General features: G+C 39.2%; 1 protein-coding gene across 1 annotated transcript; it reads right to left on the bottom strand.

The window, feature by feature from the left end:
- Window positions 1-37354: 37354 nt before the first annotated feature.
- LOC120221742 (26S proteasome regulatory subunit 4-like) lies at window positions 37355-38678 on the bottom strand. The gene is given in 3 exon segments (XM_039219301.1): window positions 37355-37680; window positions 37683-38621; window positions 38624-38678. Coding segments are annotated over 3 exon segments (1320 nt in total).
- Between the last annotated feature and the right edge of the window lie 33411 nt (window positions 38679-72089).

Below are 72089 nucleotides of genomic sequence, written 5' to 3'. Positions count from 1 at the left end.
CCAAGGTCCCACAGAGCTACAGTCCCACGGGCATCTTGCTGAGATCCTGTAAAGTCATACCACTGGCATAGCTACAGAAAGGCCCACGCCCAGGAAAGAGCAAGGCCAGAGTACTCACACTATGCCCATTATCCCTGCCCATTGAAAGGGACGTGAAATCAAGAGCCTTCAAAGAGGAGGGGAGGAGTGAGGAACAGCAGCCTGAAGAGGAAATGCTCTGTTCATCCTTTCATGTCCCACATTGCATCAGCTCCTGGAAGCCTTACCCGCTCCTCCCTCACCCCCACCCTCTGCTGTTAAACAGTTTTATGGTTTCCTGTGTCATTGAACTTACTATACTGTATGATACTTACATGTCTTTCTCCTCCACTAGACTTTAAACTTCTTGAAGGCAATAATTATGCTGCTTTATCCCATCAGGTAATATTTGTGGAGCCCCTACTATACACCAGGCACTTTTCCAGACACTGGAGACTTAGTAGTGAATGAGACAGATAAGGTCCTGCTCTTGTGAACCTTACTTCTGATGAGACAGACAAACTTAATAGACATGTTTCTAAATACGTTTATGTTCCCAGACCCTAACACTGTGCTTATAATATAAATAGGGTGTAAAATATCTATATCTACATCTACATCTATCTATATCTACATCTACATCTACATCTATATCATCTATCATCTATATCTAGATCTATCTAGTGCCTTTTATTGTATTTATTTTTGTTTATTTACTGAGAGAGAGACAGAGAGAGAAAGCAAGCAGGGGAGGGGGAGAGAGAGAGAGAGAGAGAGAATCCCAAGCAGGCTTCTCACTGTCAGCACAGAGCCTGATATAGGGTTCAAACTCACAAATTGTGAGGTCATGACGTGAGCTAAAACCAAGAGTGGGTTAACCATCTGAGCCACCCAGGTGCCCCGGGATGAAGTGACTTTTAAATGTGGATTAAGTGATCCCATTTTTTTTTTTTTTCTGAAATACTCTGTGGAAGTACTACGATCTTCACATCTATCTGCTGACTATTGAGGGACCCACCAAGGAGTGTCATGGGATTTTGGTGAATCCATAGACATGGCTGTGGCTTCAGCCCAGCACCCTGACTGGTAGTCAGGGCAGCACATCCCTCATGAGGCTATGGTGTGAATGTAGAAATAGGTGCTATGAGAATGACAAAGGTCACAGTGAGGCCCCCAGAGGGCACTGCTCCATGTTGCTGGGTTTCTAACAATCCAGCAGAATGTTCCCAACATGCTGTACCCCAGCCCTGCCCATGGAATTTGAGCTTCTGCTTTAACCTTGGGCCTTCCCTTCTTTGGGAGTGACTGTTCCTACAATCTTTCAGGATCTCTATGCCATCGTCTCCTCTCATAGTGAATATCTATGAGATGCCAACAGCTTCCCTTTCTAGAACCATCCTTTGCTTTTTTCCGTGACCCAGATGGGTCTGTTCATGACTCCCTTGTCATAGGTTTGGCGGCAGTAGGGAGGTACCTGACTCAAGAAAGGACACTTGGAGTCTTTTTCAGGGAATTTTATGTGTTCTGGAAGAGTGGGTGTATTTTTTTCCTCTGGAGTCATGATTTATAGGGAGTTGTAAACAGTCCATTGAACAGGCCAATTTTATAAAGTAATCAAATAAAATTATTTTTTTGTTTTCCACTATCCTTTTGAAATTTTGTCTTATCTATGTAAAAACTCCTACAGACCAGGATTTTCATCATGCTTAGATCCTAACGTCACTTTAAGTCACAAAGACAGCTCCACTGTAGAAACTGCAATGTTGAGCCCAAGATGTTAATGAGAACTCTGAACTTGATTTAAAGTAAAATATTCTCCCATTTCTTGACTTAAGCCTGCTTCAGGCTGGGAGGCAGCAGGGGAGAGAAGAGGGGAAGAATGCCGTGGTTGACTTTTTTTCTGTATTTCTCTGCCTTAAACTTCTAACTGTTCACTTCCCCGGCTTGTTAACTAATTTCTGGTCCTTTTGGGATCAGAGTTTGGGTGGAGTAGGAGGAATGTTAAGAAGGGAGGAAAATCCTGACTTAAAATGTTCTTTTACTAAGCTGGCTTCATGCTCTCTGGGTGGCAAATGTTTAAAAACCATCCTTACTTCTTACAGGAACTTTCATGCGTTCTTTAGATGTTTCCATTACTGGAGACCTATTTCCTGCAGATCTTCTGACCCATTTAGATAGTTTTCTTGCAAGTTCTTCTGCAGTCCTGGGGAATTCACCATTCACCTCCAATTTCATGCTGTTGAGGCTCCCTCCATCCCACTTGGTGGCCTTACTGGTCAGGACCCAGGCTGAGTCCACACTGGCTCTTCTCCCATCTGACCTACCTCTAGTCCATCAGAAACCCTCATGCATCTCCTGTCTCTGGGCAGATCGGCTGTTCCCAAGGCAGTCTCTCTATGTCACAGCCATGGCAGCTTTAGCTTGTTCAGCTATAACTCAGACATCAGCTGTCCCTGTCTTCCAGTTCTGAGTGATCCCATAGATCAATCCTCAGGAGGCTTGAAGTGTAGGAAGTAGTTCACAGGAAAAGCTGCTGACATGGCTATCTGTTCAGTTCTTTGCAAATTCTGCATGGGATGATCTGGCTCTGGAAGTTCACCTTTATTTTACCTTGGAGTCCCACTGGAAACATTACCTTAAACATTTTCCAGGTAATATGTGGCCTGGAGAGAACCCATCTGGGAAGACAGAGACCAAGGAGCTCAGAGACAGAGGCACAGCCTTGACACTTTTTGGAGCCCTGGATTTAGCCATGCTTGGAGCTAGAATTACCTCTACAACTTTGCTAATGACCCCTTTTGGCCTCTTCTGGTTTGCATTTGGTTTCTGTTATTTGTGGGGGGTATGAGTCCTTGCTAACACTGCCCCTCCCCACTTGTTTTTCGTTGAATCTATGAGCCACACAAACTGGACCCATCTATTCCCCCTGAAGTTATCCCATGCTTTTCTCTTGTCACTACTTTGTTTCAGCATTTTCTTCTCAGGAAATACTCGCTACCTTCATCTACCCTGCCCTCAACCCCTCTTGTAGTATGGAGGAAAACTCCCCATCTCTGTGCCTGCATGTAAGTGGGCACACACATGGTGAACTCACTGCTTGCTGACTGCATCCTAGAAGCAGAGAGCACTTATTTCAGACGTAGCCGAGTCTTAGGTATAGAAAGAGAGTTTTACTGGGCTGAGGTAGAATGAAAATTTGAGGACATTGAGTCTTGTCTGGGAAACAAACATTTAAAAAATGAGGAACCGGGGCGCCTGGGTGGCTTAGTCGGTTAAGCGTCCGACTTTCGCTTAGGTCATGATCTTGCTGTTCGTGGGTTCGAGCCCCGCGTCGGGCTCTGTGCTGACTGCCAGCTCAGAGCCTGGAGCCTGTTTCGGAGTCTGTGACTCCCTCTCTCTCTGACCCTCCCCCGCTCACGCTGTCTCTCTCTCCTGGAAATAAAATAAAAAAATAAAAAATAAAAAATAAATAAATAAATAATGAGGAACCAAATTGGTTTTTTTAATTAAAAATGTGGCAAGAATCTCAACTTGGCTGCTGAGAAGTGGAGAAAAACTGATGGGTATAAGGTAAAAGTCTTTGGAAGTTAAGGGAAGGTTGTGGAAGGGACTTCTAGTTTTCCGTGAACATGTGTTCTCACCTTCTTGCACAGTAAAGGAGACAGAACCAGGCACATGGCTACCTGGGTACGAGCTACACTTCCCCACCCCCGGTAGTTGGTTTGGTCTGATAACTGACTTCTCCCCCCTGGAACTGAGCAAGAGTGGTATGTGCCACTCTCAGGCCCGTGTAGATGATAGGCCTTCTCTTCCACTCTGTTCCTCCCTGCAGGCTTTAACCACCAGGCAGGCCACCTTAGCCACCTGAACAATACAGGGCCTGGAGGACAATGAAACAACTTCCGCTGACAACCAGGTCCTTGAATGATCTTGTGGAGCAGAGCCAAAGGCGAGCCTGGAAATCTTACTTAAGACTGCTATGTCAAAAAGAAAGATTTTTAGCTCTTTGAGTCATAATATCAGGGGATCTCTTTATACATCCACCTTGCCTTACTGTGGATGTGATTCCAGATTAATGACATGTGGCATCCCCATATAGGATGGCTGGAAAGGTATTTCCTGTCTCTGAGGGCCCCAGGGACATTCAAAGGGGAGAAGGGGAGACGTGATAAAAACTTTAAGGTGTTGCCATTACTTGCCACTCCGCAGCTCTCCTCAGTTATCTGCAAATCCAGCCATTGAACAGCCTCATGTCAGGGATGTTTTGAGAAATTGAGGCTAGGACTGATGTAGGGCAGAGAGAGAGGGAAAAAAATCACTTGAGAAGATGAGACACAGAAAAGAGACTGAGAAATGGGTGAAAGCAAGAAATTGTAGGATGGTGACCAGGGGAAAGCTAAGCCCCCAAAGGCCTCGAGGTACCCCAAGGAGGTTCTCCACAGTACAGATTATGGAGATTCAAGCCACTTTTCTTCAGTAGCTGAAAAATAACCCCAGCCTGTTGTAAAATGCGATCAGGCACATAGGTTACATCCTGCTCTCTGGCTCAAATCCTTTTATCTCTCAAGGCCCAATTCAAATGTCATTTCCTTCACAAACTCATCTCCACCCTTGGGTCCGCATGAGAGGGGATACTTTGGGAGTGTTCTGCAAAGTTCCACAGGTAGGAGTCCTGGTCCCTAGTGGGACCTTATGGGCAGCCCTGAGTAGTATATATGACATTCAGCTTTGCATCATTATACATTACAAATATGATTTTATGCAAAACATTTTAAGGACAGGTTGGCTTACAAAGTGCCATCATGATCTATCATCAGAAGGCCGTGAAGTGAGCACGGATTCATTTTATTATTTTCTTTGGAAGGAAATGTGAACTACTTTTCCTGTGCCCAGGGGTGTGACAAGTACCTCCTATCTGAGAGGGTCAGTAACCTCTATTAAAGTCTGAAAGATGACCCTAAATTCCTAGGGCCCCTCCCATAGTCGTCAAATTATAAATATAAAGTTGTGGGGGGTTTTTTTCTTTCCTTTCAGGAAAGAACTCACGATTTCACCTTCCTCTGCAGTGGAGTGAGTGGCTGAAAAACAACAACTCCTGATGAAAACCCAATTTCCAAATACATTCCATGGCTTATTTGTGGAGGGAAATGTTCTTTACCTTTTGAACTTTCAGATAGCTGCCGAAAGCAAACGGGTAAGCTTTTTTTTTTTTTTTAATTAAACAGGAAAAAATATCACACCCTGGCTTGGCTGGTTACCAAAGGCAGGGGGTTCACAGCTGCTCCTGAAGGATCACTTCACAGATGTATGGCTGGGTGACAGGAACAAGGACCCGGCATGCTTATGGTAGTGGCAACACCCTCAGTATCTTCCTAGAAACCAGCTGCTACCAGGGTTTCTGGAAGGGGGCAATGAGGAGGAGCACAAATGATTCGTTTTTCTGTGTACCATAACCTTGCACCTTACTGCCTATAAATCAGAGCCGTTTGAAAATTCACCACATCCTTTTTCTGTCCAGGCTTGTGAAACTGCTTCCTTTAATCCAGCAGATAGATGCCTGTGGTTTTAGAGCCCTGGGATGTTCCACTCCATGTGCCACATGCATGTGGTTAGTTAATGACCTGGGTGTCTGCTGAGATTTGTGACCACGGATTGTTGCAAAGGTCTACCTGACTCCTTTCTTCTCCTAGAGAAGATGAGAACATTCTGACCATATTAGTCATGCTGGGCCTTCTTCTTCTCCTTTTTTTTTTCTTTAATACACAGGAAATGTTCCTCTCCAAGAGCACATAATTTGGCCAATGGTAGCTTCCTATGTTCAGAGCAACTTCACCACCTATTGTGCGTTCTCCAAGATAAAGTTTGTAGTAGCACTTTTAGCGGTAGAAATGTCACCAAGTTGCATAAACTCAAGGCATGCTTTGGCATTCAGTCACACTGCAAATATTGATTGAGCAGAGTTCATTGGGGTCACTAAGATGAACTGGGTGGTTTATCCTTCATTCTTAGAATTTGCCATGTTTCACACAAAGTCACATTGGCTTTATTTTGTTCGTAAAGAAGCATTACAACATTGAATTGTGTGAACAGGCAATACCACCTCTCTTACACTCAAGAGTTACTAATTAGAGTGGCAACAAAGCTGGTTGTGAGATACATGTGGCTGCTCTTTGGGGCTGAAATGTAGACGCCTGGCTCCCAGTGCAATAAGTTTGTAAACAAGACCACGCCCAGTCCTTCTAATTAATATTTTGTCTTGTGGAAACTGACTATATTATATCAGACACAAAATTAAAGTCTGAGGCTGTCTGCATAATTGAAAAGAGCCAGTTACAAAACATGGGGTACAAGTAAGAGTCACCATTGTCTACACAAAGCCAGTCGATTGGTTAGTCATCTGTGACGATCAGTCTTACGTGTCAACTTGGCTATGCTTATAGTAAGTACTCAGTTATTTGATCAAATAGTCATCTAGGTGTTTCTGTCAAGGTATTCTGTAAATATGATTAACATGTACAAGCAGTGGACTTTATGTAAAGGAGATTCCTGGATAATCTGGGTGGATCTGGCCCAATCCATTGAATGGCCTTAACAGAATGGAGGGTTCCCTCTGGAAGAAGAAATTCCTCCTGTGGACTGGAACATCAGTTCCTGCCTTAGAGTTTCTACCCTGCCCTTCCTGACAGCCTACCCTACAGATTCTGGACTTGCCTAGACAGCCTTACAATCACAAAAAACTAATTCCCTGCAATCTCTCTCTCTCTCTCTTTTTATGTAACTATCTATCTATCTATAGATAGATATATGCACACACGCAGATATATCATTAATATGTAATCATATAGAATTGATATTAATGTATTATCGTACATATAATTAATATTATTAACATCTAGATACGTATTCGTGTATCTCCTACTGCTTCTGTTACCTTGGCTGATACTGATATATCACCTTATCATTAGCCTAGAGGTAACAGCCAGCTTGATGGGTTTTTTTAACTAAATCAAATACCAGTGCCCAAAGATAGCATGTAAGATTAGCAGTGACCTTCAGAGCATGTCTATATCACAACTACACAAAATTTTCAATCTATTTTCTACACAGAAGCCAGAGCTCTCTTACTAAAAATATAAGTTAGATCATCTCCCTCCACTGTTTAAAACCCTGACTCCTTTTCTCTGACACTCACAGTCAAGGTCAAGGTTTTAGGTCAGCCCACAAACACACGAGATCTGAGCCCTGATTTCTTGAACCGTGTCACTTGTCTTCACCCTCTGGCTCCCATGCTCCAGCCACACTGGGCTTTTCTGTCCCTCACAGATACCAGCTACACTTGTTATTCAGGCCTAAGACACTATGCCCTGGTTTGATTTTCCTTTCTTCATAGCACCTATAGCCACATATTTACTGTTATGTCCAAAACCTATCTCCCCTAGAATGTAAAACCCCGTAAGAGCAGAGGCTGCTTCTGTTTTGTTCACTGCTGTGTATCTTCAGTATTCACATAAATTGGGCAATTTGCTAATATCTGATGAATGAATGAATGAGTTTAATAATGGTGAACTCAGACAAACATGTGAGTTGGTGTTATTTGGTCAAAACAATTGATTTATCAAATTTTAATTTTCTACCAGGCATCCCCCTGCCCACACATACATAGATACCATTTCAAAGGGAACTGATGTGGTCAAACCTTGAAAGTCTCCTTTCTCCTGAATATTTATGCAGCAGTGACCATGGTGGTCACATCTGTGTTGAGATCCTCTCCTCTCTTAACGTCATGATTCTGCACTGCTCATCTACCAAGATCCATCTCTAGCATTACCCTTTCTTGTGAATTCTTCCTGAATTGCCTTAACAGAAGTGATCTTGGCATCTCCTGAAATCGTCAAAGCAGAGGTCACCTCAGCTGCTCATGGGACCTATGGTTGTCTCCTTCTGCAACTACATCTCTATATGTCAATGGATTCTGGGGGTCTGAACTGTGCATTACACTTCCTTGACTCCCTGAAGCCAGCAGCATCATAGAACTGGCAGATTTCCAGTTCCAATATGTTGGAGACATGAATGGATAGGAATCATTAGTCATTTATCTGGTCAATGAAATGAAGGAAGCAGAGGGAAGGGAACCTATATCTTGAGAAACAGAGCCAGAGCCAAGACAAATGAGTTCTCCCCACTCTGACACACTTGGCCTGATCTTCAGAGCACACTAGCTCATCACCCTGTGCACCAGGATGAGGACACAACATGGAATGAGATCCAGTGGCTTGTTTGGTAAGTAGGGTTTCCATTTGAAGAAGGGTCCCTCCTTTTATTTCTGGAATAATGTAAGTGGAAATAAATTGGTAAAACAAAGCCAAAATTGCTTTTATTTCTCTGATCCATACTTATTTCCACCATCTATTGAATATTTATCTGTGAATGGACAGTCTCTCCTACTGGAATATGCCTATGGGAGTGAGGACTTACTCTTTGTCCATCACAAAGCCCGCACTGCCTAGAACAACGTCTAATACAGGCAGACGTTTAGTATTAGTATTTGTTGAATGAATGAACATTCATTTCTATCCCAGTATCCATTTCTATCCCAGAATGTTCATTCGTCCTTTCAAAAAGTGTCGGTAAGTCTAATTGGATAATTGTTTTATTCAGTCACAACTCATTTATCTAACACTGCAACAAACACCCTTAGACGCATCAATTGCAGCACCATGAGACAGGACCATACTGTCTCCTACATGTGTGGACACAGATGTAGTGTCCTGTATATTTTCAGCCCTTGACTAAAGTGACCAAATGTTCCTAGAGAATGTTAAAATTGATTTTTTTTTAATTTTTAGAGAGCAGTTAACAAAAGAACTTTGAAGCCAAGTTCTAGAGATACATGGTGCTGATGATTGCGCAACAGTGTGAACATGCTTCATGCCACTGAGCTGGACACTTAATAAGGGGTAAACTGGCAAATTTTGTGTTAGGTACATTTTACTGCAATTAAAAAAGTAAATAATGAAACAATGAATAAAAAAAAACAACATTAAGCCTACGCATACTGTGACTAGTTAGAAGGTCAGTCAGGAGGGTTCTCTCATCAAGGCGAGTGGGAAGCAAAGATTGTTTCCCCATACTGGAACTCAGATGCCTTTTTCCATTTAGACTCCATCTGAGGTATTAGAGAAAGATTTGAATTTTCAAAAATAGTTTGATAAGTTGACAATGATAGTTCCCACATTGAAAACATTTATTTTCCAAATACCCTTGAACAGAGAGGAGTGCTTCATATCATGTTCATGATCAATAAAATGACTATATACTGGACTTTGGAACAGCCCATAATTGTATACTGAATGCTGCCAGGTGAAGGAATGTCAGCATCCTTATTTATTTACTTCCTGCATTTATAGCTTTTTCAATGCTTATAGCTACAAGTGAAATTTAAAACAGCTTAATTAAACTTCAGATGTGTGGGTCTGATACGCTTGGCACAGAGCCATGACATTCCAAGATTCTCAAATAGCATAATCTAATTAATTTTTTCTAGAACATAGAGATCATGACCAGAGCAATCTGAAACACTTAGTGTCCTGGCAGCTGGCATCTTCTCATTTCCAGTTTCCCTGCACTATAATTTTGTTCCCATTTGTGAGAAACTGTGGATTTCTCCACGTTGGTAGATTGTATTAAGTTACATGCTATTCAGTTGAGGCATTTTTTAATGAACTAATTGCATGTTAGTTAATAATAGAACATTGCATCAACAGTCAACAGTCAAATATCACTCTTAAAGAAAATACTTCAGTTTTGCAGTAGGAATGTCTGGGAACAAGACTGACCTGTGAAAATACAGTGATTACCCAGTGCTGGATTACTGAATTGTAAGTGATTGGATATCAGTATCATTAACAATAACAAGGACAACAATAAATCTATAAGATGCAAATTTTAATTTTTCCTGCCAAGGTAATGTTTTCTGTAGTCCATGCTTAATATTATCAGTGTATAATAATTAAAAGATAAGGAAGCATACTGGGTAGGCCCGTCACTAAAATCCAGCCCGACATTCTGACTGTGAAGGTGGTAGAGGCTTCTATATGAATATAGAACCTTCTGTAATGTTCAGCTAAAGTCAGTTCCTAGATTCGATGTCTCCCACATCTAATTTGGATCTGATGGATAATCATTCCTCACTATGCACAGACCACTGACGGTTTTGGTGACACTGACCGTCTTTCCTTTAAGGTGGCACCTGTTTTTCCAGCTGTGCTGCTTCTGCACCTGTTCCTCCTTGGGTCTGTTACTCATTTTCCTGTGCTCTGCTTTGCTTTGCAGGAGACTGACCCCTAGACATGCAGGGTTTCCCAGGCCCCTGTGTCACATGGCTTCCCTCTGGTTTCAGCCCTTGAGAAAGAAACACACGCAGGAGATTGACGGGTGCCAGGAAGTGAGCAGAAGGCTGGGACACTTCTCTTTCTCTGCTTCTTGGTAGCATCTCTGGAAGCAGCCGCATCTCTTCTGCTCACCCAGCAGGCTCGCCATGCTTCTGCCTCCAGCTCAGAGGCAGCAGGTCTTCTCGCCTGAACTTCCTGGGTTGCGTCACTGTCCCATGAGGCTTCTTAACTGTTCTATCACCAGTGTAACTAACTCCCTGTATTAAAGTCCTACTGTTCTAAATATTCAGTGGTTTTTATTTCCTGGCAGACCATTACCGAGATACCAGACAAAAATTCCCAATCTCCTGAGGCTATATCCATTTTTCATTCATTTCAGGGGCTTATTTCTCAACATTTGTATTATAGCTCTTTGATGCAGGATTGCATAAAACATTTTTTCTTCCTCTTTTAAAGAACATGTTGGATTTGAGAGAAGAGAGAAAAGACGGGGGGAAGGGCAGCTATTTATAAGGTATTATAACTCTACCTAACAGTCTGTATCCTGGAGTTCCACTTTTCCTACACAGCAGGGCACACAGTTTTGGTGAGGTCACATACACCCAGGGATATGATGTCATCTAGCACATTGTGTTACAAACAGGTTTAATAACGCATTGTTGCATCTTAAACCCTGAGATGGAATGGTCTGCTCAAACAGCCAGACCCAGGATCCATCTGGTAGACGTGTTAGTCAACGACCCCAAGAGCTCAGCACATTTCTCCCTATTGAGATAGAACAGAAATGACTCTTACAGATTTAAAGCTGAGTTTTACAACACAGAAATGATGTCATCACTATAACTGTTTTTTTCTTTATATCTCATCTTTCTCTGCCTCTTTAGTTCTTTATTTCTCCTTCCACTCTCCCCTACTCCTTTCTATGGTGCTCAAACCTTACCTGAGCTTAAAAAGATAGATGCATATGTTGGGAAATCATTGACATTGCTCATAGGTGAAGCAATCTAAAATGTTTCCTATCAATGTCCACCTGGGGGCTTAATGGTTACATAGAAAGATAATGTATCATGTCATTAGGCAGCTCTGTCCATTGTGGAATACGTATGACCTATAATGTGACAAAAATAAGCACCCATAGATTTCACTACTTATAAGACAACCACTTCTTCTGCCTAGAAACTACAGTCATCTTGACTCCTCTCTTCTCTCCCTGTCTCTATCCAGTCACAATGTGCCCTTACTCTTTGCTTTCAGTGTTGCTGATTTACCATCTCAGCCTCCCCCCAAACAGTCTGGGTCCTGGCCACAGTGACCGTTTCCTAAATTCTTTAAGAAAGTTCTCACATCTCTTCTGTTGTTTGTGCTGTTCATCCTTGCTGCTTTCACTGCTCGGAAAAATCTGATTGATTGTTCAGAGTCCTCCAGAAATGTCACTTTCCTTGCAAACATCCCAAATCATGTACAAAAATTGATCCTTGATTACACACACGCACGCACACACACACACACACTTTCAAAGATAAGGGGAAAAAGAGAGAAGAAGAAGGACATTTGGAAGCTAGAAAGCAGCTGGATGAATAGTAAATGACATAGACACCCAAGGACACAAAGTACTTAGCCAGCAGTAGGGCTGAAAACAAACGGAGATGTATACTACATAATCCCCAAAGGCTCACAATTTGGCGTCATCAGGTACCTTGAGAAATAAGAGTGAAGGGGAGTGGACAATGTTTTTTTTTTTTTTAATTAGTTGAAAAGTATTTTTAAAGAAATGGGCAGATCACCAGTTTCCTGGCTCATTATGACAGGCCCTCCCTCCCCAGTTTATTGTCTAGAAAGCACACAACACAAGATCTTAAGTAACAGCAGGCACAGTTGATGGTGTAGATTTCTCACTAAAAGGAAAAATCCTATGCATAGTGAAAGCAAACACTCTCCACTCTCTGTGTCCACTTGGCTCTCAGAATACTAGCTGCCAGGCAGGACATTGGAAAAAAACCTTCCATGGAAAATATTCCTTTGCTAAACAGAAGGATATAAAGATATTGACAGTGGAGATTCTCCATTAAAACAGCACAGCCAAATCACTCTACAGTGAGCCCAACAGTTAACAAACCCATTCATGTACTCAGAACAGCAAATCAGCTTGTGAGTAGCCTATTATTTATTTTTTTGAGAGAGAGAGGGAGGAATTTAAGTAGGAGAGGAACAAAGGGAGAGGTAGAGAGAGAGAATCTTAAGCAGGCTTCATGCCCTGCATGGATCCCAATCTCACAACCGTAATCAGGACCTGAGCCAAAATCAAGAGTCATACACTTAAGCAACTGAGCCACCTGGGCACCCCTGAGTGTCCTATTCTTAAATATAAAAGTGAGTAGAGGGGCCCCTGGGTGGCTCAGTTGGACAAGCATCTGACTCGGTGTCAGCTAAGGTCATGATCTCACAGTTTATGAGTTTGAGTCCAGCATTGTGCTCTGCTGCTTGGATTCTCTATCTCCTCTCTCTCTGCCCCTCCCATGCTCATCCTCTCTCCCTGTCTATTAAAATAGATAAATGAGGGGTGCCCGGGTGGCTTAGTCGGTTAAGCGTCCAACTTTCGCACAGGTCATGATCTCGCAGTTCGTGGGTTCGAGCCCCGCGTCGGGCTCTGTGCTGACTGCCAGCTCAGAGCCTGGGGCCTATTTCAGAGTCTGTGTCTCCCTCTTTGACCCTCCCCTGCTCATGCTGTCTCTCTCTCTCTCTCCTAGAAATAAATAAAAAACATTTACAAAAAATAAAATAAAATAGATAAATGAACTTTTTTAAAAATGTAAAAAAGAAATTACCAGACCTTAGAGGAAAGCCTCCAGCGTGAAATAGACAGAACAGAACAGAACCCCCACCCCTTCTTCCTGACCACACAAAGCAACTTGTTTGAAATGATGATTTGCAAAGGAGAAAACTTCCATGTCAACAAGTTTTTATTAACATTATCAAGAAGTTAAAACATAAATGTGAACAGAAGAGAGAAATGTGAATATAGTAGGACCCATATAAGTGGTCAGAAATCAAAAGAGCAGGGGTTCAAGAAGGAACAGTGAAATGAAGAGAGGAAAACTAATAAAATCATTCAAGTAAAGTTCCCAAAATAGAAGGACAAGATTGAAACAGCCTACCAAGTGTCCAGTAAAATAAACAAACACAGACTCATTTGAAGCCAAATTATTGTAAAATTCAACAAAGAGAAGATCCTAAAAGTTTCCAAAGATAAATTTTTAAAGGTTACATGCAAAGAATTAGGAATCAGAAAGACCTCAGAGTTCTCAGCAATCCTGAACAGCAATAAACCAATGCCTTCAGACTTCTGAAGGCAATAATTTCCAGTCTAGATTTCTAGACCCTGAAAAACTATCAGCCAAATAGAAGGGTATATCTACAATTTCTCAGAAGTTTCTTTCTCAGTTTCTCTCACATCGAAAGCTACTAGAGCATATTTTCATCCAGAAAAGAGATTGTTAACTAAGAGAAGACAAGGGATCTGGGCAGTAGAAGCAAGGCGGAGGCTGTGGAAGGAGTTCCCAGGAGGAAGTGTGTGCCCCATGTAGCTCAGAAAACTTTGGGAGAAACTCTGGAAGAGGAAACTGAATGACGATCAAATGGCTTGAAAGTCTTAAGAAAAGATTTAGACAAATGTTGGTGTGTTTGGGGCTCAATTAGTGCTAAGTGCATAAGAGATAAATTAAAAATGAGAAAAATACTAATTTGGGGGAAAATAAAAAGTTACACAAGGAAAGAAAAATAAATATATCTTACATGACTCAGCTATGCATAGTTTTCATAGCCATGATGAGAGAATATTTCTGTTAACCAAAACCACCAAGGATGGAGGATGAGAGGGTACACATGTGTGCTGAAATAGAGCTCACTCCTTGTCTTCCATTAAGGAAAGTCGATTGATAGAGCCTAAAACTGAAAAATCAAGAAGCTGCACCACAACCATGCCATTTAGAGGGGCACTTGGGTGGCTCAGTCCGTTAAGCATTCAACTCCTGATTTTGGCTCAAGTCATGATCTCATGGTTTGTGGAATGGAGCCCTGCATCGGGCTCTGTGAAGACAGCATGGAGGCTGCTCGGGAGTCTTTGTCTCCCTCTCTCTTTCTCTGCCCCTCCCCTTTGTTCTCTCTCTCCCTCTCTCTCTCTCTCTCTCTCTCTCTCATGCTGTCTCTTAAAAATAAATAAGTAAGCATTTTTTAAAACATGCCCTTTAGAGACCTGGAGGTAAATAATACAATAATTAGCTAAAAGAGGTGGTGATGATGTTTCCTTCTGGGGAAAAAAACAGAAGGACAAGAGCTAAAACAGGCTGGGTTATTTAAAATTGTTAATCTTGCCAAATTATATGAATATTTAAATGATGTGATATATAGCATTGGTCAAAACCAATCACTATCAGGAAAAGTTAATTGCTCATTCCACTTTACCTCATGAAGGGCATTGCTTGACGAAGGTCCTATGTGTTATACTGTGTTATGGCTGCTCGTGTTTCTTTTATCCAATAGATCCTGAGTTCTTTTGGAGCAGGAACTCCTCTCATTCATGTTTGTTTTCTTGTTTAGCATGATGCCTGAACAGATTTGACATTCAACAAATATTTATGAAAAGATTGCTATAGAACTACAAGCCCTAATTCAACCACAAGGCAGTGAAGAAATCAAATTAAGTCCTCTTTAAATGGAAAACCATCAAATATTTAAATACACCTGCCATACCTACTCTTGATTCTCCTCTTCACTAGATGAAAAATTCCCACTGGACCTATGATTCATGGGTTACTTTTAAAGTGTACTCACTGTCTTGGTCACAGACCTCCAGTTAGTACAAGTTGGTCTTCATCTTCCATATGAACTAGATAAAATGTTACAAAGTGTGATCTAAGGTGTACAGACCAAATAGAACTCTTGCTTCCCTAAATCTAGATACCATATGTCTATTGATTTAATCCATAATCACATTACATTTTCTTAAGTCACATTTTCTTGTGTTCACATATATAGCCTATAGTCTTGGAGGAATCCTTAGTTCTTTTTCTAAGTTATTCATGACAAAGCACCTCTCTGCCAATTTTCTATGTGTATTCTAAGACTGTATTTTTTTTCCTTTTTATATATATTTTAGATTATTATTCATTTGGTCTATTGAGACTGTTGTGTTAAGATCCTGTCAATCAGTAGAACTCTCCTTCCCAGCTTCCCATGATGTGAAAATTTGATTTGCACATTTTTAAAAATATTTTTATTTATTTCTAGGAGAGAGAGAGAGAGAGAGAGACAGCGTGAGCAGGGGAGGGTCAGAGAGAGAGGGAGACACAGACTCTGAAACAGGCTCCAGGCTCTGAGCTGGCAGTCAGCACAGAGCCGGACGCGGGGTTCGAACCCACGAATCGCAAGATCATGACCTAAGTGAAAGTCGGACGCTTAACCGACTAAGTCACCCAGGCGCCCCTGATTTGCACATTTTTATAAGTTAAGTCAAGTATTAATTAGTTTGTTGGCCAGGTGAAAGATATGCTTGAAGTCCTCTACACAGCGTTGTAAACTCCCCTGTGGGCTGTCACTTATCTGTTAATGAGCATACTCCAAGCCCAACCATTCTTCTTATCACAAAGTCCCTTAAATGTTTACCATTCAGATGACATGTATTCCCTTTATCTACAAAGATATCATGAAAATCCTTGTCAAATAGCCAGTCTAAATAACCACAGCTCTAACAAAAACAAACAACATGTACTGTGTATGCACCAGGCACTGTGCTTAAGAACAAATAATATCAATTTTCATATTAAAGCTTTTTAAGTCTTTACAACAATTCCTACAGCTACTGTATTTTTCTAATCTGCCAGTCTAGCAATACCGTCTTTTGGCTATGTATTTTTGTCAAGTGGGTTGAATAAATATTATATTTGTATTGCCTTCCTTTAGAGAGAAGCTGGTTAAACATTCCAGAAAATCCTACAATGTTTCACATTTTAACATTTTTTGACACAAAACTTACCCAATAAGTTTAATCATAGAACTCCTTTTCTCAAATAGCATGCATTGTACAAAGGAATACAGCTGTATTCCAGCTTTTCCAGATCTTTATTCCAGCTTTTCCAGAACTTTTCACAGACTTGCCATGGGGCTTCTCTTCTCTGAGACTTTGACTGCAATGATTCTATTCCACTTGAATGCCTCCATCATCCTCCCGCATTTATGTCTATAAAATTGACCCATCCTTCCTAACTTACGTGCCATATATTCCACAAAAAATTACAATTATCCTCAAGAGATGAATTCTTAATCTGAAAAAACTAGATTTCCTCCCTAAGATTCTATCACACAGAGCCTGGTATTATTGCTGTCACAGAATTCCCTCCACTAGACTCAAAGTTCTTTAAGATCAAATGACTTCCTCTTATTCACGCTTTTATTCAGAATTCTACCTATTATAGTAACTTCTTCATAGGAGGTGCTTTATCAAATCTGCAGATAGGTCCAGAACCTAGATCTGTTGACCTCTCAGTTGTCACTATGGATGCTCTTTAGGAGATCATTTGGGGATAATATGGCCCTGGTGTACTTCCTCATACATCCATGGGCATCTAGACCCCTGAGCGAAGAAAGGATACATCTAAGCAGCACTGTTAGCCTTCTCAGCAGGATGTAAGCTTTCTCAGCTTCTGAATCCAGACATAGACTTCAAGATTTAAACGTAGGAGTTTGAGAGTTGATAGATATGTTATTCCCATCTGACAAAACAACACCCATCCAATGAGCAGTGACAGGAACTATCATATCTCCTAAGCCAGGCCGTTGACATGAAAATGAGTGGGCCAAGAGGTTGAGGTGCCTGGCCTTGGTTCACCCTGCAACCTCCCCTCCACCCACCCCCCCACCCATAAACTGAGAGCTCTGGCCCGAGGTTACTCATTAGCACTATAATAATCACTCCACAGAGATTATTTTAGCTACAAGAGTTAGAAACCCAGAGATTGAAGAGTAAGCACATCCATGAGCTCTCTGAATAATAAATTGCTTGCATTTCAGCTGAGAGTGGTTGGATTGGCCTCATTTGAGACTTAACAAACCTCTCAAACTGGCTTTCGAATGCTTTTGATCTTCTATAACCCAAGTATGTTTAGCTAAGCACTATCCCCTTAATTTTTAAAACCCACATGTACTTTATAGGAAATGCTGCTCACATTGTTTTGATTCATTTACATGTTAAATCATCAAAACATTATTTGGGAAGAGTGTTTTGATGTCCAAGAAGACTTTTCAAGCATTTTTATAAGCTGTTTTTCTTAAAAACAGGAAGCTTTATTTTGCCAAGAATAAACAAACTGAAAGCCCCAGAGGCAGGAGGTTGCTTGAAAAGTCCAAACCCACAAGGTTGAGTGGGTTCTAAACTTGGCACCACACCTTTCCCCATCCTTTTGTTTAATGTGGTTCCCTGTCTTCCTCCCAAAACCAAACCCCTAAACCCAGGCTAAGATGCAGGGTAAAAGTGCAAACAGGAAGAGAATATAAACAACAAATGGAGGCAACATGAAAGCCATGCTTTAGTCCCCAGGCTTCTTTCAGAGAAGTCAGTAACATTATGTATTGGGAAACTGAGGCACTGAACAGTGAACTGTTCTCAAGCTTTCAGGGAAAATTTGGATGCAAGCTAGGCAACCAGGACAGCACATCCCTTGCCTGCTGTGTTATGCCCTTACCCTCAGCCATCAGCGTTCCCATTTACACAGGACACAGCTTATGCCCTCTGTTGGAAAGATAAGTCCGTTTCAAATCTTAGATCAGCTGTAAATCACCAAGCCTTGCTGCTTCCGAAAGCCAGAAAACACCTCATCTTGTGTTTTCAACTCTGCCAAAGAAAGGGACCTTCACAGTTTTGATTCTGTTCTGGTCCAGAAAAGTTTGCAATGGTGTGTGCGGGAGATAACGATGTGGGTGGGCAACACGGAGCAAGCTTGCACCATACCACAGGCAAAGCATTGTTGACTTCGCTCATAGTCTTTCTTAAATATTGGCAGATTCATTTCCTCGGTGCTTTGGCTCCCAGAGGTAGACATCCCTGAAATTTAGGTCCACTTCCAAGTATTCTGAACAAAATGCAAGGCACTCCCTGGCCTGCATTTCTTAGGCAGCTGGTGCCAAAAAGCTATCTACATTTTTTCCTCTTTTATATCCTAATACTGAACTTACTTTTCATCTGACATTTGGCCCTAGAATCCTGGGGAAGGGGGGGAAGGCAGGATCCAACAAAAATGCTATTCAACCTAAGTTAACCCACACTGAAAAGTGAAATAATCACTTTGAGAAAGGTTTTAGATTTAGATTTTAGATTTGCCATTTGCATGGCATTTCTAAGAAATATGACCATGAAGCTGAAAAACACTTAACATTTTCCTCATCCCATTTCTCACTCCAAATCAAAATAATACTAAATTCTATCTCTTTTTTAAAAAATCGTAAGACACATAATTTGGCTCTTCTCTCAACCTGTCTCTGAGCCAGCCAATATTCCACCACATTTAAAATGATCAAATATGCATATGGAATTTTCATTAGAAATTGAAGGGACATTGTTATACCCAGTTGAGTTGCTAGAGCATGCCTTCCACCTGTTGTCACTTAACAAAACCCGTCCACCCCCCCAGTACTAAAATCACTGGGTTATTTATACCTCAAGTTCTTAGAGGAATCTAACAAGATAGTAGAATGCAAATGTATTTTGCTCTTTGTGGTTTTCCACAAAGAGGAAATGTATTTTCTTCTCCCCAAATGTATATGAGAACTAAGGGCAAAACTGAATACTACCCATATGTTAATAAAAGACTGAAGATTTTATAAAAGCTATGAAAATGTCTCTGAAAGTGATAAAGAATTTTATTCTCTTTATCTTAATTTTCTTCCCTCACTTTTAATGAGGCATAATCTTCTAAGTTGAGGCTGTTTCTGTATTGTAAAAGTAATAACTGAACCGTTTACTAGGCATGTGCAGAGGGAGAATTGCAGTCTGGGAAGACTCGGTTAATAAAAAAAAGAGAAGAAAAGAAAAGCCAAAAACTGCAGTTTGGTAGAGTAGAAACAGACAGAAGCCATATATAGGAATTGGAAAGCCCAAGGAAGGGTAAGCCATAATCAGTTGAATCGGGATCTGCACAGAAGGGAATTCCACCATTGAAGCTCATCTAGACACAAGACAAACAATGAACAAGCAAAATAATGTACAAAACAAAAACCCAAAGCCACGGGTTTAGATCAACACTTGATAATCACAAAGTTTCCCTCCAGCTTGCACGTGATCCCCAGGTTTCCTTTCCAGTGAATTAGTATTTTTTAAATTCAATATCTGTGTGTTTAAAGTGTTTACAGTCTGGGCAGATCTGAACTATGGAGGTGAGGGTGTGCAGGAGGAAGGAGGGACTCTCATATTGCAGGGACAGTCTCAAGATTTGGATTAGCTAAATCTGGGGAAGGAAGAGAGTGTGCTTTGAAAACAAAAGTAGTGTTTTGAAATCATATATTTAAGTAATAATACAAATCCTAATTTTAACTTACTGGTAAACATAAAAACATATACATTGTTTTCCTCGTTAATTCATAAGCCCACTCCTTCCTATCTGATTGAAAGCATTCTGTAGGGATAGGAAGGCAACTCTTTTCTCCGCTGCCTATTTATCATCTACAGCAGACAGTGATCACTTCAAAAGTAGTTCATTATCTCCCTCTCAGAGCCATTTTTTCCCTCCTAACTCTACTCCTTGCTCTTTATTTCCTCAAACAGCTCTTCTGCATTTTCCACCGCAACTGCTTATATCCCCACTCAGTGCCAATAAGCTCCAACCTCACCTCTTGTATTCGTTTCCTGACTGGGATCCCTAGCTCCATTCTTTTCTCCATTCAATCAAACTAAAATATACAAGTGGAATGTTTATGGTGTCTCTTTGCATGATTAATATAGAGTTTTGAGCATTGTAGTTACTTTACAAATATGTGTTCTCTAAATGATTATCAACCTGCACTTCAAGAGCCTTTAATTACTACCCTATTGCCCATTAAGCAAAGTCCAAAACCTTTCCTCTAGGATTATTAGATGCCGTCAATCCTGTGCCCCCTTATTTTTAAACCTCATGTCCCACTCTTCCCTTCTTTGAAAACACCATTTGAAAACATTTGAGTCAAGTTAGCTATCCATTGTTTACAAACAAATCATCCATGATTTGCTCTCCATATTTTGATTCACTCAATGCCCTATGTCTGAAAGTCCTTCATGTTTTCTTTGCCTACCACAATCTTATCCATCCTGTCTGTCCATGCCTGATTGACTTCCTCTCTGGAATGTTGCATTACACTCTCACTTACCACAACACCAGTTGTGATATTGTCTGTTGTTTCTCAAACTATATTCAAATAAGGACATTAAGAATTCATGTCCTATTATAATCTCTTTATTAATTAAATGTACTATCTCTGTATATATCACTTCATTTAAGAAACACAGTTTTTCCCAGAAACAGTCTAGAGAATTAATATTTCAGGAGGATCTAATAAGTGTCATGTTCTCAGCTGGGTGCTTTAGACCAGCATCACAGATCATTTTCACTGCAGCCCTAAGGGAATAAATATTCCATCCATTTAACAATCCAGTGAGCTGAGATTTAACAAACTTGGGAAAATTTCCAAGAATCACAGAGTAGTATATGCCACTACCAGAATTCAATCAAGGAGTTATAGAGATAATTAAATAAAATAATGCACACATCTGGAATGGAATACACCCTTAATACCTGCTAAGTAATATTAATGTGTCTGGAGAATATTTTGCTTGATACATTTCATTTTCTCCAGAGAAATCAGAGGTGGGGTGCCAGCCAAAGTACCTGAAAGTCTTTTTGGATAGGGGAGCCTGGGTGGCTCAGTCGGTTAAGTGTCTGACTTCAGCTCAGGTCATGATCTCACTGCTAGTGGGTTCTAGCCCCACATTGGGCTCTGGGCTGACAGCTAGCTTAGAGCTTGGAGCCTGTTTCAGATTCTGTATCTCCCTCTTTCTCTGACCCTCCCCTGCTCATGCTCTCTCTCTCTCTCTCTTTCTCTCTCTCAGAAATAAATAAAACATTTAAAAAAGTTGAAAGTCCTTTTGGATTGTTTCCCCAAAGGTTTAAACTCTTAGGAGATCTTAAATGGTCTGGAAAGATAAATAGGAAATGTATGAGGAGAGACAGAATGTAGGGGAGGAGCAAGGGAGGTAGTAGATTTTCTCTTCCACTCCTTCCTCAGAAGGGAGAGATACCTGAGCTAAGGAGACAGCTCATGGGAAGACCTGAAAGGGTGATGAAAGAGACTTTGGTGAATTGAGGGCCTGGGAAGACCCAGGAGCAGCCTTCTGGACACTGAAAATGTCTATTAAACACCTAAAAATGAATAATCCACAAGTTAGCCCCTGATCTTTCCTACCCACTTGCTCTTCCCGTGGTCTCTCTTTTGGGAAAACACCTTGGAATCATTTTGACCCTCTTGGTGAGCTCTTTATCCCACAGCCAGTAAATCAGATTATCTTTTTAGCTCTACCTTCAGAATATCACAAGATTTTTGCCAACTCCAAATGTTGGTTCAAGCCTGAATGATTACAACAGCCTCCTCTGTCTCTTTCCTGAATTATTTCAGTGGCATCCTAAGTGGCTTCTTTGCTTCTGTCCTTTTCTCTCTTCAATTGATTCTCAGCCCAGCAGCCAGAGTAAGGCTGTTAAAGCATAAATCAAGCTTCAGTCTCATCACCCATTCCTCAAAACTCTCCAGTGGTGGCCACATCACTGTGAGGGGAAGCTTGTATAGTGACCCACAAGGATTTAAGTGATCTGAACCCATGTTGCCTCCTTCCTCTGGTCCTTTACACTTGTCCCCTTCACCTGGAACTGTCTTTCCCCCCAGATGTATACATAATTGACTCCTTACTTTATCCAGCTGTTCCTTTATAAAAAAAATTCCCATATATCTAACTTATTTAAAATAGTCACTCCTTCCCATAACCATTGCTAAGGTGGTCATATAATTTATTGTCTAAATTGATTTTTTAAAGAATTAACTGAGGTGCTATCAGTATGTATGCCAGGACAACAAACACTGACTACCCTACATTTACCGTATTGTTGCTCACCAATTCCTGGATTGTATCACCGGTACATCAAGCATTTATTTTATGGTTTTGTGTTTCCTATCTTTGGATTACAAGCTCTATGAAGATGAGGTTCATTTTGTTCACTGTTTTATCCCTAGAGCCTCCAAAATACCCACTTACTAAATATTTATTGAATGACTAAAAAAACAAACTTGAATTATAAAAAAGATTCTAGAGAGGAAATTTTGAGTGGGCAGATAAGATAATAGATGGCCTGAAAATGGATTCTCAAAGGATGACGTGGACACAGTGAACAGTTAAGAGTCTAAAGAGGCCGTACTATAAAAAGAAGTCAGTATCTGTGGAAGATTAAAGACCACAGACTATTTGATGATCTCTCTATGCAGAGTGGGTCTAGTTGGGAGTCCAGGTTCCTCCCCTCCCTTGAACCTGCACATAGTGGACATTTTTTGAGATGGCTCCTAAATTATCTCCACTTCTTGGTACTCTTCCCCTTGGATATGAGCAGAACTTGAGACTTGTTTCTAACCATTAGAATAAAGCAAAAGTGATTATGTTACATGGGATTCTAACATTGGTCTTGCTAGCAGACTCTCTCCCTCACTGGCTTTGATGAAGTAAGCAGCCTTGTTGGGGAGGCTCATGTGGCAGGGAACTAAGGATGGCATTCAGCCAAGAACCAGCAAGAAACTCAGTCCATCAATCCAACAGCCCATAAGGACCTGAATTGTGCCAACAATCCCATGAACTTGGAAGCAGCTTCTTCTCTAGTTAGGCCTTCAGATGAGAACTCAGCCTTGGCTGACACCTTGACTGCAGACTTGTGGAGGAGTTGGCTAAGCCATGCTTGGACTTTTGACCCACAGAAACTGTGGGATAATAAATACGTGTTGTTTTAAGCCACTAAATTTGTGGTAATATTTCTATGCAGCATTAGAGAACTAATATATTAGGTGAGCCCTGTGACTATTCTGATGAATAGAATATGGAAATGATTCTATGCCAGCTTCTCAGTCCAGATCTTAAGAAACTGGCAACTTTTATTCTCTGTCTCTGGGAACACTCTGTCTGTGAACCATGAGCCACCGTGGAGAAGTCTGACTCCACTGAGACTGCTATGTTAAAGAAAGCACATGGAGATATTCTACTTAATGGTTCCAGTTGAATCCAGTCTTCAAGCCAACCTTGACAAAATGCCAGGCATGTAACTGAAGCCATCTTGTACATCCCTCTGAATAGCCTTTCTGCTATCTGAATATCATGAGTGGTCCCAGTTGTGACAATGAGTTTGATATATCAACTTGACTAGGCCACAGAGTGCCCAGACATTTGATAAAACAAATACACTGGGTGTTTCTGGATACAATGAACATTTGTATCCACATACTGAGAAAAGCACATTGTCCTCAATGTGGGTGGGCCTCATCCAATGCTGCAAGCCCAAATACAATGAAAAGGCTGAATGAGAGAGAATTCACTCTCTGCCTATTTTTGAACTAGGACAACAATCTTCTGCCTTTGAACTTGGACTCTGACTAGAATTTACAAAATTGGTTCTCTTGACTCTCAGGCTTTCATACTCATACTAAGATGATACCATTGTCTCCGCCTTGCCAATTATAGATCTTGGACTTCTTAGCCTCCACACTCATGTAAGCCAGTTCATAATAAATCTTTCAATAGGTGATAGATAGATAGATAGATAGATAGATAGATCCTATTGTTTCTGTTTCTGGAGAACCCAGACTAATACACTAGACAATCCCAACTAAAACAGAAAAATGTCTCAAGTAAGCCCTTTCCAAATTCTTGACCAATAAAACCATAAGATACAATTAAATTGTTGTCATTTTAAACTGCTAAGTTTGGAAATAATTTATTATGCAGTAAAAAAAATTTTTTAAACAATGTATCAAGGATATTTCATGGAGACTATTGAAGGGTAATAAGGAGGGCTTCCCAGTTAAGATTTTGGCCACATAGAAGGTCCTAGAAATGATGGAATAACTTCTCCATGTGTTGGGTGGGGAATAGAGAAATACAAGAAATGATGGGGGTTAAACTTCCCCATGGAAAATATAGGAATCATAGAAAAAAAATTAATATTCAATGCTTGCTAGATGCTTGAAATTGTGGACTGACATGTATAGAATATATAATATCATCATCATCATTTTTTCTTTGAATTCAACATTTACAAGTGGTAACAAGTTCTTTTCTATGTAACTAATACCTAGAACAAGGCATTGAGTACTGTATGCCCACAAAAATATTTGCTGTTATTAATGGTAGCTTCTGGAGTCACCCATAGAGTAGAATCATGGCCTTCCCTTTAGAGGGAAGGAGGATTTGCTGTCTTTATAATATAATGTGTATTTCCTGATATTTGTTTTCTTCTTCTTTCATGATGGACGGAGCCTTGGTCTTTGGGTTTTTAGTCTAACAGAACCACCTTTCTAGTTACACATCTCTACATTTTTTTATATTTGATATTTTCTACAAAACAAAAACAAAATACCTCTGAAAAAGGCTTGTCAAATGATGTAAATTCATCCTTTCCAGGGAAGCAGATGATAGACCATGCAGGTTATGCTCCAGGAGTCCTTATCATTCCTCCCAAGATTTCTGTGCCCAAGTTCTCACTATGATTTATGCCCATCACCATCTGATCCTTACTGTAGGACTCTCTGATGGAAGTCTCAGCTTTTGTCGAAATTGAAAAGGGAAAAGTTCCATATCTCTCCTTTAAGACTCCTGTGAATCTGGCCAACTCAGAAACCATTGTCTCTCACAACTTCTGTTGGGCTCTTACATGCAGAAGCTAATTAGATGCAGACATGTAGGTTAGGTGGTGATACAAGTAAAGAAAAGTGGAGGCCTATTTAAGCCCTGATATTCCCTGAATTCTGGCAAGAGTTTGATTCAGAAAGTTGCATTTGAAGTATCTGACAGACATCCCAGTGGAGATTTTGACAAGGAATTGTGATATAGTAGGGGCTATCAATGGAATGTTGGTACCCTCCTCCCCATTTCATGTGTTGAAGCTTAATCCCCAATGTGATGATATTTGGACATGAGGCCTTTAAAAAGTCATTAAGTCATGAGGTTGGAGCTCTCATGATGGGATTTGCAACATTATAAGAAGGCACAAGAGAGTTCACTTCCTGTGTTTCTCTCCCCACTATGTAAGGATACAGCAAATGTGTCCATCTATATAAGACAGGGAACATATCCCCACCTGACATGAGATTTGCAGGCACCTTGATTTTGGACTTCTGAGCCTCCAGAACAGTGAAAAATAAATGTCTGTTGGCTAAGCCATCCAGTCTACACTATTTATGATAACAGCCTGAACTGACTGAGACACTGGGACCCACTTAAGAAATCTCAGGTAAAGCTATGAATTTGAGAAAATTCATCATCATGAAAGTCATGGATTCATCTGGGGGGTAGAGTATAAAGAGAGATAAAAGGGGACCCATTATTTGGTCTTGAGAAATTCCCATGGTGTAAGATCCAATAGAGGCCACTCAGTTGAAACAGGATGCCAAGAACAAGCAACCAGAATAGGAGGGACAATGAAAGAGCAGTGAGTCATAGAGAACAGGGAAGAAAAGTGTTTCAAGAAGGAAGGCATGTTCAGCCATGTCAACAACAGTGTCCAGTGCTGCTGAGGATCAACTAATGAGAGTAATAAAAAAATGTGCAACAGATTTAATAACACAACAAATAGGGGTGTTTCTACCAAGACTTATGTCAAAGAACCTGAAAGGAGTTAGAAGAGATGAGAAGTTTAAACAACTCCAAGGATGTCATTTTACTGAAATTCATGTCTGAGATAGGCTATGATAGGAGGCAGGCTGGGAATCACAGTCAGGGAAGACAGAGATGCATTGTTATAAGTACAGCCACAAGTTTGGCATCTCATTCATCTTTTTTTCCTTTCCAGTGATTCGCATCTTTAACCACCTCATGCATGCTGATGCACATTGGTTTTGTTCAAAGTTTTTCTACACTTGGGACTTTAGAAAGAATGTCTTGGGGACGTTTTCTTTCAAGAATGTAATTTAATTATTTTTCTATTTCTAGTTGGATAAAGTAAACAATTTCAAGGGTTTATTTTTTCTCATTTTCTGCTTTTAAGCTCTTTTATTTCCTCACCATCTCAATAAACATCCTTGTGTTTATGATTAGGGAGATGATTCATTCCTCCAGTAGAGTAGGTGTGGAAAGATTTTACATTGTTTTCCTCTGCACAGCACTAAAAAAACTAACAAGTTTCAGGCAGTCTATCAAAACAAATGGTCAACACAGAAAGGAAATCCATCAAACCAGTGTATCCACAGCCCTGCAAGTTATTTGCATAAGAGAATCATCAGTCAAAAAAGTTCAAGAAGCTGATCCTGAATAAGGAGAACACTCTTGTCCCCAAATAAAATCGACAGCCTAAGTTTTCATCATATATGATTCCAAAGATTGAGGTTAATGAGTCTGGCAGATATATTCTATCATCTTCTTTTTCCAATGAAATGAAAATATGCAAATCTATGTGAGTGTCCAAAGCATTTTCACTGATGTTCTGACAGAAGTTATATTGACTTTAAAATGATAATGATAATAGACTCAAGTCGCTATATGGAGTTCTTCAGTGTAAGAACATCAGTAATGTAGGAATATATGAAAGCAAAATAAAGTTGTTCACAGGCAAATAAACAATGCAGTGCTAATAACATGTTTATGAATAATGACAAGCCAGTACTATCAGTTTTTCAAAGGGACGTCACCATAATGGTACTAACAATGGTAACAGTAATGCCTTGCCTAGAGATGAGTCCAGGAAAGGCAGAGACCAACTTTTCAAGATGTTGCCTTGATTTAGCACCAATCCTAGGGATAACAATGCAAATAACTAAGATCTGAGTCCCATGTCTGAAACACAGGATTTCACCTGAACCACTGAAGGAACTGGTGATCTTTTGCTGTGTCTATGTGCCATCAAAAAAAAAGACATCCCAAAAATGCATTCCATGAGGTTAGAAAGGAGTGTGTGGAGTCAAAATAGAGTTAGATGACAGATGTCATTTGGAGTCAGAATAGTTATAATGAGCCACTAGAGTCAATCTAGTTTTCAGTACCCAATAATTCATGGAAGTTATATTTTCGGGTGACTGCTCAGCTCTCTGCTATTGCTTTCCCTAAGGAAGAAAAGAAGCCCTGCAGAAGGAGTGGGTTTCTATTCATGTTGGAACCTTATGATCCACCCAGCTGCTTCTGATTGATCTAAGTGGAGAGACTATTAGATGTGAAAACTAATGGTGCTCTCACAATGAAGAACTCACACTAGAGACACAGAGATTGTAGGCAAATAAAGTGGATGCTTAAAATGAAAGAATATATAGAGGTAAGGTTGAGAGGCTGCCACTTTGGCCATTTGTTCTGATGAGCATGAAGAGACATCCCTTCTGTAGGGAGAAGCAAAGGAATAGACATACAGAGAGAAATAAAAACTAGAGAATATGTGGCCACGGAGAGAGATGCAAAAGACTCCTGATGGCTTTCTTATTGCAGGCTGTACTTCAATGAGTCTTTATTTCCATGAGATATTAGTTTTTATTATATCTCTTTCTCTCTTTATTTAAACTCTGATTAGAACACTGGTTTCTGACATAATACAAGTACTCAACAACAAAAACAATAAGAACTAACATTTATTTTATGTTTATTACATTCCTAACATCATCCTAAGCATTTACATGAATTTTTTCATTCAACTCTCAAGCAGAGTTATAAGGTAGATACTCTCCTTTTCCTCATTTATAGGAAATGGGGGTGGGGCACTGACCCAAATGGTAAGTGGGGGAGCTGCTTGAGTTTCAGTGCAAGTAGCCTCACACCAGCACTCACCCTCTTAATCTCTAGCAGTGTCCTTGTATAAATCTAATTAAGTCTCACTTTTACCTATAACTTGTGGATAATAAATCTGACCTTGCATGTATAGATTAAACATGATGATATATGTAATGACACAGTGTAAACTTTAGAATCCCATGTGTTATGATTTGGTTTTGCTTTGGTTTGATCCTGGTTTAACCTTTCATTTACTTTGATCATTCATCCATTAACCTATCCATCCAAAAATTTTACAAATATTTATTGAGCACAATATTCATACTATCTTGTGTTATGATGTGTAAATGCATGAGGTACTTATCACTGGTGCATATAATGAAGAAAAGCAATTGTGTCTTTGTTATCTGCCACCACCATAACCTCTCTCCCAGGTTTAAGATGATGATGATGATGATGATGAATATACTTACCACCTAATCAGAGTTGTAACAATGTAGGTCCTGTTTATCAAATCACTGTTAAAATTTTATAGGAATATGACAAATGTGTAGAATTACTAGCTTCTAAATTGATGCCAAAATATTATCATCCTTCTAGTACACAGGAACTAATTAGTATATGTGAAACTACCTAATTGAAAAGATAACTGGCCTTATTTCAGTATGCCTGGTTTTAGCATTCATTTTCTAGGTGCTATTCCAGAAGAAAAAATTATACTAGAAGATATTTCATGAATTTGTACCCTATTTTTATAAAAATTGCTTGAAAAATATAGAATCTGAACAGAGAGATAGAGTGGTCTGATCACTATTTGGAAATCCTAATATACTATGCTGGGGTTCAAAGTGCTCATGACCTTAAACCATGTCTTTCAGATCCATGGACAGTACTGGATAAATACTAAAATCCTTCTTCCTTAGGAACCACTGTTTCTAGGTCCCACACTGCTTATATCCCTTCTGATAACACATTTTTTCTTTGTATATTTTCAATTTGGTTGACTCAGCTTTAACTCACCCAGTTAAGATCATATTCTGATCTTGCCTCCTTGTGACCATACTAGGAACCTATAACCTAGTCTCCCTAAGTTGAACTTGGTGATTTGCAGGTGTCCTCTACCACACATTTACAATCTCCTGAATTATTACTATGACTCCATAAAGGCACTACTTAATAATTTATTACCCGTGCAAAAATATCCTCATTTTTGACCCACCAAAAAGTCTATCAACAAGGATGTTTTCAGGTACAAGGGAAGGAAAACCAAATCAAACTAGTTTAGTAGGAAAAAAAGAACTTATCATTTTGTGCAGACTTTGGTCTAAGTTTTTAAGCAGTTTGTTCATGGCATTGGCCATATTTTTCTGTTATATTCTCACTCTTGTACTTCTCCATGAGCTGGCTTCACCTTCAGATTGTCTTTGCTTCAAAGTTAACAAAATGCTACAGCAGTTAGTCTTCACATCTGCAAAACACTCAGTCCAAGACAATTCTCCACTGAACAGAAGTCTCCTACATTTGGTGTTAAGTTGGATTAGCTTGGGCTTAGATTACTAAACAGTCCTGAGCCAAATATTGATCATCATGGCCCCAAAGGAGCTAAGACAATGTCAGTGAGCTTACCCTAATTGAGGCTTACCCATGAAAGATGATATGGCGTCAAGCTTACGGAAATTATATGGGCACTACATGATGTTAGGGACCATCATAATGGCTGCTAGAGAAACAACTTCAGTCTATCCTTTGGTTACACAGATCCACTTATACTCTGTTTTTGTACCTATGCTTTCAGAAATTCTCAATTACATAAACTACATAAAGTCCATCCATAAAGAGGCAGGCAAAATTCTCCTAGTGAATCTAATTCTGAGTCTAGGGTTACTATGTTATAAGTATCCCATTTCATCAAATCCAGGTTTGTTGCTCACCATCCTGCAACTATTTCTGGAGTTGTTCAGACCCCTCTTATATAGCCTGTCATACACACTTAGCTTTGCCTGCCTTTTTTTGGTGCTATTACCACCACTGTATACTGTAAGTGGGATTTCATCAATATCATGCAGGTGCAACCTGGCACTTCCTCCCCTCCTCTCCCCCCCTGTGGCTTCCCTGTTGATACTTAGGTGTGGAACACCTAATTAGTCGGTGCCATGTATGCAAAACTCAGAATGCAAATATGTTGGACTCCAAATGGTAGACTTTTGACTACTTGGAGACAAGAGTTAATGGAAAACTTTTCCTTCTGTCTATTCTACTCCTCCTCCTTACCCATGCACACTCAGGAGACATACTTGATACCCCGGGAGATAGCCCTGCGGGATAAAATAAACATATGTATTTAGCAGCAGCCATCTCTCTACTGTAAACTTGTACTGTCTCTCTCCTTACTCTTTCCCTTTCAACCTTGTACCCATGGTTTGTACATCTTAATAATGTAATAATACATCTGCTTTTGATTCAAGTTCTCTTTTCTGGGGAGCACAGGCTAGGACAATGTGTAATAGATCTATGACACTTTCATTAACAAAAGTTAGTAGAGAACTGGATAAATGAAATAAAACTTCTATTTGGGAAAGGGGGCAATGAGAAACATGCAGAAATCCCTGGTACATGGCACATATTATAATCTTCTGGCCATAAATAACAAGGACAACCTGCCCTGGCAAAGGAAGGCATTCCTTGGTCAACTAATCAGAACACTCCTGGTTCTAACCTATGAATGGATTTCCCTTGTCCATTGTCTTGCATGGAGATAGACTTTGGAAAGGATGCAGTTTCTGGGGCCTGACCACTTGAGTAGCCCACTTCCTGTTGATGTGATTCCTGGATCCTTGGGATTATCTTAGGGTTTGAGAAATACAGACACTTTTGGCCAGTCATTGGGGTTTTTTGGAAGTACAGCTCACTTAAAAATTTAGTAGGCTGCCGGTCTATTTGCTTTGGGTCTATTTGCTTATGATCAATTCCACCAGCCAACATCAAAGCCAACTTCTTTGTCAGTTCATGCCTATATGAACTGGGGAAATTTTATCTTCTAGAAATATATCTCCATGGTCTTTTTATTTCACAGACCCTTGCTTAATGGCTGCAACTATATTCCTGGCCTGTGCCTTGAGGCAATTTGAAAAATTACTTTTATGGATGGACCCCTAATAATAATAAATTCCTTATGTTTAGACTACTCCATATCTGTTTCTTCACAGAGTGACTCTTCTTTTTGTTAGGCAAAGAATGCTTAGCAGGATGAGCTTGGAGGAAACCTGGTCTCACTTTTATTTCCTCCTGAATCCCCCCAGCTTTCTGCCTTGCTTGTCACCAACCTTGACTTGAGGTGGAGATTGTGGCATTTCTGTCCCTGAAAGATTCCAGATTAGATTGGTGGACATTCTGGTAATATGTCTTCTTAGCTCTTCTTTCTTTCTTACATTTCATACCTGATACATAAGGCAATTTGTCAGCTCTACCCTAAGGACATATCTCAAATTAGAAAACTTCTCACCCCATTCTCCACCAGCCCCAAGACAGTTCAGTCATTCCACCACTATCTTCTCTAAAGATACTATAATAGTCTTCTGATGTAACTTTACATAAATGTCCATGTGATCTGGTCCATCTTTTCTGTTCCTGCCTTCTCCTCTTGCTTACCATACACACAACTCATACTGGCCACCTAGCTTGTTATTCCTTGAAATAATCTTGAAATATCTTGAGGAATGTATACTCCCTGAGACCTCTGCCCAAGAACTTTCCCTCAGATGTCCTGATCATTCTATCTATAAATAACAGCACAAACCATTTTCTATCCCCTTGCTTTATTCTTAAAAATAATTTGTCACTCCCTAACTTCCACTTTGTAATTTTTTCCAATAGCATATCTCTATGAATTAGAATATTAGATTCACGATGACAGGGTCTTGTCTGCTATATGTCCCCTGATGAGGATAGTGCTGAGCAAGTAGGCATTCAATAAATACTCTTTCAGTTGTGCTACCTTCTGCCTCAGCTTGTCTCTTTCATACAAGATCTTTCTGTATTCTAGAAGAAAGAACCTATCAAGACCCCTGATGCTACAACTTCATCAAGTCTGAGTAACAATACATAAAAGCCACAACCAAGCCTCTATCTTGCTTACACATAACAAAGGTTACCAACTTCCTACTCTGGCATGGGGCTGGAGGTGGTCTTTGCTTCTCTCCTACCTGTTTCCTCCACTCAACAAACTGCACAATGAAATGTGGATGAGTAACCACTTCCAGTACCAAAATATGGATCTGTTAGAATCTTTTGGGATGCAAGCAATAGAAAGTGCAATTCAAACTGACTTGAACAATGAAGGGAACTCATGTACAGAAATCCTACTAAAACAAAACAAAACTTCCAGAGATATGTAAGCTCTAGGGATAATTTGATCTTAGTTCCTACTCTATTTCCCTCATGTTCTGTTGGCTCCACACTCCTCGAGATGTGACTTTCACTTCAGTATGGCTGCCCTCAAATTACTATCATATCCGCAGCAGTTCTAGATTCCAAAAATGCACACTGTACAGTCTAGTGATTTTAATCCTACCTGTATGATTCTTAAAGAAAATACAATAAATTATTTATTCCACTGTACACAACACTACATGATTTGACTACTGCTATTGCTGTGAGTAATAAAGCCCTTTGCCTTCTGCCAGGCGAACTTGTTAGCTTGAGGTAAAATATCGAAACTTTCTATTATGCTGAGTGAAATAAGACATATGGAGAAAGACAAATACCAGATGATATCACTTATATGTGGAATCTTAAAAACAAAACAAACGCATAGACAAACAAAGACAAAGCAGAAACAGATCCATAACTACAGAGAACAAAGTGGGGATTGCCAGAGGGGAGGAAGGGTAGAGAACTCAGCTAAAAAGGTGAAAGGGAGCGGGAAGTACAGGCTTCCATGTATGGAATAAAGAAGTCACAGGCAGAAGAGGTGAAACATAGGGAATATAGTGAATGGTACTGTAGTAGCATATGGTGACAGGTGGTTGTGACACCTATGGTGAGCACAGCATAACATATACTTCAATTTAAAAAAATAAATTTTTTTAACAATTTGGAACCTTTCAGGCTATCTATAATCTTGTCCTTCAAGTTTTTTTCACTCTCAGTATTCCTCATCCCACCTAATCTTTATAGTTGCATAAGCCCCAAGGTTTGGTGCCATACTTATTCTCTCTCTCACGTTCCCCATATCTCCTCCATAACCTGTTCCACCTTCAAAATATATAGAATATGAGCACCTTCCAAATACTTTCACTACTACCACCTCACTTAAGACACTGTTATTTCCCTCACAACATATTACCACAATAACTTCTAATTAGCCTCCAGCTTCTGATGTGTCCTCCATATTATCCATGAATCCTGGTAAAACATGAGTCAGGCACTCCTTACTTAATTCTTTTAATATAAAAACTTTTGTGAAGGCAGTACTATTTAAAACCTGAGTTTCTTCCTTTCCAGCTTTATTTCTGTCCATAATATTTATCCCTTTCAAACCTACCAAGTAATTTCATTACTTTTTAAAAATTTTTCAGTCTTTTACAAAAAGATAATAAGCTTCATGAAGGCAGAACTCATGTGCATTTGTTCACTGCTATAGCTTTGCACTTAGACTAGGATCTTGCACATAAAACATTTATATAAATAAATATAAATATTTATGTTCATTTATATATATTTATTCATACATACATGGTATATATGGATTATGTATCATCAAAGTCAAGAGAATAGGAGATTTCAAGTTAGAGTGATCAAGAGTGTCAATGATTTCAGAGAACTAAGGGGCAACTGACTGGCTCAGTCAGGAGAGCATGTGACTCTTGACCTCAGGGTTGTGAGTTGAGCCTCACATTGGGTGTAGAGATTACTTAAAAGTAAAATTTTTTTTAAAAAAAGAAAGATACCTAAAAATTTTAAAGGACTCAGATATAATAGATTGATGCATGTTTCAAAGGAAAGTGCCGGTGACCTGATAGCGATGTGCTTCAGTAAAGTGAATGGAGAAATAAGAGGGGCAGGGGATCGTTAGGAAACCAAGAGGGAATGAGACCCATGGCACACAGACATTCATCTTAGACAGGAGGACGGGCATCCTTCCATCATAACGAAAGGACAAAAGAAATGGTTTTCATAAGGTCGTAGGTTGGAGAGGAGAGGTTGATGGATAACTCATCCTAGTTCATCTCCCTTCTCCATGAAGTAGGATATTAGGAAGTTAGATTATCTTGTGAAAAGGGGAGATGGCAAAGAAATTTGGGGAAACAAAGACACTTGAAATGAATACTGTAGAGAATGAATGAGGAGACTGGAGGGAACCAGGATGGCAGAACTGTCCTATGTTGCACTTCTTTTATTGCATTTACTTTGTTACATTTTGTTTTCCTTTTGAAGGGAAGCTTTCATTTTAGGTCAAATAAGTGAAACTTATTTCCTAGCACCCATGGAGTCATAAGTATATGTGTGTGTAGATATGTACATGTGTAAACCAATGAATGTGTGTGTATATAGGTGATCTTTCATATACTTAGAATTTCATATCCCATACTCTCCTAGAGACACTCGTAAATAGCCTCTGCTATGCCAAATATGGACCTTCATTCATCTGTCAATCAAATAAACATTTCAAGCCATTTCACAGAAGTCTTTATTATCTGTCTAGAAACCATTTCGTTTTGGCTCTGTACAGCAACTTGTGCAATTATTTAATATTTCACTGAATCTTGGTCTTACTATTACATTAACATGGGTGGAAATGGAGAAGATACTGGTAACTAACATGATCAAGACAAATTGAAATCATTAGGCATTATGAAGCTGCAGGTCTCTAGCCTTATATGCTCACTGGCAAGCATGTGTGTGTGTTCAAATGTAAACAAAGAACAAGATGGAGACGACAACGATGACAAGAAGAAGAAGCAGAAGAAGCAGAAGAAGCAGAAGCAGAAGCAGAAGCAGAAGCAGAAGCAGAAGCAGAAGCAGAAGCAGAAGAAGAAGAAGAAGAAGAAGAAGAAGAAGAAGAAAACAAAGAAGATGAGGACAAAAACAAAGAAGAAGAAGAAGGAGAAGAAGGAGAAGGAGAAGAAGAAGAAGAAGAAGAAGGAGGAGAAGAAGAAGGAGATAAATTAAAGGATACAAGTAAAACTCTGAAAGTATGTCCCACTAGGAATAAGGAAAGGTTATTAATGCTGATTTAAAGAATTTCAGATTCAGTCTTGTGTTCAGAACAAGGGAGAGAGAAGGGGAAGCTTGTTCTTTCTTTGGAGAGCACTTTGATTTGACCATCTTACATTTCGGGTCCTCCAAAAGTCATTCTGGGCAGCTTCTGCCACTCTCTGTTCTCTCATTTCCCAGATAAATTCTTCCAGCTGTCTGACAAAACCTTTGAATTTCAACTTCAGTGACAGATCGTTTCCCTTGAAACACGAAAACTCCACAACTGGAATTTTCAGATTTTCCCTGGAGGATTTGTACACGTGCGCTAAACCCAAAGGGCTTGATTTAGCTGATGAGCTCACAGCCACTGTGGCTATTCTTTCCCAAGTTTCCACCGCAGACCATGGAGGAGGCTGACCATAATTAGCTGTTTCTTTCAACTGGGAAGACCCAACCCATAATTTGGACAGGAGCAGCCATCTAGAAAAGTTATTCTAAGCCATGTTTGTGCCTATCCTGATTCTGCTCCCCTTATCCTGTGAATTTACTGGCACTTACAATTTTGGAAGATCAGGCAAAAAGAACTATCTCCAGAGTAGACTCTACATGTTTCCACTTCAGCTCCAAGTTGTTTGAACAGACTGTCTAAGTGCAGGGACAAACAACTCCTGTGGTTACATGTCAGTCAAATTGCCATTAGTTTTATTTAAGTAATTTAATTAATGAAATAATTAATAAAGTTCAATCTAAATTATCTGATAAAAGAAGTATTAGAAGTGACATTTGCCTAGTTAGGAGTGAAACAACTACCTGCTGATGTATGATGGCCTAGCATAGCCACCAGAGGAGAGACTACTCTTCTTGGTAGACAGACGACAGGACACTAGATGAGACGAATGCCCGGGACACCCATGAGCAGACTGATTCATATGCATGGGAGCTGCTGTCCTTTTTCCTTCTCAGTTTACTGACCATTATTTGCCAACCTGGGATAGAAGACAGAAACAGGGTGCCAAACTAATTATGTGCAAACAACCCACGTAAATTGAGGCTATCCCAGACAAAATGTAGATGATAGTGCCGTCCTCCCTCCTGGGCTCTGGGCCCACTTATCAAGTGCAACAATAACTTTGCTACTGGTGCATCAAACATTTTCCCCACCTTCTTTTTCATGGAAGGGCAATCTCCTTTCTGGTGGCCAAACTAACTTGGGACACCATTCAGCTTCTTAAAAGGAATAGGTTTATCTGTTCTGACAAAGGTAGTGTTGGATATCTTAACACATTCATCAATTCCTGAAGGTCTGGTGATGAGTATTGTAGCAAACAACTTTCATTAATTACTTACATATTTTACTCAAAAAACATAGGATCAGGGAGTGCCATATACAAACAAAACATACAAACAAGATTCCTGCATTCCTTTATATCAGCTTTCCCAGTTAGTTCTTCAACAGAGAACTATCAGATGAGTGTATATTTCTCCCATGTATTTGTTCTTTGGGGGGGGGGGGTGGTTATAAATTTTTGGAAAAGAAATTTTATTTATTTTTTTTTTTTGAGGAGGAAGTCACTTTATTGAGGGGAGAACACTGCACGTGGCTGACACATGAAGGCAGCCTGGGGGGCGCCCTACACATCAGTCTCAGAAAGGGGCATGGCGGGCAGTTGCTAAGAAAGATTAACTGGACGAGGTTCCTCTGGCAGCTTCCTGACCATCTCCTTGAAGGCAAATGTGGCTACAGGTAGAGCCTGTCAAGGGTGCTTTGTTGTTTTTTATAAAGAACATTTTCTTTAGATTTTTTAAAGTCTTCATTTGTTACTTTCATCCTGTGTTCTCTCAAGGCCATCAGACTGACTTCTGTACAGATTGCCTTGATGTCGGCCCCAGAGAGGTCATCATTAGCTATGATCAAGTTATCCAGGGTCACATCATTGGCCAGCATCATCTTGCTTGGGTGGATCTGAAAGATGTGCTTCTTAGTCTTTTCATTGGGCAGGGGGAACTCAATTTTCCTGTCAATGCAGCCTGGTCTGATTAGTGTTGGATCCAAAGTTTCTATTCGTTTGTGGCCGTGATAACTTTCATGTCACCCCTTGAATCAAATCCATCCAACTGGTTCAACAGATCCAACATTGTTCGTTGAATTTCTCTTTCACCACCAGAATTTGAGTCATATCTTTTTGTTCCAATGGCATCAATTTCATCAATAAACACGATGGACTGTGCATGTTCTTCCGCAACTCGAAACAATTCCCGAACGAGTTTGGGCCCTTCACCTAGGTACTTCTGAAAAAGTTCAGAGCCAGCCACTCTTAGGAAAGTGGCTGAGGTTTGGTTTGCTACTGCTTTGGCTAATAAGGTTTTACCTGTGCCAGGTGGTCCGTAGAGAATGACTCTCTTTGGGAGCTTTATACCCATCTCTTCATAATATTCGGGATGAGTGAAAGGAAGCTCCACAGATTCCTTAATTTCCTGGATCTGGTTGTCCAAACCCCCAATATCAGCATAGGTTTCCTCCTGGGGGGCCTTTTTTACCTTCATCACTGTGACCAAGGGATCCGTGTCATCCATGAGCACCCCTATGACGGCATGTACCTTGTGGTTGAGCAGGACTGAACAGCCTGGTTCCAGCAGGTCCTTGTCTACAAAGGAAAGAATGCTGATGTAGTGTTCTGAGCCCACAGATGTGGACACGATGGCATGATTGTCATCAGTGGTCTCTTCCAACATTCCTACCAACATTGGGGTCCCCCTCAGATCATCCACCTTTGATCTTTCCTCCTCTTGCTTTTCTTCTAAAGGCTTCATTTGTTCCTGATTTCTAATGAATTCTTCCTCCGTGAGAAGGTAGTCTTTAATTCTCTCTAACTTCAGTAATTTTAAGCAGCACTGAGTGTGAGGTGTTACCAGTGGCAGCTTGCTGGCAGCATCCGGTCCCTTTGTTTTCTTCTTCTTTTTCCCCATTCTAGTTGGTACAAGAGGTTCGTATTTCTTTTTCTTGCCTTGTCATCCTTCTTGCCACATCCAGGGCCATGACCACCGCTCTGACTTTGTCTCATCTTGCTTTGGCTGCTCAAACCTGGAAAAGAAATTTTAAAAGGCAGGATATTAGAGGGGAACCTGAGTGGCTCAACTGGTTAAGCTTTCGACTCCTGACTTCAGCTCAGGTCATGATCTCACAGTTCGTGAGTTTGAGCCCCACTGTCTGCACTGTCAGCACAGATCCTGCTTCGAATTCTCTCTCTCCCCTCTCTTTCTGCCCCTACTCTGCTCACTCTCTCTCTCTTTCAAAATAAATAAACTTAAAATTTTTTAAAAGTAAGGCAGTTAGAATCACATGATGTGCATAATATTGGGACTTACTGTGTTAATGTGATTGTTTGATTCAATAGGCATTTAATAACCACTTGTTATGTGTCAGGCATATACACCACATATGTATATATGGTGGCTCTGAAGTTCTAGCAGATATATATATGTAAATACTTGATAATATATATAGTATTATCAAGATGGTCCAGTCAGGCTTGTATACCTGCAATTATGGTGCAGCATGACAGGTGTGCAGGGCCTTGGTGTGCACAGAGTGCTGGAAGGGAGCTTGGAGTCCTCAGAGGAGGGAGGGGGTACAGCATCTACAGCTTATGGGACTCTCAAGGGCGATACTTGAACTGACCCTGAAAGGAGTGACTGAGGAGGAGCGCCATTGCACGGGAAAGAGTAGAACACAGGAATGAGTAAAAACAGGAGACTGGGTGATACCAGTAGGAACCCAGCAAGAGTGATGATGGAGAAGGTGTTCCAGAGAAGTGCTCATAGTTAGGAGTGGAGATGTAGCATTTTTTAAAAGGAAAAGAAAAGGAAAGAAATGCTTTTGACAAAGCAAATTCACAGAGAATGTTAGCACAATTTCTCTTGGCTCTGCTTCTAAACTCCTAAAGGAAGTAGGGTGGGGCGAGGCTGACGCAGGTAGGAATAACAACAATCACCCCCGTTTTACAGATATGAAAACTGATAGGTTTGCTCACCCTGTGGAGTATATATTATTATCCCCCCCTCACAGATGAGGGGACTGAGGGGCCGAGAAGCTAAGTCCACTTTACACTAATGAGCATCTATTTGTTAAGTATCCAGTTCATGTAATAAGAAACATTTTATTGGGAGAGTGTGCCATCTGTGTTGACTTTCTCTATCCTAATAAAACCTGAAAAACTGAAAAATCTCTACTTGATTTGCAACATTTAGGCACTGAATAAATATCCATACCACTCACATTTAAAATGCTTCACCCCCAAACCCAAACATTGTCAACGTCTCCTGCAAAACTATGACCCTGAGTTTTTAGTTGTTGACTTGAAGACTTTAGGATATTTCATATCTGCCGCAATTGAAAGAATGCTATTCATGTTAACCACAAGAGGCTTAAGAGAGAAGCTAACTGCTGCATCCGCATTCTTGGAGATAGCAGAAGGGGCTGTTCTGTTGCTTGACAGCAGCAGGGGCCTGAGGGCCGTCTCAGGGAGCCTGCCGCCAGGGAGGTGACTCATGGGGCAGCGCCAGAGCTTCGGAACTCATCTGCTTCAGGAATGAGGAACTCAGCGCCCACAGGGAATGAGATCAGTTGCTTTTAAGGACAATCTGGTTGTCAGGCTCAATGAACACCCACATTAGACATCACCGGTCGTGTAAGAAAAAAGACATGTGGTTCCTCGGCTGCCTCTGAAACTCTGGCTGCACAGGAACACTGGGAGACATACTTTCCCCAAGGCCTTCCAAGAAAATGAGGAGTGCTTGTTTTCCACAAATTTGGTTAGTTTTAGGACTCTGTAATTTCGAAATAATACTACCTTCCCTCCGAACGTGAATTTATTCTAAGGCACCATTTTTCATGTGTCCCTCAGCCATTACCATTGTCTCCATTAAGAGAGACATATTTTCTTGTTCAGATCTTCAGAGAAAAATACTTTAATGGATTATCTTACGGTCTTTTTTTTTTTTTTAATGTTTTATTTATTTCTAGGAGAGAGAGAGAGAGACAGCGTGAGCAGGGGAAGGTCAGAGAGAGAGGGAGTCACAGACTGAAACAGGCTCCAGGCTCTGAGCTGACAGTCAGCACAGAGCCCGAGGCGGTGCCCGAACCCACGAACCGCTAGATCATGACCTAAGCTAAAGTCGGACGCTTAACCGACTAAGCCACCCAGGCGCCCCATATCTTACGGTCTTTAAAGACCTGTAGGTTTTCAGTAATCACTTCTTTGGACATAAACCACGTATGCGCCTTGGGGTCTTTGTTTTGCACTATGCATGTACTAGTGAGAAGTCCTCAGCGGGTGGCAGAAAGAAAAACAAAAATATATACCCTATCAATTTTTTGATCTATATATACTACATCAAAAAACTTTGTTTATACAACCAACCAAATTTTATTGAACCTGATTTTATTACACCTATCAAAGAGATATGTATGCTATAGACGCAACAAAAATTTAGGGCACCACAAATCTTGTCACTTATCCATGAAGTGACCTTTGACTTGGATTTAGATCTGTCTTTGGAGGTTAATCTTCAGAAACACAGTATAGAAAACATATAATCATAGCCTCAGTGATTGAATACTCTCTAATGTTATAATCAAGTTTAATCATTCTATAAAGTCTATCTTTACGAAAGTGTCCTAAAATTGATCCATTATTGGTGCATTCCTGCCATTAACGCAAAATGAATAGCTTCATTATATAGCAACTTCACAGAAAAGAAGAGAAATTAAACCCCCCTATCTTCCCTCCTTTGTTTCCCAAAGGGAATTTAATTTTTTTTTCTTTTTGAGAATTTAATTTTGTATGTGCAGAATCCCGGCTCTGTTCCCAGCTTCTCTAACTTCCTTGACTCTGACCAGCCCCTGACTCTCACTCCACTTTTGGCCCCAGGAGCATTTTTGCCAACATGTACTGAAGACCAGCCCTTGGAAAGCAGCTTGCCAACCAAGCCACTGGTAGTCATGGAAACCTGACTTATATTCACACTTTGGGGCTCACTTGCACAGAGTCTCAACTCACTTGGTCTTACATACCAGCAGGCCTCAGACTGACAGTGGCAGCTGACATATCCCAGGCCTAATATTTTAAATATTCATATGCAGTGATTATCTCATCTGTACTACAAAAAAGTTTAGTTGATTCGTATTCAGAATCTCTAATTATATACAGTAATTACAAACCTCATAGTTAAGATAAATTTTTAGCTTACTGCTTTGCAATAAAATAAGATCTCATAATGGTTATTCTGAGGGTTAAATTAAATCATATATCTTTACTTATAGGTTGAGGGTGAAGGTTTGCAGACCTGTTTAGTAAAGGAAACTTTGTGGCGTATGCTACACACTATACAGGGTATTGTGAAAGCTAATGTCCTCATCTGAAATTATACACTTTAATAGCATCTAATGAGTATATTATTTTGTAACTTAACATGGGTACCTTATGTTTTTAATTTTTTTAAAAAAATTTTAATGTTTATTTATTTTTGAGAGAGACAGAGTACAAGTCGGGGAGGGGCAGAGAGAAGGAGACCCAGAATCCAAAGCAGGCTTCATGCTCCGAGCTGTCAGCACAGAGCCCATCAAGGGACTTGAACTCACAAACCATGAGATCATGACCTGAGCCAAAGTCAGACGCTTAACTGAGTGAGTCATCCAGGTGCCCCAGGTACCTTGTATTTTTAATTCATTACCTTTTGACTATCTGTGTTTTATCTCCCCAAATATCTTGTCAGTTTCTAGAAGACAGAAGCTGTGCCCTATACTCTCATTCTTCCCCATAGCACTAACCAAGTGTCTGCTCAAAATAAGCACTCAATCGATATCATGTATCTGCTTTGTATTCACAATATCTGGTTACAACCATCACCTGGAGAGCAGATATTCTGATCTTTTTAGAGACTCAGTGTGAGAGGCTAAGTGATTGCCTAGAATCCCATAACTTGTAACATGGTAAAAGCAGGATTCAATAGAAAGTCTGTGCGGGGCGCCTGGGTGGCTTAGTCGGTTAAGCGTCCGACTTTCGCTTAGGTCATGATCTCGCGGTTCGTGGGTTCGGGCCCCGCGTCGGGCTCTGTGCTGACTGCCAGCTCGGAGCCTGGAGCCTGTATCAGTCTGTGACTCCCTCTCTCTCTGACCCTCCCCTGCTCACGCTGTCTCTCCCTCTCTCTCCTAGAAATAAATAAAAATATTTAAAAAAACAACAACAGCAACAAAAGAAAGTCAGTGTGCCTCCAATGGCCATTCCTCTTAAAGAATTGTGCCCCCGCCCAAGAAGCTCTTTCCTCTAATAACCTGGACCTCCAAATTGGAATGAGCCTGGAATACTAAGAAATGTTTAAGAACTCTCAATTTAAAATACTGAATTTTCTTTTATAAGTATTCATATGCATTCAGTATTTTCACTATAAATTCAATACATGAATTGTGTTTATCAAGACCATGGATGGAGTTTAATCTACCCTCTACGTCTAGCTTATGGATAGAACAAACCAAAATTTTAAAAGTCATTGATAACATTTCCACTAATTAATCAGCAGAGCAATTGTGATGGCTATAGTAAAACATCGTAAAGTGTTCATTCAAGATGTTTTAAAAATTTAGAAAGCATTTACTGTGCTATTACCATCCCTAAAAGTGCCATCATTATTATACTTGTGTTAGAGGAGATGAATTTGGAAGCTTAATTGCTTTAGTCTATTTAATTATACATCTTTTATTCGTCATGAGAATCTTGCTGTTTACACTAACTGAAAGATGAAATCCATATTCTCAACATTATATGTATTGTTAAGAACTACCATAGATATGCCCATGGTATATCGTTCACATGTTAGTTTAATAACTATATTTGGAGTTGGGTCACCTGGGTGGCTCAGTCGGTTGAGTATCCAACTTCAGCTCAGGTCATGAGCTTATGATCTTGTAGTTCGGGGGTTTGAATCCCTTGTCAGACTCTGTGCTGATAGCTCAGAGCCTGGAGCCTCCTTCAGATTCTGTGTCTCCCCCTGTCTCTGCCCCTCCCTTGTGACCTCTCTCTCTCTCTCAAAAATAAATACACATTAAAAAAAAATATTTGAAGAACTGTATTTGGAGACACTAGTACTTTTATTTTTCCCCAGAAAGGCAAGCCTCTGATTCCTTCTTTCTTATGGCATCAACACTCATTCTTTCTTGAATCTTTATGTGCATAAACAGAATTTTTCAGAGGAAAATGCCATTAGCCATGGTTTGGGATTCCTAGTGCCAAGTCAAAAAACTCTGCAACAGTTTTTTCTAAACAACAGATGTTCACGATGCCATCTTTCAGCAATGGTTTGTTCACCATGAACTTCTAATTATCCACAGGTTATCAGATGGCCTCTTGGAGCAGTACTGCCCTGGGAGCCTATGTGCTAGCTAATTGCTTCTGAATTCTGTGCTCACTGTTTCCTTTACCCATCTGGAGCATCTTGTGGGAGTACACAAAGACCCTGGCTTCCCAGCAAGACTGTCAACTCACCCTCTAGTGAGAGGTCACAAACTGGCCACCCGAGGGTGAATCTGGCTCCCAGATGCCTTTCGTTTACTGAGTGTAGTGTTTGAGGTCGCTCAGCCATATTATTGCTTTGAAATCTGGCTACTCTGCACATCTGAAATCTGGCTACTCATGAAAATCATTTGGGAAGCTTTTCAAATTCATGCCTGAGACCTGTACCCAGATAGTCTAATTTAATCAGTCTGAAATAGGACCTGGCTGCCCTCTGAATATGTTTCAAGCTCTCCAAGCGATTTCCATGCTAACCACAGTTGAAGACTGCTACAATCTATATTTAGGGACAGAGAGTATCGTCAAGAAGGAGCTCTGAACTGAACAACAGGGTAAAAACCTGGGAAATCTGGGGATGAAGAAAGGAGAAGAAGCCACTCTGGGCCAGACTAACGATGGGTGAATAACCCCCCCCCCCCCACCATGGGTCATATGGAAGAGTCAAAGGGCAAAGCAAGTAGTTGTTCAGGCCAGGTACTCAGAGACAACCTTTTAAAGGTAAGAACAGTCAACAAATCTAGAATTTCTCTGAAGGCAGCTTATAGTGCCAAGGTAAATATGGTTAAATCTCTACTATTGGAGGCAGCACCCAGAGAGAAAGATGCCAGGACCAAATGAAATAGAGTAGGGTAAACATCCTATTTAGGATAGAGCATCCCAAAGTGATTCCACAAAGTAGTTCAGGACGAGGCATGAACGATGAGAGTTTGGTAATGCCCTCCATTTACTGAGTCTTCGTGTGTGTTCTAGGAATTGTTGCTGCAGGTTAAAACAGTGTAATTCAAGAAAACCACCTTGATGCAGAATCAAGGCAACAAATGTGGTGCCGTGGGTCTATATCAGCAGCAACAGAGATGAAAAGAGCTTCTATTCCCATCAGGTGCCATGGTCTTCTGAAGGGGCAGTGAAGCTTGTGTACTAAGTGTTAGGAGTGGCAGTTAATCAAGACCACATAGCATAAGAGACAAGTGTTTGAGTTAGTGCATCATGGAGCCTCAGGGAACTACATGGGGTGTCAGAAGGACAACCATTCCATTGGAAACACTGTACCCAACAGACTTTGGCAACACCATGAAGTTCTTTCTGTGAAGAACACATTGGACCTGATTGATTCATTAGTATTGTTATTGTTATGTGGCCGTATTAGTTATATTTTGCAACCAAACAAATTACCCTAAAACTTTGCAATTTAAAGTAATACTTATTATGTCACAAAGTCTCTGAGGATCAGGGATCTGAAAGCAGCTTAAGTGGACATTTCTGGTTCAAGGTATCTTCTTAAGACTGCACTCAGAAGTGGGGGACCTGGGTGGGTCAGTTGGTTAAGCGTCTGACTTCAACTCAGCTCCTGATCTCACAGCTTGTGAGTTTGAGCCCCGAGTCAGGCTCTGTGCTGACAACTCAGCTTGGAGCTTGCTTCAGATTCTGTCTCCTGTCACTCTCTGCCCCTCCCCTGCTCATCCTCTCTCTCTCTCCCTCCCTCTCTCTCTCTCTCTCTTTCTCTCAAATATAAATAAACATTTTATAAAAATGTTACCAAAAAAAAAAAAAAAAAAAGACTGCACTCAAAGGTGCTCAAAGGTGTAGCCCAGGGCTACAGTTACCTGAAGGCTTGATAGGGAAAGAGGTTCTGCTTCCTAGCTCACTCATGTGGCAATGGCAGATGGCCTCAGTGCCTCACCACATGGGCCTCTCCAAAGGTTGCTCACAACATAGCAGCTGACTTCCCCTAAAGAGAGGGAGAGGGACAGAGAGACAGGTAAAGACAGACAAGAAGAGAAGGTGAGCATGACAAAGACCGAACTTGTATAACCTAACCTCAGAAATGGCATACTTCCACCTCTGTCCTTTGTGACAGGCCAGTCCTGATTAATGTGGTGTGTAAAAGGATATAAATATCAGGAGGTACCAATCATTGGGGCTTATCTTGGAGACCAGCTACTACAGTGGGAGTTGACACCATCTTTACAATTTATTTGGTCTCTCAAAAACATCCCCATGGTATAAATGAAGATGCTGGGATTCTGAGATATTTGGTGATTTGAACAAGGTCACATTGCTAGTAAATTGTTCTTAGTTACTGGACTTCTTCTGGTCATGGTGACTTGGAATTCACTAACCATCCATAAATCTTCTATTATTACTCACTGGTAGTTCTTCACAACTGCAATAAATAAGACCTGGATTGAAAGGTTTTCTCATTCTATTTGGACCTGGTTAGCATACCTGGCTTAAGCCTAGTTCCTTATAAGGAAATTTCCTTAGCCAGTAAGGGATCCGCTTGATTAAGTCTTTTGTTAATGTTCAATTCTACTGTTAAGTCAAAATCGTACTCTAGTCTCCACTGATTCTCAGAATAAGGCCTCCAGCTTTAAAATCTCACTCAGTCTCCTGAATGAAGTCTACAAATAAGGTTTTATGTCATTTAAGCTCCCAGCAAGCTAATGTATGGTGCATAGATCAATAGAGTAATAAATATATCATTAGAGGACAAGGAAACTTAGGGAAGAAATATATTTATAAAATTGATGAGAATTGGAGAGAAGAAAAGGCAAAGTTGGAAAAGTAGATCAAACAAGGCATGTGTAAGGATACCATGGACTGCATGTCTGTGTCCCCCAAACCCCCCCCCCGACCTCTGGCGACTCCAGCCAAATTCTTATGTTGAAATCCTAACCCCCAATTTGATAAGAATTAAGTAATGAGAATGGAGTCCTCATGAATAAGATTAGTGCCCTTATAAGAAGTGACAGGAGAGCTCTGTCCCTCTCTCTCTCTTCCCATCCTGTCAAATGAAAATACAATGAGATGATGCCATCTGCAAACCAGGAAGCAGGTGCTCACCACATATTGGATCTACTGGTGCCTTGATCTTGGACTTCCAGCCTCCAGAACTGGGAGAGATAAATGTCTGTTCTTTACACCACCCAGTCTAGGGGCGCCTGGATGGCTCAGTCGGTAATGCAGCTGAGGTCATGATCTCACGGTTCACGAGTTCTAGCCCTACATCAGGCTCTGTGCTGACAGCTCAGTGCCTGGAACCTGTTTCTGATTTTGTGTGTGTCTCTCTCTGCCCTTTCCCCAGTTATACTCAGTGTCTCTGTCTCTGTCTCAAAAATAAATGAACATTTTTTAAAACATTTTAAATTTAAACTACCCAGCATCTGGTATTATATTCTCAGTGCCCAAATGAAGACAAAAGAGATCGGCAAAAATTGGCATCCATTGTTTCTAGTGATACATGCTATAAACCTCCTTGCTCCCGCCACCTTTCATATTTGACCCTTATTTTATGACACATTCTTTTCTAATAATTTTGTATTCGAGTTTTTACTAGGAGAGACATTCACATTGCATAAAAAATTTTTAAATGCCCTTATTCCCTTCATGTGGGAATTTTTGTGTATCCTGCCTTTAGATATTTTATGCAAATAGAAGCAAATACATTCCATGTATGTATTTCAGTCTATAATTTTTCCTACTTTTTTTTACAAGTGAAAACATACCATACACAGTATTATGCACCTCAATTTTTCTAATTAATAACATCTTTTGCACAGCTTTCTATGTCAGTATACAAAGAGCTTTCTTGTTCTTTTTTTAATAGCCTAACATTATTCCATTTGGGTTATCTAAAATCTTTTGCTGTATAAGCACTGCCTCAAGGAACAACCCTATATACATGCCACTTTATACACAAGGGTAAGTACACACATGGCATAAGTTTTTAAAAGTAGAATTGCTGGGTCAACAAATGTGTGCATTTATAATTTTTATTGCTTTTGCCAAATTGCTTCCTTAGAAGTTGTAACAATTCAGATTCTAATCAGCATGGTGTAAAAATGACTGGTCATCCACAATCTTCGCAGCAAGACTGATATTTGGGTCTTGTCTAGCTGATAAGTAAAAAAATGGTATCCGTATTTTGTTTAATTTGTATTTTCTATATTAAGGATGAGTTTGAGAGGGGCACCTGGGTGGCTCAGTTGGCTAAGCGTCTGACCCTTGGTTTTGGCTCAAGTCACGATCTCATGGCTTCATGGGTTTGAGCCCTTCACTGGGCTCTACACTGGCAGTGTGGACCCTGCCTGGGATTCGCTCTCTATCTCTCTTTCTCTCTGCTCCTCCCCAACATTCTCGGTCTCTTTCCAAATAAATAAGCTTTAAAAAAATAACATCAATTTCTTAAAAAATGAGAATGAATTTGAGTATCTTTTCATATGTTTAAAAATGATTTTAGTTTCATTTCCTTGTAGTCCTATTCACACATTGTTTCACTGAGTTATTGATCTTTTTCTTAATGATTTGCAGGAGATTTTTATACATTAAGGAAATTAGCCCTTTCCTTGTGAACTGAGTTTCAGGCATTTTCCCCTATCAAGTTTGTCTTCCAATTTCACTTGCGGTGTTTTCTAATTTTGGGGGGAGTTAGGGCTGGGGGGTGGGGTATGCATAACATTTTTATTTTTATGTGGTCACATCTATCAATATATTTTTTAACCATTTCTGGGTTCTGTGTCACACCATTTCTTAACCAATTACCTTTCTTAACCAACTACAAAGACTCAGAGAAGACAAATCTTTAAGTTAAACCCCAAACAGTCACTTTTGCTCAAAGCCCAAGATACTCTCAGAGATTTAAAAAAATGAAAGAAGTTCTGAAGAACACTAAGACAGTTTTAAATAAGCTGCAGTAGTTTTTCTTGTTTGGTCTGTTGGTGATCCATGGGTGCGGGTGCCTTCTCAAATTCCATTCTTGGCTAGATCACTTGCCAGGTCCAAAAAGAAAGAAAGAGAGAGAGAGAGAGAGAAGGAAAGAATAAGCAAGCAAGGAGGCAAGCAATCATACCTTCCGCTCTGAAGGTGTGGTGTGAACAAATGAATCAGGCAAACTTGGGGAAGGGGAGGGGGCCAGAATTTGTGGCCAAGGCTCTTCTCACCTAGGCAACAGTTGGTAGGCAGCATTTGTGGCAGTGGTTAAAAGCTTATTCCAGGGCTTGGCTGGGACAGTATCTGCTGAATAACTAGGCCAGTCCTGGAGCCAAGATCCACAGCCCAGCTGCCGTTGCTGCTGCTGAAGAAGGCTCAAAACTCATTTTTGCTGAGTCAAATCTCTCTTTGGGGATTTAGAAAACAAATGGGGCTCTGAGAAGTGGAAATTCTCCTGGACAATTCTTTGGGAAACAATGCAGTGGGTCTTTTTGTTTTTTCCTTCTTATATAATGAATTCACTCAAAGTTAGAGACCCCACCTTCACGATAGATGTAACACTAATGCACCCTGGAAGAGACTTCTCTAGTTTTAGGGAAAACAATGAGATTAGAGAAAGGAGAAAATGAGAAAAAGAATAGTAGAAGGAGAAAAAAAACCATGTAGATATATATTTCAATATAAAAGACAGAGGCACACAATTTTTTTGTGCCAGCTAGTCTGCTGTGTATAAATAGGAGGAGCTCAAGGTAAACTACCAAGAAAATGACTCATCTGGGCAAGAATAAGGAAAGAGATCAAGTGTTCCTGAGTTATTAGTAACCTGAAATTACACCCTTATGCAAAGAACCTTCAAAGTTGCATTTCCTAAGCTTTGACCTCTGGTAAATGCATGACCCAGCAATGACTTTAGGTAACCAGAGCCAGGATACTCCAAGGAATGTTCATTGTCTCTTGCCCACATACATTTTTGCAGTTTTTTCCCCGATATGTAGATAACACCTTAAGCATTTCTTACAGTGTTTTAACTAAACTGTCGGTATTTTTAAAACTCATTTTATTGTTTGCCACCTCACCATTACCTTAGTAAATATTTATTGAGTACCTGCTATGTGGAGGGTACCATGCCAGGCTGTTAGCAGGAATTCAAAGAGGTATGAGTGATGGTTAGCATCTTCCAGATGTTTGTAGCCTAAAAAGCCATATATAAGACATGATCTTGACAAAAGGGGAGGAGGAAAAGGGGAAGAAGAAGACGAAGGAACAATATGGGACATCAGAGTTCTGGTACTTATACTCAGAGATGATGCAACTACACTTTAACTAACACAATCCAAACTTCACTGAACTCAAGGTCAGAGCGAAAGTCAAGGTAAATTGTACAGGCACCATCAGAGACATTGCATCAAACTTCTTCATAGACATAGAACTAGCATTTTTTTAGCAATGCATACCACTTAATCCCATTGTGTTCTTCTCCTGGATATCATAAACACATGATGATTTCACAATCTAAAAAAAAAATTGTTCTTTATTTTATGTTTCTAAGGGTGTCTTTTTTCTGAATATGTCATTTATGGCTAGACATTTGGTACCAAGCATTAACTGGTTCTTCAAGGTATCTGCTTACTTATAGCAAATGTTGCTTCAGGCTTTTATTGCTCCATGGGTTCTGTTTTCTTATGGCTTCTGATGCCTCATCTCTTCAATTTATTGCCTTTTTCCTATGGTTCTTGGTTTCCCCGCCACTCTACCATCCGCTGACTTCCCCTCAAACTGTGCTTCTCAAGAAGAATTGACTCATCCATCTACTTTATCGTATGGAAGAGATGCGTTAAGGTATTTCAGGGGCCATTTGCTATGTGTACAAGTGCCACATTTGTATCAGGGGCTTCCCCAGCCTCATCGTGCAATCACCTGTGATCAGAGCACTGAATTCACATGACAAAAAGACTCTCAGTAGGTGGAAGGAGCCTTCAGGGGTGACTTTCCAAAACAGAACTATGATGATGACAGATATTCATAAATCATAGAGTCCTTCTTGGTATTTTTGCTAAGATACAATTTACTACTAAATCAAGCAGCTACATGGACTCTAGTTTTAATTATAGACCTCTTTCTGTGTCATGTCACTTACTTAGAATGAGGTGTTATTTTGACTAAATTATAGATGACAGCGTGAAAAGAGGATGGGAAAGTTCAATCCATCCACTTTTATACACGAGTTACTGGACACTTGAAAGGACTAAATGAACTTACCTAGTTCACATCTGGGATTAAAGCCAGAACCTATAGATCCCCTTTACAATGTTTTTTTCCACTATGCAGACTTTATTCACTGTGCTTGGACTTAAGCTAATTTATCAACTAAAATAAAGTGCAGTGTAGCTGTCTGTAGATATTTGTACACAAAGATTTCCTAAGTTTTTTTCTACTTTCAATCAGTCAACAATCAACATCAACAATTTAGTACTGATAAAAATTTAACCTGAGAAAAACATGCCAATACAAGCAAAATAATTTTCCAGCCCCAAGAATAGAATAATATGTAGCTGAGAACTTTTCAGTTTGCCATGAACCATAAACACAGACGTCAAGTGATAGGAACCTGCACTGTTTTATTCCTCTGATTATGGAATTGGCTATAGTGAGCCAAATGCCTTGTAAATCTTGGAAACAGCAGAAAGCAAATTATGACGAACACATCTAGAACATGGGAAGTGAGCAAGAAGTGGAATAACCCTGAAGACACTTATTACATACATGTGGGGGAAAATATATGCTATAAACCACTATTGGTTAATATAGGTGATTACATAGAAAATTAGACTTCTAAGTTAAAACTGGTCTCTTTGAAGTTTGACAGAGGCAGATAACACTCCCTGAAAAGTAAAGAGAGACTGAGAGCTTTAAAAAAATATGTGAGGCTAAAACAAAATATTTTATTGAATTAAAAAAAAAGTTTCCATTTTTAATTTTTGAATTCAATGAAAACAAGACTTCTAACTTTTTTTAAATGAAGATCATTTTGTAAGCCTTGAATCTGGCATACTCCTTGAATCTGACAACCCCTGGATTGGGAAAAGAAGCAGCTACTCTGTAGGCAGGCTGGATTCTATGTATTGCTGCAAGCTAGTAAAATCCTCCTAAATCAGTAAGAATATCAACTTTCTGTGGAGATGAATATAGTTTGGAAAATTCTCGTTTAGTCTTAGGAATGACACTAAACCATCTAAAGCTGCTCCTAATTGGTTTTTAATCTTTAGTATTAAATGCAGGCATTCACCATCAGGAGGATTTAGCTAATTCCTCAATCTGTCCTTTACCCATTACCCAGCATCATGTCCTCTTTAGAAGCACCTTGGTTTTGAAAACAGAGACTCTATCTCAGCCACCAGTAACACAGCGATGGACATAGTAGGCAATTCAAAACTGTTTTTGGAATAAATGAGGCATTGAGAGAAATTTAATAGGTTTGTTTCTTTGAATGCTGCCTATGGTAGCACTCCAGAACAGACAACAGACCCTAAAGCTTTTACTCTAACCCAGGTTTTCTCAATCTCTCCACTATTGACATTTTGGTTAGATAATTCCTTGTTGCAGGGCTGTCTGGGGTCTAATAGAATGTTTATAAATATTCATGGCCTCTATTCACTGAATGCCAGTAGTACCCACTGCTCCGAAATTATGACAGCCAAAACGTATGGCTGCTGGAGGGGTAGAGTTGCCTCCATTTTAGAACCACTGGTTTAAATGGCTTGGAAAATAGCAGTGGCTAGGAATCAGGAGAAGACTGGAACAGTATTTCCAGTCATAGTATTTTTACCTAAGGAATTATGGAATCTAATGTAATCTAACCAATTTATGGTTAATCACTTCTAGTGATTAGAAATGAGATCAAGGTTATAGTCTTTCTCCTTGAAATAACCTTGGCACTATGCTAAATACATCAGATACATTATTAAATTTAATCCTTTAAAACAACTTTATATACCCAATTTGCAGATAAAGAAATAAAGGCTTGGAAATAAAGCCTACCAAAGATTATACATGTATTACTTGATTCAGCCCAATTGTTCTCCCGAAAGTATATTTTCTCGTTCCTTTATCATTCTTTTATAATCTGTTACAGCCATGGACTACCCCTAATTCTAAATGCAATTCTAGACGCAATTCACTTCATAACAGATCCTGGTGAAGAGTATGAATGACTCAGTGACAATGCATTCCTATTACAGGAAAAACATTTCAAGGGCTATGATGTACTGAAGGTGAGTCATTAGAAACATAACTATAAAGAAAGAAAAAAATCTGTATTTTACAGGGACATGGAATAAATTTCTCCTCTTATTCCATTTTGGATTACCCCTCAGTTTATGGGGCCTATCAGAAAAATAACATTGGGAGAGAATGGTAGGATAACAGTGGAACTTTCTCCAGGAAAAGGTGAAATAGAATCAGCAGGAAAGAGAGTTCATGTTTGACACTCATGGACTGTGCTAAAGAAAACATTTCTGGCATATTTTTAGTCTTATTATGGAAAAATGGACCCTGCTGGGTCACATGGACAAGCTTCCAATCCAATAAGAGTCAGAAATGCAAAAGAAAAATACCCTGGGAAAGTTTTCTTCTGCTCATACATAGCAGAGAATATAGTACATTCCCTTGTCCAGCCTATAATTAAGATGAAAGGCATGTTCCCCTCCAATTCGCCATCCGGTGGCATGGTTAACATTCCATCCTGGCTGCAGGGGCCTGATTCGTCTAATGCAACACATTTTTAAGGCAAGAAAAAAAAGTAAAACACACATTTTACTCTTAAGTGTTTCATAGGATGAGCTATTTCAGTTTCAACTATTTTTAACTCAGTTAAAAGAAAACATTTTTGAATTGACCATTTCTTACAAGAACTCAAGTATAAGACTGCCTGTCTTTAGAGTGTAGCTGTCTTGTTTGCTTAAGGTGCTGTCCATTTTGTTGAGGCCATTCGCTGTGATGGGTCAGCCTAAAAAGGTTTGGACAGTGTGGTATGTGCCCAGAAGGTCAGATGCTATCCTCAGCCTCTTGGGGTATCAAAACTTGGCCAAAAAACTTTTGAGAAGAAGGCTCTTTGTGAAAACTCTGATACTTTTGAATTCCACCCAGACTGGAACAACATGAGAACAGTCTTTTTTCATAGAAGTGTCCCCCTTCCCACCTCTCCTTAAACCCTTAAAGCCCAGGCAGTCAACAATTAATAAAGCATATCTAGAATGAGATCTCGGTGTGTACCTACATAGATAAACACACATGTATATTTTTCTGAATTTCATATAAATGTATGTAATTGTGTATATATACACGATCATAAAAATTTCTACATATATTAATTTATGGACTTTATACATGCATATATATATATATATATATATATATATAACTTCTGAGTTCCATTTTCTTTCAATCTTCTAGAAAAAGCATCAAAGAATTGTCACTCATTGGATAACATTTTTGAACAGAAATTACTTCACTCACAGGCTAATATTATTTAAAATACAATTATAATCATTTACATGGTAGTGCTATGGTGTCAAAGCACACACTCACAGACCATTCTGTGTCTAAAGAAATCACCTATGGAAGACTTAGAAACTTACAGGTCTAAAAAAATCAAATCATTTCCATAATAGCCACGTTCCACCACCCCAATGAGAATTCATCTCCAAGAAACACTTGAATCATTACAAATTTTCCCAACTGAAAAAATGAAGACATAAGTTTTAAAGTTCAAAGTCTCACAGAAGGTACCAGATAAATAGATGAATCTGCTCCATGTGTGTTAATACTGTACTTACTAATTGCAAGCTCAGTAATTATATCTTCCAGATGTGTCCAATCCTGTACCTAAACTCAATGCCTGGGGCCTTTGTAACAAACAAACCTTTTTTTTTTTTTTCTTTTTTTTAAGAAAGGGGTGCAACAGACAACTGAGTTTCCTAGCAGCACCACAGAGCCTTACTAGTCATTTGGCCACAGTTTAGCTTCTCTTTAGAAATTGTCTCCTGCCTACTGGATCACCCCATTCCAGCTCACTCTTGAATGAGTCATGAGGCTGCTGTTCACACCCATTGCCTAACTTTTTGTGAAGCTTGTGGTTCTGTGGTCCTGCACAGGGACCACCAGAGTTACTCTGCCATGAGTAGCTAAGAGTTCCCAGGCTTGGTCCTCCCAAAGCTGAATTCAGTGGCTGTTCATTAATCAGTGTTCTTACCTTTGAAGGTTACCCCTTTATAATTTTAACCAATAAGATATCAGATAACAAGAGAGGACAAGGGATTTGTTTCATATCAAAATATGCTTTGTAAATGCAAGATGTTATTCCCAAAATGACTGCATCCTGTTATAGGTGAGGTTAGATTTTTAACAAGTTAGTTGTATGAGAAACAAGAAAGTAGGAGAAAGCTATCCATTCCTTTTAGTAATTAATACAATAAAACAGCCATCTGTAAGGGCATGTGTTAAGTATAAACTGTTGCTTAAGGAAGAAAAAAGAGTATACCTTCCCTAATGGTTAGTGTTAGTTAAGGGTAGTACTGGGACATGAAGGGCTCAGACTAACACAATAAGCAAAAAGCAACAACGAGACTTGTTCTGAAATCCAGTAAATCCTTTCTGCACATGGTATGAGCTGCAGCTCTTATTGGCTCTAACACAAACCACTGTAAGAAAAATCCTTTTTGTTTAGGCTCATTGCTTCTCAAGTATGCAAAACTGTTAACTTACAATAGAAGAACAATTGATGTTCTCACTGGCTTATGTAAATAAGATTCAAATTCAAAAAGATCCTTATTAACATGAATGGTATCTGTGCCAGACTAATTCCAGCAATAGCAAATTGATTTTATGCAATTGGACTTGACTGGCCTGTTTTACAATACTTACCTTCAACTGCCTCAGAGTGTTTATCTACTCAACCACAGTTAATGAACAATTGCTCCGGGAATGAGGTAAAAGATGATCAAAGATAGGTCCTCCTGATGTTTCAGAGAACAGCCCATCCCCAAAGTGTTCCATCAGAGGCCAGGCCACCCTCTTGGCAGCAATGTTAGAGAGGAGACCAGAACAATGTATGAGGTAAACTTTTAAGATCTCTTCCAACCTTGTAATGCTAATGAAATGGGCTTATTCTAAATGGTTTTTCAACAAAAGGAGAAAATGATGGTTTCTGAATTAAGTCAAAAGAGACTTCCAAAATGGTGCCTGGCTCAACTGGATATTTCAGAAAAATAAAGGGTGGGATCTGACTTAAAGTGTGATGTGGTAAAACAATAGAGTACTCATGGTGGTAGTAGCAGTGATGGTTGTAATAGTAGTGGTAGTAGTAGCTAGTAATAGTAATGAAGGACCCAAAATTATTCCTCTTTTTCATGTAGATCCATGCAATTCATTTCTTCTTTAGAGCAACCCACCTAATTATATTTTACTTAAGCTAATATCAGAGTTAATTTTCATTACCTTTAAGGAAAACAATTCACTAGGCTAAAGAAGTTGATGGCACTTGGAGATGTCTTGGGAGACTCTGAGTTTGGGGAGGGGAAATCTGGAACAGACAGTAGATGATACAAACAGAGACAATGAAGAGCTGACTTTCCTCAATAGGAAATGCCATTGACTTTGATTATGATTCTGGATGCATACAAGGTGAACTTTTCCCAAACTGTATAGCACTGTACTGGGGATATTCTCTTCTTGAAGAAAAAGAGGCATTGGAGAGTTGGCAGAACAAAGACATGGAAATACAAACAATCTCATAGTCCAGAAAGTGCCTGCTGACAAAATTCAAGGACTTTCTTGATATATATAAAGTTCATACTTCTTGCCCTTTTTTTCACACAGAAACACAAGGATGACAACCCAGAAGGACTGGAAGAAGCTGCCTTGATTATCAGAGCTTTGTGCCCAGCTGTATGTACAACTCATACCCTAGACAAAGTGTGTTACAGATGAGGTTTGCTTTTCAAGGAAAAGGGAGGCACTGGTGTTTGTCTGCAGACTGGCTGGATACATATTTGAAACAAACAAGATTTTTGAGGAAACTGGAGATAAGAAAAGAAAGGGAGAATTGAGGTTATCGAAAGAGATACAAAAAAGAAAGTAGCTCACACATCCGAAGACATTCTAAGAATAAAGATGAATTTGGCAGTTGACGAATGTAGATAACCCAGGACAAGACCTATCAGGACAAGAACCCCCGGGCCATGCCAGGATGGGGTTTTTCCCAGATATCTGTCCACAGAAGCTGAATGCCAGGAAGGAGAATGCCCGTCAGAGTCTGGGAACCAGAAGGTAGGCGCAGAGCCTAGAAAGTAGGTCACACCATGAGTCAGGCTGGAGAAGCTGAGCAGGCAATCGGCCATGGAATGAGCAAAGGTGGGTGACCAGGGAGTCAAGGAAGAAACATGGTGTTGATACACTGGCAGGAGGGTGGCACAGGAGCTCAATGCCATGATCCCAGGCTGCCCCAAGTCCTCAGTATTGCTGCTAGTTGACCAGCCAGGGCCGAAGCAGGTAGCAGATGCTTAGTTGGATGCATTTTATATGATTTCACCGAATGAGCCAAAATTATCTGATAGGTTTCATATGTATGTTCATTATTCACTGAACAAATAGGCATTGAGTTCCCATTATGTGCCAAGCACTGTGCTGAGTGCAAGGGCCACAAACATGGGGATAACCTGGCTTGGATTCATCCAGTCATGGCTGTATATGTAAATCACTATGTAACCAACAGTCTATGGAGAAAGCCATGTTATACATATTTTTTAAGATTGTCTTTTTTTTAATTGCTCAAAAATATAGGCAAAGGACTGAAGAGACAAGTTAGACAGCAAAGCTGGCTGCCTTGAAGTAGCAGAGCTCATTGAAATGTACAACATCACATGATCTAGGGCACCTAGGGGTGAGAGGCGGTGGGAGTAAGATCATTCCTGCACCCCCCCCATCCAATTATTTGAAGAGTAAAAAAAGAAACAATCTCAAGTAGCAGAAGCTGGAAAATGGCATCTTCTCCACTAAGTCACTTAAATAAAGGCATACATGGAGCTAAGAACTGTTTAGGTGTTATCATTCATCCATAAGGACATTCCTTTGTTTATTGAAATAAGAAAAAATTTAAAGCATCACTTAGAGCTGAGGGAAGGTTCAAGGCTCATAGTTATTGGTTTATCCATGATCTTAAAGGCAGAAAAATGTGCCTGTCAAGAACACAGACTCAGGAGAGAGGCTGCCTGGACCCACATCCCAAATTCATAGCTTCACTAGTTTGGGGGACTTGGGCAATTCCTCCTATTCTTTGTAACTCCCTCAGCCATAATAGGTGAATTATAATATATTCACCCTCTTATGATTGTTGGAAGGATTAAATGAGTTAATATATGCAAAGTGCTTAGGATATATTTTGTCATGTCTTCAGTGCTCCAAGGTGCTAACTACTCCTATTTACTGAGTACCTTGTGGGCTGGGAATATAACTATGAACAAGGAAGACATAGTCCCTGTCAAGAAACTTATAGGCTAGTGAGAGAGGTAGACAAATAAACAGATAAATTAAATAGAAGGGATAGAGAAGGGCAGGAGAGAACTATATAATTATTTAAGGTGGTTAGGAAAGATCTCTAAGGTGATATTTATGTTAAGACCTGAAGGATGAGAAGACAGTGGTGAGGACAAAACGGTAGAGTGTTTGGTCCAAAAGGAGCAAGTTTCATGGGTTCCAGGAACTGATGAAGGACAAAATGACTGGACCACATGAGTGAAGGGAAGAGAGGGCTGCCAAGGTGCTACCAGAGCTGGGTGACAAGTTTGGAAACTTTGAAGTCATGTGTGTTCTAAGGAGAGTCACACTAGATTTCTGATCCAGCAACTAGTTTTAAAACCCTATATCCAGTCAGTCAGCCAGTCTGGCTGTTACTACCACCTGAGCCCAAGATCATCTCTTGCCTAGTAGACTTTCAAAATGGCCCCTTTTCTTGTGCTCTTGTTCCCCTACAAAGAGATAAATCTCCACTCAATAGCAAGAAAGACTTCATAAAATGTGAACAGCCTCAATTTAAAACCACCCAGTGGCTTCCCATGGCACTGAAAATGAAATGCATACTCCTTTCCAAGATCTCTGAGGACATACAGGATCTGGCCCTTGCTTTCTTCACCTAAACCTTCCCTCACACACTTCCCTTTGTTTACTAAAGCTCAGTCACATTCTGTTACTTTAAAAGTGCAAACTTACCCTGACCTCAATCTGCTATACTTCCTGTACTCACTGCCTAGAATATGCTTTTGCCAGATACTTTGCATGGTATGCTCCTTCTCATTCACATAGATGCTCTGTTGGAATCACCTGACCATGCGCCATATGTGGCCTCTCACCCCAACCTCCAAACACTCTCTACATTGTACTCTGATTCTTTTTTCTTCACTGAATTTAGAATTAGCTGAGATAACCATGTTTAAGTAATTTTTTTTATCTGTCTACCTCCACTAGAATGTAAGCTCCAAGAGAGACACCATTTTGTATGTCATGCTGACGTACAGATTGTGTTATCACATTGAAGATCCCTAATGTAAATATATCTGGTATCCTCAAATCCTACACATTGAAGTCTAGTGCTACCAAAAAACTGACATGAACATCTAATGGTGATTTACCCAAGATATAGACTCCTGGTCCCTGATATCTAGACATAATCCCAGTAGCTATACCAATTAGTCTGTCAATGAGTCATGAAGCCCTCCATTGACCTCCTCCAATGAGAAATATACTACTTATTGTTATAAAAATATAAGATACTTCCCAGTCTTAGAAACTCATAGTCATATTAAAGACATAAAACATAAGCTTACCAATGTGATGTATTAAAAGCATAAATCTAGAGATGCATCTGACAATAGCAAACTGACCATTCAGGCCACTTCTTATCATTGAAAGAGTCTTTCTGCATGCAAAATTCCAGGTCAAAGATTATTTGGTGTCAGCACTTTTGAACATATTATTTCACAATATTCTTAATACTATAGTTGTTATGCTGACAGCTCTTATAAATCTATTGTCCTTTGGTACACAAACTGACATTTCTCTCTTGATGCTTTAAGATCTTTTCATCTTTGGTATTCTGTGTCTTTCCACAATGTGAAAAATTCTTATGAATATCTTTTTATCAATCACTATTAATGGTGATTCTTTTATACAAAAATTAGTGCTTTTATCAGGACAGAAAAACCATATCATTGTCTCTTTGCAATCATCTCTCTTCTACTACCTCCTGTTGGGACTATGATTAGATTTATATTAAATCTCATTCCATTTTTCCTATCTCTTAATTTTTCTTTTGCTTCTATCTCTACATCTCCCTGAGTTTAATTCTATATAATTCCTTTTATATCTCTTCTTTAATTCACTTACTATTCTCTTGTGCTGGCCTGACCTGCCATGTAACCCATCCATGAAGTCTCCTGTGCCAATAGTTTTCATTTCTAAAAGTTATGTTTGGTTCTTATTTGATTTAGCTGATAATTTTATTATAATCTTTCATTTCATATTAATTTTTTGAGTCCAAATTTTATTTCCTTAAGCTATCTATACAAAATTATTTTAGGGGTGCCTGGGTGGTTCAGTCAGTTAAGCATCTGACTCTTTTTTTTGGCTCAAGTCATGATCTCACAGTTCATGGGATCGAGCTCTGCGTTGGGCTCTTTGCTGACAGTGTGGATACTTCGGATACTCTCTTTCTGCCCCTCCCCTGTTCACTCTCTATCTCTCTGTCTCTCAAAATAAATAAATAAACACTTAAAAATTATTTTATATTCTGCATCTGAAATCCTAAATATCTGAATTGCTTTGGGTCTAAAATATTGTTCATCATTTCTAATTACTCTTACCCATGGTGACTTATTTCCCTATATGTTTAGTGATTCGTAAACATGTGCTCTTTATTTGGTCTTATTATATGGTAATCAAGAGCACTTACTCAGAGAATAATTTTGTTTTCAGAGTATTTTGTTGTTATTTTTGCTGTTGTTCAGGACCATTTGCTTTATGCTAGGAATCAGTTGATATTATTGTCACTCCTTTTGGAGTCCAAAACCTTCTGTCTTACCTCTCCCATCATTCTGCTTGCCCAAAGCTTAGTAATCCAATGTTGGCATTTGTCCTCACAGTAAGCCCACTTGACATCTGCTTACCACTCACTGTCCACCTTTAACTGTTTTTTGTTGGTTTGTTTGTTTATTAAGTTATTTTTGGAGGGTGTTGAGACAAATTTAGCCATGAGTCTGTCTCATTTTGTGTGTTCCCTGTGTAGACCATTGACAGGTTTTATTCTAAACTGTCTTTTCAAGGACTTTTATAGAGCAAACTGCCTTGGAAGCTATAGATGCTTTCTCCATCTAAGGCAGAGAGAAGATTTATCCAGAATATTAAACATAATTTCTCCCTCCAGGGCAAAAGTCGAGCACATTTGCTAATAGCCTTTTTAAAAGATTGAGTTTCCTAATCTGAGCATTCCTCAGCTATGATATAAACCCACTGTACACAGAGCATCCACATGGGCTTCACCACCATTCCATGAGGCTTGCAGGAAGAGGGAACTTAGCAGAACATGAGGCTCATCGTGACTGCTGTGTTGTGAGTAATAATGTCCATTGTCTCTGAGCCAAGTGTCTCATGTCTTCTACCAGCATCCATGAAACTGTGGAAGGCAACTTGTCAGCTTGAAAGCAGGGTGAAGTCTCAGACTCTTCACAATTCTTGACACTAAGAAAGACATGAAGTTTCCTTTTATTTTTTCTGTAAAGCTAGCAATTTATTAAAAGGTATAACTAGTTATTTTGTAGCAAAGTCCCCTTTAATATCTCTTCCAACACCTTGCCAGAAGCAAAAACGGAATATATTATTTATATTCATGACTTACATGGCCAACAATAAAGCTGTGTTCAACAAAATACTACATGAATGAAGGCAAACCCTAAAATCATAAAATGATAGCAGAACCACAACACATCAGATTTAATTAAACAACTTATTAATTATGAAGCATTTACTCTTGTCAGCATTTGTATTACAGGAAAATATCATTATGCTTACAGTTAATTTATGATATTCAACTACACGTGTTGAGTCAAAGAGAAAAGTCAACTTAGGCAATGCGAGTAATTTTACTAACTATTCAAGCTCAGGGTTCATACTCCAGAGTGAGCTGGAGAAGGGAGACATTTCAATCTTCAGTGCCTCAATTGCTCCCATTCACAAAGGGCAACTCTCTACCATGAGTGGGATATTTATAGATCAAGGGACAATTTTTTCATAAAACAACAGGCCTTCACCTAACATTTGAGGCCCAGGGCAAGACTACAAATGGAGACCTGTAAACCATATGTCTAACACTTAAGAGTTACAAATCAAGAAAGCGTTAAGTAAAAAAAAATTCTATCCTGAGAACCTTGCAAATTATACCTTCATATTGACAAAAGTTAAAAAATAAATGTGAATAAAGCTACGGCTTTTATGACTGAAAGTTGGCTAAACATCAAAGGCAACAGAACTTAATTATTATTATGCATGTAGGGGTATCCTGTTTATGGGCTGGTGATGTCTGGATGAGTAATAAAGCAAAGGCATACACAACTCATAAAGTATTATGTTTTATCCTATAAAAATTTATTATTCTTTCCCTTTGTTTTAGTGAAATCACTAATTATATTGTTACAAACAAGATTTTAAAAATTTTATAAAATTTGTTTTAATATATATTGTTCTACTACAAAGTAAAATATAAATATATGCAAAGTATATAAAATATAAAGTATGAAAAATAGTCAATGTTATGTGTATATACATGTTTTAAAATTATCGTCATGTTAAAAATTATCCATTAAAATTAAATAGCAAAATATAAATTATAATTAACCTTTATCTAAAGTCTGCACCAAAATATTTAAATAGAGCTGAAACAATTTGAAGACTTAATTAAATCATTACTTTTTAAAATAAAAAGCCTACTCATATTTTCTGCATTCAGTGTTATCTAGCTGCCTATGTAAATCTCATTTGATGCACATTATCTCCATGCTTACATTTTACAATTTTAAGATCAAAAGAACTGCTTCAGAATGTGAACATGTTTCTCAGCTACCATGCCCAACTGGTGCGGATACCACACTATTTCTGAAATATCTCCAGAACCATAACTTGGGACAGGAAGAGAAGCAACACTGTGGACACTCAGCTCTACTGAGAAACAATCCTTCTTTATGCAAAATTCCCTTGCATCCCTGCATAATCCCAACCGGTATCTCCATGCCAAGCACTCAGCTGGCTCCAAGCCAGGGGTGAAGGATCGGGAGGGAGTGGAATCTTCTCTTCCTTCTCCTAACCTATCTGAGTCTGGCTTGTGTTTTGGCTTTCCTGGCCAGCTCCAGAAGTTGAACCACAAAATGCAGATTGTGTAATTTCAGTAATTCTGCATATAAGCTAAATGCTCCAATGTTTACATTGACGACTGGCCTTGCACAATATAAAGATGAACCGTAAGATGCATGCTAATAATTTAACATTTTAAATTTATTTACTTAGGGCAACACTTAAGAGCAAATTAAAAACACCACTGCAAGTCAAGAGAGAGAGAAACACTGGTGGAAGGAAATAATATCTTTATATATATCTTTCATAGCCTTTCTTCCTGCTTTTTTGTAATAGGAACATTTTTATTGCTCTTGGTCCTGCAAATTATGTAGCCAACCCTTGTTATGGATTGTGCTGGACCAGCACTGAACTTTGGATCCCAACTGATAGAAACTGTCATGTATTCCCAAAAGCACACTAGACACACTGTGTGTTAGCCAATTTGACAATAAATTGTATTAGGAAAAGAAGCTGTCATGTATTTGTAATATCTTTATTTACCTTTTTTGTTTGTTTTTTGTGTTTGTGTTTTACTCTGTGATTCTTAGAGAGGTGGTCAAAATATATGCTTCGGAACAGGTCCTTCCTCATGCCCAGGTCCAAGGGCAGGGCTGAGTAAGGCCCCTAAACACAAACCAATTTTCACTGCTGGACACAGCAAGCATCAGCAGCTTTTTCCAAAGTTCGAGGAAAATCTGCTTGTGTTGCTGATACTATGAGAAAGAAAAAGGATGCACAACTCGAGACAAAATCAGATTTTACTGTTTTTATTTTTCCTCTGACTTAGAATCTAATCTTTCCTAAGATGAGCTCCACCTATAGAAACTGATTTGACTGCACAGAACATTGATAGAAGTTTTGGAACTAGTATGTGTGTATAATCACAACCACTAAAGTTTTCTATAAAAATTTTTTTTGCTTCTTTTTACAACTGCTTTGAACATTAATAAGATTGGCTCTTCTCAAAAGATGTATATAATGTCTTTATTCATATCCCTCATGGCCCATAGCACAGTAATTTATATTAAACATAATATAAACTCATCAGATTAATATTAAGTTTATTTATTTGATGATTAGAATATTAATATATTCAATTATGAGAAGTTTTAAGTTTTAGAACACATTACCTCTAACAAGGTCAGCTTAAATATTTCTAAGTAATTGACAAATTGAAGTAGTGTGTATCACAAACATTTGTGAATTTTATCTTTACCTCAACCCCATACCACCCACCCCCCAAAAATTCCCTGAAAAAAATTACAAGTGGAAAAACAGCCCACTAAAAAGGCAATTGAGTCTTCAGGTTACAAGGCTCCACAGGCAATTATTGAGGCCTGGAAATTAAATTTGACACCCCTTGCTCTAAATGTGTCCTTGACACCTAAGGCATTGCTGAAGTTAAATAACAGTCCAGTAAAGATATATTGTTGGTTGCATTTTTAAAAATATACCATTGTTCTTTTCTTAATTTCTCTGTCAATATTTTTTTAAAAAGTCATCTATCATTTCCTTTTCAAATTACTTGAAAACATACTCTCCTGCTTCCCCTATGTATGTTTGAGCCACGCTGGCCCACAGGATTGATTTCACGTTTACCTTTTTAGGATTGGAAGGGGATGTGTGAAAGGATCTGGCCCCATTCTTCTGGACATCTGCTCAGATTCCAGGCAGCGTGGACAAAGAGGCTCCTTTTTTGAATGGTTGCTTGGCAACACCTTATTTCCAAAAACACCAATCCCTGGATAGATACCGAGCTGTGTCCTACTTGCAACCATCATTCAATACCCTACCCACCAGAGGAGTATTCCACTAGTTCAAAGTCAAGTTCCTGATTCAGCTTGCCTTAAGACTCTGTCATGCACTGGCCATTGTTGTCAAAAGGCCCTGACTTCCCCCTCTGAATTCCCATCAGAGAAATAATGGAAGGCGTTTGACTGCTCAGCTATTTGCACTCCAACGTTTCACAAGCTCTTAAGGGAAATGGGAGCAAATGATGGATGACATATTAAAGGAGACGGATGATGAGTAAATGAGAATGTCAGCTAGGTTTTCATACTCTACAGGGCATGGTAAATGTACTGTTTTGTTTGCATTTTTTTAAAGCATATCCATCTGTTGAGGTTCAGAAATTGATGCATGAACCTCTAGGCATTATGTTCATGTTTTTGAGGTCAGGTTGATGAAATTGAATGGGACTTCAGATTTATTGTTAAGAGCCATGAGGGCCAAACTTACACTCTTTAAATCTGTCACGTTTAGCAACTATCAGCAGAAAAATGAACTTTCACTTGTCTCATTGAGACAATTAACTTGTTTTCACTGCCCTTCCTCCAACCAGCCAAATCCTATCTACTCTTCAGTCTTCTCCCCCACATCTTCCCAGAATGCTGCAGTGCAACCTCCCCCCTTCTATGCTTCCTTCATTTGTTTTCTATAGTGTGTAATAGAAACTAATCTTTGATGTCTTGCCTCAACTCTTATTTTACGTAGGTTGTTTGACACTATTGACCATTTAACTTTTTATACATTCATGCTTTGTTTCTTTGATCAAATTCTTATTTCTTTAAGTTCTACCACAACACTTCAATAACTTGCCATTATCTGACATTATTATATTTTATATTTATTTCTTCATAACCTTTCTCACTAGAATGTGGGCTCTAAATTGGCATTGACTTTGTCTTTATCTCTGCATCTTTGGAAGCATCAAAAACAGTAACCAGCAAACAATGGGGAGCCAATGGATGTGTTTAAATGGGTGAATGAAAAAACAAATGGATGACTAATTTATTTTAACCCTTTACTTTAAAATTTAACATTTTTAGCATATGCTTTAGCAAAGCTGGCAGCAATCATAAACTTCTTGGTGGCTCAAAGTGTGGGCTTTGTAGTCATACAGGTATGGATTCAAATACTCCCTTCTTCTTTAAAATAGGATAATATCAACTTCATAAAGCATTAAGTAGGACATAGTTAATAGAATTCCTGGCAATAAGTGCTCAACAGTCCATTGTACACACCTGTATTGATCACTTCCAATGTTGAGAATATAGCAATGAGGGGGGAAAAACATTAGTTTTCTATTAATGCTGCTTTTATAATTAGATACTGTCTGCAGACCAGTTTATTCCTGAATTTCCCACTGTGTTTTTCAGGTGGGTAATTCAAACATGGGTCTGAAATTCCATGTTAGAATCAGCAGAAAGACCAGGACTGAAGAGATGCAATTCATAACATTGATTAGATGAACTAGAATACTGGTGGTGGTAAGCAGAGGTTACAATATTAAGGAAAAGATCTAGACCAGATGACATATTGGAAGGGGAGGATTGGTAAACAAAACAGCAACAGCATGTCCAATTCAGAATAACAGAATGCCCATGTTCCTGAGCAGATTTGGTGGTAGAATTAAGTAAGAAATATGGGGAATGGATATGTTAAGGGAAAGTGTCAGGAAAAGCAGACCAATAGAGAAAGAAAAATAAAGATCATGAGACAGAAGAATTCAAATCCTTGTGGCCTCAGATAAATACATACACAAATACATATATACCTGTACCCTCAGAATACCAATATGATCTCCTCAACAGGTGACTCTGACACAGACAGGAACCTCCTCATCTGACAAAACTGGTATTTCTCAATCCAAAACAGAGGCAATTAAAGTAAAAAAAATTTAATTTTATTTTAGAATTTTATTCTAACTAAAACGTATAAATGCACCAGTCTTTGAAATAGGACTAAGAGCTTTTTCTGAGTATGGATCTATTTTTACTGTCCTATTTCTTCTTTCTTGTATAGACCACATACCACATTTATAATATATGGGCTATAAATTCAAGTTTGGCTTTTCTCAAAGTAGAGCAAGAATTTAAGACAAATTGAAAAGCAATGGCTAAAAATTTTTTAAAAATTTTTTACTGTTTTATTTACTTTTGAGAGAGAGGTAGAGACAGCATGAGCAGGGGAGGGTCAGAGAGAGAGGGAGACACAGAATCCAAAGACAGGCTCCAGGCTCTGAGCTAGCTGTCAGCACAGAGCCTGATGCAGGGCTCGAACTCACAAACCATGAGATCATGACCTGAGCCGAAGTCAGACGCTTAACTGACTGATCTACCCAGGTGCCCCAGTGCCTAAAATTTTTTAAAGATTAAAAAAAGTTTCTCTCTGGGGAGCCTGGGTGGGTTAGCTGGTTAAGTGTCCAGCTCTTGGTTTTGGCTCAAGGTCATGATCTCAGCAGTTTTGTGGATTTGGGCCCTGCATCTAGCTCTGTGCTGGCAGCACAGAGCTCATTGAACATTCTCTGTCTCCTCTCTCTCTCTCTCTCCTGTCTCTCTGCCCCTTCCCTATGCACACTGTCTCTGTCTCTCTCAAAATAAATAAATTTTTAAAAATTAAAAAACAATTCTTTCCAAAACTTTACTTCACATACATCAACTGGATAGAAATATTTTAGCCCCCAATTTTCATCAAGTCTTTCTGTAATATTCAATTCAAGTTTTACAGAAACAATAATCTCAGTCTTTTGCAGTGCACTTCATCAGGTTGCATAAAAGTTCATTAAATTGCATAAACACCATAACAAGTGTAACTTGTATAAAGTCATGTTTGAAAAGAAACAAGCCTAAGCTTTGGTAACTATTGGGAAGGAGCGGTGGGAGCTTCTTGCGGTGGGTTGTATGCTAGAGAGTAGCCTACTAGCTGTGAGCTTTCATCTATTGTTGACATTAGTCATTATGCTTAACAGAAAGAGAAAGAATATTAGTTTACCTAATAAGTTAGTTAAAGGGAGGTTTATTCACAAGTCCTCTATTCTACCTGGTATCATGTAAATTGGTCCTACTCCAACTCAAATTGAATAAAAAGAAATAACAAACAAGAGAGAATATCAATTTTAAGAGCTACCAATTATCACCTTGCCTCAGGTGTGCCCCAGCCTCTTAGCTCAGCCCTATCTGAAGCTAAGCACCAGGGTAAGGACTAAGGTCAAATGGACCGTGGAAGGCCATTGATAGCTGAGGTATCGTCTTTATTCTGGGCTCAGAGCTTAACATATTTATTCTGAAGAAAGATCTAGTTTCAGGAAGGCTGTGTTAAGCAAATAATGAATAATACTCTGCCAACAGGAGCATATGTAGACGGGGTAAGACACTGTGACCTGTGGCTTTTATTGAATTCTGTGGGTTTATGTGGAATATTCTCCGTGAGAGTCTCATTGCTTGTCCCTTGCTTGGAAATCACACAATGGATGAGCCATTAGGCAAAACAAATACAATTGTGATGAATTGTGTACACATTGTAATAAATTGTGAATGCAATGAATAATTACTAAAAAAATGTTTGGCTACCTCTACACCTGAAAAACAAATTATAGTTTGGATAGAATGAGTCTTTTTTAGATAACTGTCTCAATATTCTTGGAAATAGTTGAATTGGTGACTAGCCCACTTCTCTCCCTAGGACTATCACTTTCCCTCACCAACAGTAATTCTAGTGAAATTAGCTAAGCATTTGCATTGTTACACTCAGCAACAAATTCCATTTCTCTAACCAATCAGGTGATGAGCACGGATGAGACAAACTGAGAGGAATTTACAAAATGGAAAAATCAATGTTCTCATTTCTTCCTCTTTGAGTTAAAACATCCTGGTCCTTCCTTAAAACCTAAGTATGGGATTGCTTTCTTCACTTCCCTTCTCTTAGGAGCTGTAGGTTCCTTGGTATTCATCATCAGGGAGTATAATATATATTATTGCTACTAAGTAAATGGATAGGTGGGTGAAAAGCAAGATTTGAGAATCTGAAACCTCAACAAACATCAGGAAAGATTCGTCCTTTTGTAGCCTTGGTAACAAATAATCAAATAAAAATCTGAACCAGAGTTTCACATGTTCCATCCATCAAGAACTCACCTCAGTGAACACATTTGTCAAATCAAACACCCAGTGTCAGTAATTCACTTCTGAAAGTCAGACAAAGTCAAGTATAGACTCACTCACTCCAATAAACACACTCTGAGTGCCAACAGGTCAGCAATAGTCTCACCCAAGTAAGCATGCTCCATAGGCAATGTCAATCCACATAGGTCTCTGGAAGTCCATCAAATTCTGAACCTCACGTTTCTCAGAAACTGTATGAGATAAGCAGTCTGCTGAGTGGTGCTTTCATTGTCCTGTGACCTAGCAGTGACACAAACATAATAATAACAATAACCATTTTTACTTACATTTTTATTTCCACTTGAAGCTAGATATTATTCTAGTAGATATTATCCCTTTGGGAAAGGAAAAATAAAGCATATATTATATCTAATATTTATTGAGCATTTACTAATGCACTTAAGTATTTTTTCTTTCATTTAAGCCTTCCAAATGCATTGTGAAATAGGTATAGTCTATCATTTTACAGTTAAATATATAAAGCTCAGAAAGATTAGAGCCAGGACTGAAACCCAGGCCTTCTAACAGCTGAGTCATGATCTTTTCTCTCCAGCAGAGTCATGGTGATGGAAACGCCCATCAACAGAACCAGGTAAGCAAGAGCTGGAAATTTGGCCTTCTGTATTTTTCTGGGTTTCCTCACATAAAGCTTGCTGAAAAGCTCAATTTCCATCCACACCCAAAAAAATAACAAATTTGCTTTTCTTACATTTGTAACACTGAAGATGATTTTCAAAAATTTTATACTAGGGGTGCCTGGGTGGCTCAGTTGGTTAAGTGTCTCTTGGTTGACTGACTCTTAGCTTCAGCTCAGGTCATGATCTCATGCTTCATGGGTTTGAGCCTCTCATCGGCCTCCACGCTGACAGTGCAGAGCCTGCTTGGGATTCTCTCTCCCTCTCTCTCTGCCTTCCCCTGCTCACATACACTCTTTCTCTCAAAATAAATAAATAAATAAAAATAAAAATATTCTTAAAAATTTTATATGAGACTTCTATACTCATAGTCTGAAATAAAGTAAAATAATGAACCCTGATGGAGAGCATTAGAAAAAAGTATTTGCTTTTGCAATTTTTTTGAATTTATGCTGGGCTTACCAGCAATGAATTTCTATGGAGACCATCTTCTGTGGTATTGAAGGAAGCAATACATCTTTTATTTAAAGTTTTTCAATTCTGATTTGATTGATCTTTTTAATCTTTTACCCTGAAAAATTTTAACTTTATACAAAAATAGAATAAAGTAATGAATCTCATGTACTCATCACTCAGCTTCAGCAAAAATTACCAAGTCATGGCCCCCTTTCCACTACATTTCACCCACTTTCCTACCCCTGGAAGGTTCTGAAACCAATAAGCATCATGTTATTTCATCTAAATATTTTAGCTAGTCTCTCCAGATAATAATGACTCTTTTAAAACATATCATGATCACCTTTAAAAAACTAACAGTTCTCTAATATCAAATATGGAATCATTGCTCAACAATAGTGCTAATTGTAAGATCAAAATTATGATTGATAGTTCAAAAATATGAAATATGTTTAATTTTTGCAGCTCTGTTCATCTTCAAACTATATCTCATATGGAACGTCCAGTAAACCTGTGCTTTAAAGCCATATAGCCAGCTCTTCTCCTCCTTACACCGGAGGCTCTGGGCATAGTAGGTTCACATGTTCCCTTTTCCTTTCAAATTCTAAGGTTGCTTTTTCATTAATTTTATTGTAAAACTATGTGAAATATTATATGGTTTCAGTGTCAGGTCTACAAAGAAAGGTAGATGGAGAGAAGTTGAGTTTCTGTCCCTATGGCTTCACCTCATTCGCCACCTTCCCCTGGTGTGTACATTATGTACTTTTTTCTATTCTGCGTATTTTACTTAATAATATTTTTTACTAACCCCCCCGATAGTAATATATTGAGGTACAACATATCCAACTTACAGCACAGTAGTCTTCATGGGGATGTTCCATAATTTTTAAAGAAGCCCCCAATTGCTCTAGTGCATAGTGTTTTACTTTTTAATTAAAATTGTTTAAATCAAATTCAAAAAACAAATTCTATAACTTTAGCATGGTTTTTACCAAGTTCTTGAAAAGGCATATTTTCTTTGCAATCATCCAAAATGTATATACATAAAATAGCATAAATAAATAATAAATAAATAAATGTAAATATATATGATAGAAATTAAAATACATATATAAAGATCTATAGTACTATGGCTGAAAAGACATAGAAATACTTCAAAATTTGCTGTCAATTTATTAAAGCATAAGAATATAGCATCTCAACATTTTCTTCCTAAGCTGCTTTTTTTCACCAAAAAACATCTGATTTCAGGTCTAGGGGAATTCCAAAATGAATAATACAAAATGGAAAAAAAAAATTTTTAAGTGATTAAAGCCTTTTGAAAAAGCAACAGATTTATTGCCATTTGCACACTTCCAATTGTTCTTATTGTCTTCTCTCGGCTTAAATCTAGAAGAAACTATTACTGTAACAACTGTTGGACTTTGAGCCCAGGTTGTCTGGCTTTGCCATGTGTTTTCCTAACATTTACCTCTGCTCTCCTTCTTACTTTTATATAACTGTATTCATAAAAGATAAGTAAGCAAACATAATACTTAGCAAACATCCCTATTGTATATGAATTTCTAAATGAATATCCAATACATTTTAAAGAGAGCCCTATCTATGTTCCTAGCTTTTTATGTGTATTGTTTTGGTGCTAACTACTTCTATTTTTTGCTCTTAACAGAAATAAATATATCCTTATCAACAATACAGGGTTAGAATTTAAGTTGAGTCTAACATAGGAC

This window comes from Hyaena hyaena, unplaced genomic scaffold, assembly GCF_003009895.1.
Source record: "Hyaena hyaena isolate Hyena2069 unplaced genomic scaffold, ASM300989v1 scaffold_805, whole genome shotgun sequence".
Classification (NCBI taxonomy): domain Eukaryota; kingdom Metazoa; phylum Chordata; class Mammalia; order Carnivora; family Hyaenidae; genus Hyaena; species Hyaena hyaena.
The sequence above is the reverse complement of the archived record's forward strand: the minus strand, read 5'-3'. Positions and strand labels throughout refer to the sequence as shown.